General features: G+C 32.3%; 7 protein-coding genes across 14 annotated transcripts; 4 read left to right on the forward strand and 3 right to left on the reverse strand.

The window, feature by feature from the left end:
• The first annotated feature begins 9,384 nt into the window (after window positions 1-9,384).
• LOC123198840 (putative disease resistance RPP13-like protein 2) lies at window positions 9,385-16,177 on the forward strand. Of its 3 annotated transcripts, none has more exons than XM_044613629.1 (3): window positions 9,385-9,532; window positions 13,004-15,316; window positions 15,395-16,177. In XM_044613629.1, the coding sequence occupies exons 2-3, from the start codon at window positions 13,318-13,320 to the stop codon at window positions 16,039-16,041; spliced, it is 2,646 nt and encodes an 881-aa protein (XP_044469564.1). In that variant the 5' UTR covers window positions 9,385-9,532; window positions 13,004-13,317; the 3' UTR covers window positions 16,042-16,177. The 3 variants fall into 3 exon arrangements, with proteins under 3 accessions (XP_044469564.1, XP_044469566.1, XP_044469563.1); XM_044613631.1 differs by having other exon boundaries at window positions 13,004-15,211; XM_044613628.1 differs by having other exon boundaries at window positions 13,004-16,177.
• A 647-nt stretch (window positions 16,178-16,824) lies between these two features.
• Window positions 16,825-17,417, reverse strand: LOC123198842 (chaperone protein dnaJ 20, chloroplastic-like). The gene has a single exon (XM_044613634.1). It carries the CDS (start codon window positions 17,359-17,361, stop codon window positions 16,882-16,884), a length of 480 nt encoding a protein of 159 aa, XP_044469569.1. The 5' UTR covers window positions 17,362-17,417; the 3' UTR covers window positions 16,825-16,881.
• A 3,440-nt stretch (window positions 17,418-20,857) lies between these two features.
• LOC123198841 (disease resistance protein RPP13-like) lies at window positions 20,858-25,158 on the forward strand. Of its 2 annotated transcripts, XM_044613633.1 has the most exons (3): window positions 20,858-21,009; window positions 21,873-22,113; window positions 22,161-25,158. In XM_044613633.1, the coding sequence occupies exon 3, from the start codon at window positions 22,238-22,240 to the stop codon at window positions 24,938-24,940; it is 2,703 nt and encodes a 900-aa protein (XP_044469568.1). In that variant the 5' UTR covers window positions 20,858-21,009; window positions 21,873-22,113; window positions 22,161-22,237; the 3' UTR covers window positions 24,941-25,158. The 2 variants fall into 2 exon arrangements, with proteins under 2 accessions (XP_044469568.1, XP_044469567.1); XM_044613632.1 differs by having other exon boundaries at window positions 21,873-25,158.
• Window positions 25,159-28,066: 2,908 nt separating this feature from the next.
• Window positions 28,067-32,633, forward strand: LOC123199400 (disease resistance protein RPP13-like). Of its 5 annotated transcripts, XM_044614376.1 has the most exons (3): window positions 28,067-28,267; window positions 29,117-31,354; window positions 31,538-32,633. In XM_044614376.1, exons 2-3 carry the CDS (start codon window positions 29,482-29,484, stop codon window positions 32,182-32,184), a joined length of 2,520 nt encoding a protein of 839 aa, XP_044470311.1. In that variant the 5' UTR covers window positions 28,067-28,267; window positions 29,117-29,481; the 3' UTR covers window positions 32,185-32,633. The 5 variants fall into 5 exon arrangements, with proteins under 5 accessions (XP_044470311.1, XP_044470307.1, XP_044470308.1 ...); XM_044614372.1 differs by having other exon boundaries at window positions 28,070-28,267; window positions 29,117-32,633; XM_044614373.1 differs by having other exon boundaries at window positions 28,070-28,267; window positions 29,127-32,633.
• A 1,245-nt stretch (window positions 32,634-33,878) lies between these two features.
• On the reverse strand, window positions 33,879-34,358 carry LOC123199021 (chaperone protein dnaJ 20, chloroplastic-like). The gene has a single exon (XM_044613818.1). The coding sequence runs from the start codon at window positions 34,356-34,358 to the stop codon at window positions 33,879-33,881; it is 480 nt and encodes a 159-aa protein (XP_044469753.1).
• Window positions 34,359-46,673: 12,315 nt separating this feature from the next.
• LOC123199714 (inositol-3-phosphate synthase-like) lies at window positions 46,674-50,418 on the forward strand. The gene is made up of 9 exons (XM_044614764.1): window positions 46,674-46,990; window positions 47,097-47,165; window positions 47,406-47,541; window positions 47,661-48,135; window positions 48,228-48,343; window positions 48,435-48,611; window positions 49,257-49,445; window positions 49,524-49,586; window positions 50,052-50,418. Exons 1-9 carry the CDS (start codon window positions 46,803-46,805, stop codon window positions 50,169-50,171), a joined length of 1,533 nt encoding a protein of 510 aa, XP_044470699.1. The 5' UTR covers window positions 46,674-46,802; the 3' UTR covers window positions 50,172-50,418.
• Window positions 50,419-62,339: 11,921 nt separating this feature from the next.
• Window positions 62,340-63,827, reverse strand: LOC123199644 (FCS-Like Zinc finger 5-like). Its single transcript, XM_044614676.1, has 2 exons — window positions 63,362-63,827; window positions 62,340-62,779 (listed from the first exon to the last, which is right to left on the reverse strand). The coding sequence occupies exons 1-2, from the start codon at window positions 63,676-63,678 to the stop codon at window positions 62,623-62,625; spliced, it is 474 nt and encodes a 157-aa protein (XP_044470611.1). The 5' UTR covers window positions 63,679-63,827; the 3' UTR covers window positions 62,340-62,622.
• Between the last annotated feature and the right edge of the window lie 8,262 nt (window positions 63,828-72,089).

Here is a 72,089-nt window from a genome sequence, read left to right on the forward strand (position 1 = left end):
GGACATATGACCAATAAGTATGTATCAAGTATCTGCTCGTCAACTAAGTATAGTATATAAAAGTTGGGCCAAAGGACCATTTTCCACCCAAGTTTAAATGTGTTTTTAAAGCCACACTTGTAAGGTTCAAAAAACCAAAAGTCCCACCCATCCTTTTAAATCTTAGTTAGAGTTAAAGGTAAAACCAATATTTAACAAAAAATTTAAAAAACTAAAGTTTTATTACTTTCACCCCCCTCAATTTGAAAATCTCACAATTCGCCCATGCAAAATTTGAAAAGTTAATATTTCTCTCTTAGGGTTTATAATCATCATCGAAGATGGTGAACTTCGCTATCTTCGACCGCATTAGCTCTCCCTCCTGACTTAAATTTCTTCACCAATCATATCCTAACCACCGGTGAAACTTATTTCCTTCAACGAAGATGAAATCGTCTTTGTCGGATTGTCTTCATCTTGGACGAAGACGAAATCATCATCATCTGAGACGAAAACGATTTCATCTTCGTCAGAGGAAATAGGCTTCGCTGATGGTTGAGATGTGATTGGCTAGGAGATTTAAGTCAAGAGGGAGAGCTAGTGACAGTTTGCAAACCCTAGGGGAGAAATGTTGATTTTTCAAATTTCAGGTGAAGGAGAATTGTGAGATTTTCAAACTAAGGGGGACAAACGTAATAAAACTTTAGTTTTTTTAAATTTTTTAATTAAATGATAATTTTACCTCCAACTCTAATTAAGATTTTAAATGAATAGGTGAGATCTTTGACTTTTCAAACCTTACGATATGACTTTGAAAATGCATCTAAATTTAGGTGGGAAATAATCCTTTGGCCATAAAAGTTGTATTAGAGTATATTTAAAGATAAAGCGAAAATGAGTGCTACAAAATAATGAAAACAAAGCAAATCTCTTTTTCATTTTGTATTATTCTTCATTCATTTATGAAAATTTCTCCATTTCTACTTGTGGTTTTTTCTACATAGGGTTTTCCAGGTAAATGATGTGTTATTGTTTAAAGGATTAGTGCATTAAACTTTTTTTTTTCTTTGGGTTTCATTATATGTTAATAATTTGAAATAATTGGACTTATTTCATAAAAGCAAAAATGAACAATGTGGACTTAAATATCAGTAGTTCTTAAACAAAATACTAGAAAAATTACAAATTATTGAAAAATACTGTAAATATAGACATTTTAATTATTAGATCGAAACATATAAAAACTCTAGTGTCACGTACTTCTCTTTATTTGTCTCAATTCATTTGCATTCACATTTTGCATACATAATAGTAAACTTATTCAAATCTTCTTAATCTTTAATCTATTCTACCATAATCTATATTGTATAAGACCCTAAATCATTTGGTGATGACATATATATATATATATATATATATATATATATATATATATATATATATATATATATATATATATATATATATATATATTTTCTTGTTATATCATCATGTGGATAACTAATGTGTGTTTAAACCATTCTTGGGCTTCTATTGGGCCCAAAATCCTGAATAGAAACTGGGCTGGAAAATTTAAGAAAGCCCAATATCATATTTCATATGGCCTTCAACATCATTGCCAGTATACAAGATCACCATGTATTAAGAAAATGCTTTATGTGGGCATGGGTACTCTATTTGAAAAAAAAAACTAAGAACCCTTTTTTCGTTTTTTGTGTTGGTAAGGAACCCGTTTGGGAGAGTTCGACCACCAATCCAATAACAATTAGAAACTCCTACTTCAACTCGGACGGATACTTCATAAGACTTAATATGTGTACTTATATTTATTTATAAAAATGTAAAGTTGAAGTTGGATCATTTTGTTTCCCGTTTAAGATTTTATATCTTATTGTTCTGCCCGTAATGGGTTTATTTGTACCATAATATAGTCAAAACTTGTTTAAAGAAATACTAAACTGAGAAAATTTGGATCACTTCACTGATTGCTTGCTTAATGGAATGAGCACTACTAGCAATTGAGATTTTCAGCAGAAAATCCACTTCTATCTGAGAATTTTGCAAGGAGAAATCCCATATGACAAAGTCATGGAATTTTTTCTGGTTTCGCCAATTTTATGTTTTTTCCTTCTTAAAGTGCTGAAATTTGACATAACAAAGCATACTACTCACCTGTGACACCGTACTTACATTTTTTTTTTTTCCTAAGTATATATTAACAAAAAAAAATTAAGGAACCTTCAAAAAGAATGATTCAGAAACAATCTATATTCATCCTTCCTGACGAGAAGAATGACCCAAGAAACAAACTAAGAGTAGTCAATGTCTCCACAACAAGAGCTAAGATAAACTACCATCATCTTGGCTTTAAAACCTATCATAGATCTTACAACAGAAGGGATTAAAAGGATAATCAAATAAAACCTGTTACGACCTTGCTCAACTACAGGTCTGTGACCAACGTTTCTTCCTCGGCCTCGAGCTATTTTGGAAACTTTCTGCAAACAATGTAGGAATAAAAATGCTACTATTGACGTTTGTACGTTAATGAAGACTTGTCATTAAACTGGAATAAGATGGCCTATTTATAGGCTTACAGACACCAATTAATGTGAGGATAACTCACAAGAAATCTGGAACTACTTCCGCTAATGACTGAAGAATAGGTCTAAGCTAGTTATTCATCTCCACTAACAGCTGAAGAATCTAATCCACTAAAGACTTATTCAATCCTACCGTTACAATAAAATTCTTTTTTTTTTTTCTAAGTTGTCTGCAACATTCCCCCTCCCTTAAAATTCTCCTTGTCCTCAAGGAAATAAAAAATTTGGAAACTCTTGCTGAATTACGCTCTTAGCAATCCAGGTTGCTTCAGATAACGGCTGCCCCACCCATTTGACTAACACCTCCACTTGTCTTCCTATGTGTCGTGTGGCTAGAATTGTCTCTGGTTGTTTGCTTGCTTCCATAACCTCCTCTTCCATTTCGGGCAAAATAGGGGAGACTTGATTGGCTTCTCCAACTTGTTTCTTCAATAGGGAGACGTGGAAGACCGGATGGACCCGACTGGTTGGGGGTAATTCGAGTCTATATGCGACTTGACCAATTTTTTCAAGCACCTTGAAAGGTCCATAAAAGCGAGCTGCTAGCTTTTGTGAGGGTCTTCTTGAAACTGTAACTTGTTTGTGTGGTTGAAGCCGCAAATAAACCCAATCACCGACTTCAAATGATTTTTCGGTGTGATGTCGATCATAGAATTGTTTCATCCTATTTTGGGCTTATTGCAAACGATAGCGAAGTTCCTTAAGAGCCTCATCGCGTTGCAGCAACGTGTCTTCCACAGCTTGAATTTTTGTAGTGCCTGGAACGTATGAAAGCAATGTTGGTGGTGGTCTTCCATACACGATTTGAAATGGTGTGGTACGAGTAGCAAAATGGATGCTGGTGTTATAACAATACTCAGCCCACGCCAGCCACCGAGTCCATTTTTTAGGTTGAGGGCTCGTGAAACACCTTAAATACATTTCAATGGTTCAATTGACTACTTCCGTTTGACCATCGGTTTGTGGATGGTAGGAGGAACTAAAATTGAAGTTTGTTCCTTGAAGTTTAAACAGCTCTTTCCAAAATGAACTTGTGAAAGTGGGGTCTCGGTCACAAACTATTGATTGCGGCATTCCATACAATTTAAAAATGTTCTCAAAGAAGATTTGCGCAACTGCTGGTGCCGTATATGGATGCGAAAGTGGAATAAAATGTCCATACTTGGAGAGCCTATCTACAATGACGAATAAAGTTGTTTTACCCTTTGAAAGAGGCAACCCATCTATGAAATCCATCGATATATCAGCCCAAACTTGAGTCGGTATTGGTAAAGGTTGAAGAAGACCTGCAGGCGTTTGTGAGTCCACCTTGTGACGTTGGCAAACATCGCATTCTCGGATGTACTTACAGACTGATTCTTTCATTTTTTTCCAAAAAAAAACTGCCTTAAGACGGTGTAAGGTCTTAAAATAACCTTCATGGCTTCCCTCATGCACTTCTTTAATGATGATTGGAATCAATGCAGAGTCTTGAGGGAGAAAGATTTTTCCTTTGAAGAAGAGTATCCCTTGTTGAAGCTGCCAAGGTCCAACTGCTTCACCTGATTCAACCAACAAATGTAATTTTTGAAGGTCAGTGTGAGATTGGTTTTCTTCACGGATGGGCTGGAGCCATTGCAGAATAGGAGTGGAAATGGCCATGTATTCTGTTGCTAAATTTTGCCTAGATAAGGCATCAGCTACATTGTTAGTCTTCCCTTGTCGATATTCAATGACGAAGTCATAGCCCAAGAGTTTCACTAGCCACCGTTGTTGTGCTTCAATAGTTATACGTTGATCCCACAAATACTTAAGGTTTTTATGGTCTGTTCTCACTATAAATGATCTTCCAAGTAAATAAGGCCGCCACCTTTGAACTGCCAATACTAAGGCCATTAGTTCCTTCTCGTAGGTTGAGAGGGACAAGTTTTTTCCTTTGAGTGTTGTGCTGAAGAAAGCAATAGGTTGATTATGTTGTGAAAGAACAGCTCCAATTCTGCAATCTGATGCATCACACTCCACTATAAAAGGGCTGGAAAAATCAGGGAGAGCTAATACTGGCGTCTGGGTCATAGCTTTTTTTAGTTGATTGAATGCCTCTTCTGCTGTAGAATTCCATCGGAAGGCGTTTTTCTTAAGAAGATCTGTTAACGGTCGAGCAATGATCTCATAAGCTGCTATAAACCTTCGATAGTAACCTGTCAACCCCAAAAACCCTCTTAATTCCTTGATATTCTTTGGTCTAGGCCAATTAGTCATTGCAACAATTTTTTCAGGATCTATCTTTACTCCTTGTTCGTCGATAACATGTCCTAAATAATGGACTTGTTTCAGAGCGAATCTGCATTTTTCCTTTTTAATGACCAACTGGTGTTTTTTCAGAATGGAAAAAACCTTTCGAACATGTGATATGTGGTCTGACCAAGTTTGACTATAAATCAAAATGTCGTCAAAAAATACGAGAATAAATTTTCTTAAGTAAGGCTGAAAGATATCGTTCATAAGTGACTGAAATATGGATGGAGCATTAGAAAGTCCAAATGGCATTACCAAAAATTCGAAGTGACCGTGGTGTGTACGAAAAGCAGTCTTAGGTATGTCTTCGAGGTGCATTCGGATTTGGTGATATCCAGACCGTAGGTCCAGTTTTGTGAACCATTTTGCTGCATACAACTCATCTAGAAGCTCTTCAATAACCGGAATCGGAAACTTGTCTTTGATCGTAAGCTTATTTAATGCTCGGTAATCCACGCAAAAGCGCCAAGTGCCATCCTTTTTTTTTTATGAGAAGGACAGGGGATGAGAAAGGGCTCCTACTTGGTTGCATAAGTCCCTGTGTGAGCATTTCAGATACCAGCCTTTCGATCTCTTGCTTCTGAAAATGAGGGTAACGAAATGGGCGAACACTCACTGGGCCGCTTCTTGATTGTAGTGGGATTCGATGGTCATGTATTCGGCTTGGCGGAAGGCCTTCAGGTTGCTTGAAGACAGTAGGAAATTCTTGCTGTAAGAAAGCCCATTCTTGTGGATTATCTAATTCGTGGGGCTCCATTCTAGTGGCAAAAATCTGAAGCAAAGCTCCCCTCCCAACGTTCTGTTGTAATGCTTTACTAATGGCCTTCTCCTTTACCAATTTGGCTTCAGGAACACTTTCTCCTTTCAATTTAATGGTCTGTCCTTGGTGGGAAAATTGCATCTCCATAGTCTTAAAATTCCAGAGAATTGAGCCCAATGTTTGGAGCCACTGAGCCCCAAGGACGGCGTCACAATCAAGCGACAAGAGAAAAAAATCTATAAGGAAAAGGGTGTTGTGAAGGACCACTTCAACTTGTCTGCAAACTCCTTGGCTCACCAATTTGTCTCCATTAGCTACAGTGACTTTCATTAGTGGTCCTTGTTCTATCGGGAGCTTTCGATGTTGAGCAATCTTCTCATGGAGAAAGTTATGGGTTGATCCTGAATCTACCAAGGCATTGAATTGCAACCCTTTGATTTGAGCTCGAACTCGCATCGTTTGAGGGGTGAGTACCCCTGACAAGGCATGTAAGGAGATCTCTGGTTACTCCAAGTTAATGTCGTTGTCTTCCTCTGGTTCTTCTTCCTCCACGGAGTTGACATCTTGTTCTAGCTCAATGAGGAACAATCGTTTGCACATATGATTTGTTGTGAAACGCTCATCACAATGGAAACATAGACCTTGACGTCGACGTTGTTGTAGTTCAGACAGAGTGAATCGTCTGACAGCTGGGGAGGAAGTGGTCCTTGTTGAAGAGATGTTTATAGGATCTTTGTTACTTGAAAACATGGGCATGCTCAATTCCAGGGAACTCTTTCTTGCTCCTTGTGAGATTGATACAGAGCGAGAATCATGTTTCTGTGCCTTGCTTTCGAAAATTCGAGCTAATCCTATTGCATCACTTAAGGTGATGGGTCTTTGAGCTTGAACGTTAGCTCTCAAATGTTCTTTAAGCCCACTTATAAAACATCATATTTCTTGAATATCCGTAAGTTTACCTGCCTTTGCCAGCAATTTATCAAATTGCGCTTGGTATTCACGAACAGTTCCCACTTGCTTGAGTTTGCATAGATCAGCGAAATAATTTTCGAATCTTGAGGTACCAAATCGCTCCAACAGCCCGTTTTGTAAATCCTCCCAAGATAGATCCCGATTCAATTGCTTCTGTCGTTGGAACCATAGTTGTGCATCTCCTTCGAGGTGGTAGGCAGCGAGTCGAACTTGATCTTCTTGTGGAGTGGCTTGAAACTCAAAAAATTGTTCAACTCGACATATCCAAGTAGTAGGATCGTCGAATCCATTGAATTTAGGAAAATCAAGCTTAGCAAGTCTGGGGGCGAACCCTCGACTGGTTCCTTCTCTGTCCGGACTAGGTCGTGGAGGTCGCAACCGATTTGTCGAAGCTTCCTCATGGACAGGAGTCGACTGGAATAATTCTGCCATCTGCCTCATCATTCATTCTTCCATTTGTCGGAACATCCGTTCTTGCCCGGAACTCAACCCTTCCATCTGTTGTCTTTGAAATTCTAGCTGTTGTTCCAGACGTTGGAGGCGCTGATCGTTAGCCATTTCTAGCTCTGATACCAAATTGTTACGACCTTGCTCAACTATAGGTCTGTGACCAACGTTTCTTCCTCGGCCTCGAGCTATTTTGGAAACTTTCTGCAAACAATGTAGGAATAAAAATGCTACTATTGACGTTTGTACGTTAATGAAGACTTGTCATTAAACTGGAATAAGATGGCCTATTTATAGGCTTACAGACACCAATTAATGTGAGGATAACTCACAAGAAATCTGGAACTCCTTCCGCTAATGACTGAAGAATAGGTCTAAGCTAGTTATTCATCTCCACTAACAGCTGAAGAATCTAATCCACTAAAGACTTATTCAATCCTACCGTTACAATAAAATTCTTTTTTTTTTTTTCTAAGTTGTCTGCAACAAAACCTTTACAAAACTTACTAAGTACATGCGTAGTAGTGTTGGCTTGACCAACTTGTCTATGCCATACAAAGAATCCCACCCAAACAGTACAAGAAAAGCATTTGTATCAGTTCTAAGGAAGCTAAACTTCCTTACAACTATGTAGAGAAGCCAACACTCAAAACTCCGCAAAAGCAGAACTTTAATTTTGAGGCTAAATCAACAGGGAGCTTTCTTCCAAGGCAGCAACAAACTAGATCCTTCAGAGTTCAGATCACTCAGACTTACACTGATGGTCGAAGCAGTAGCTGAAACAAGAGAAAAAAACCCAGCACGAAATCTGCATAATTTGATCAGCTTCTGCCTGACTTTTGCATCTGGGAAAATTCTGGAATGGCCTGGGTGAGATCCGCTTCTGACTGAATATCTGCAGAGCAAGGCCTGCTTCTGTCTAATTGTTGCATCTGGGTAAAAAAACTAGAACGGCAAGGATGAGGTGACCAAAGCTGCTATTCCTTGCATTTTGTTATATGTTGACCTTATTTTTCATTTCTTAAGTTTCTTTTTTTCAAATATTTTACCATTATTGAAACTCTAGGCCAAAGGACAGATCCTCCCTCCCCCCCCAAAATGTTGATTTTGCAAGTTTTCTCCAATTAACTTTGAAATTTTCATTTACTCATCTATAAGTGGTTAAAATTATCATTTTCTCCCTCTAAACCCTAAAAATTAATAATTTTTTTTCAACCCAAGTTTTTAAAAACTGTATTTTCCCTTGAGAGTTTTCAAACTTTCAAATTCAATTTTTCTAACGATAACCAACGATTTTCAAACACCTACTCTTCCTCTCTGATGTTTTCTCCTTTCGATCGTGCATCTTCCAATGTCGTGTGACGTCGCTGTCTAGATGAAAACTCCTTTGATGAAGACGTCGTCTTTTTCAACGACGATGCCACACAACATTAGAAGATCCTTGACTTGAAGGAGGAGGAACCGAAGAGAAAGAGTAGATGCTTGCAGATCATCGATCATCGTCGAAAAAATTGGATCTAAAAGTTTGAAAACCCTAAAAGGGAAATGTTGTTTTTGAAAACTTGAGTTGGAGGAAATTGTTAATTTTTAGAGTTTGAGAAAAATAAAATCAAATTTAAGTTTATTTTTAATATTTCAGATAAAATAACGATTTTACCATTGAAATTATTAAATTTAACCGTCTATAAGTGGGTAAATAGGAATTTCAAAATTAATAGGAAAAACTTGATAAATCAACATACTTTGGGTGAGAAATAGTTCTTTGGCCAAACTCTTATAATTGAAGTTGATCATGTTTGACCACCACGCCAAATTTAATTTTGATTTAATATAATTCAAATTTTATATTAAACAATTAAATATGCAAAACTATTTTAAATATTATTTTAATTTTTAATTAAATAATACATCTGTTCAACAGCTGATTGCCCAAATTGAATCCTATGACAAGTTTGAAAATATTGTTAAGACCTTTTGTCGAGTAAATAAAAGATAACTCTTATCAATATAGGTCAAAATAAAAAGAAAATTAACAATAAAATCAAGTATATTTTATTTTAAATATTTAATTAAATATTTAAATAATATATAATTAAATAATTTTAATTTAAGAATAAAACAACACAATTTGAATCGTCAACTGGATATTCACCACATACCATTAGTAAAAAATCAATGCTTAATTGACCTTTTGACAGGGACTTAATTTAAAAAAATCAAAGTTTGAGAGGAAATAATAGATGAATTAACATAGGTTATATATTACAAAATCAAAAGATGAGTGAGGCGCAAATTTTAATGGGGTAAATTGATAATTTCCTGTTTAAATGAGCGTTGAATAAGTCAGAAAGGAGACGCTTCTTATGGATGAAAAGTGGATGGTCAAGGGAAGGAGAGAGGAAGGGAGACAGAAACGGAGAGAAGGAAGAAACAAAGAGAAAAGAGGAAAGAAACTACAAAGGGGAGAAGAAAAATTGAAGAAGAAGAAAGGAAGAGGGTGAGTTAGAACACAAGTCTTTAAATTGTGGAAGTTTTATGTTAATTATATGCCGTGCTTAGTTTAAAATTTAAATGGAAACTTACTGCTGCTTAAACTGTTGATAATTTTTTAAAGCAGTTCCCAATTTATTATATATGTGATAACATTCATGGTTAACGGTTGTTTGATAAGTTATGAATATGATGGGTAAATGTTAGATAAACTTTATTTATATATTATTGTTGAAGTTAAGATTTAATCAAAGTTTTAATAACAAAGTATAGGAGAAGAAAAATAGAGAAAGGAATTGTTGTCTAAATTATAGCAACTCTATGTTGGCTGATCTTGTGAGTAGGGTTGGATTTGATCCAAACTATTCGGGCTCGAAATTGAGCTTAAATCAAATTAGCTGAGTTCGAACAAGGATTGAGTTTATTTTCATAAGTGAGCCGAGTTTGAGGCGATTCAAACATTTAAGTTTGAGTCAGTTTGGATCAAATCTAAAGTTAAATTATTTTGAGTCTTAGTTCGTCAATCTCGATCATATCTCACGCTAACTCTTTTGGATTCAAACTGATCTTGAACTAGGCCTTTTTTCAAGCTTGGCTCAAATTGAATGCATCCCCACATGACTTAGAAATAGTTTTACCCATGTTGCTACAATAATCACTTGTTTAAATGCTAACACTTGGTGGTGCAATGGGGTGTGTGTGTGTGTTTGTGTCATGGCGATGATGACTATTGGCAAGCACATATTATGATAATAAGCTATTCATAGCTTGAACATGTCTTTCATTCCAAATTTGATACATTATGTGCTATTGCTAACTAAATCCTCATTTTATTTTGTGCTTAGCCAAAGTCTTGATTCATTTTAATGTCGGCTAAAGTTATTGGTTTTAGTTCAGCATGATTTATGTAGTTTTGTTTAATCAAAATATTTGATATTGAAATAATTTACTAAAACTACCATGGGACTAACTAAGTGGATTAGTGTAATTTAGAGGATTATATAGTTTAACTGTGAAATATCAATTATGTAGTGTTTGCTTGAAATTTATATAATTTATAGCTTCTAACATTTATTGGGGAGATTTGATCAAGGGGTTCTAATTGGTTGATCGGTATGTTTTAGTTAGGCATAATTGTTATATAAGCAAATTGTCTAAGTGTCTAATATTCAGCTTAAATAGTTTTCTTCTAGTTATGGAAAAGTGAGTAAGCCTAATCTTGATGGTGAAGTAATTTACACAAGTTTGCTAATATGCATGATTGAATAGTTAAAGGTTAGATTTTTCATTTCATAAATTAAAGTTGTGTGCTGTTTTGCTTGGACTTATGAGTTGGATGGAGGATAATAGCGTTATTGTGAAATTGAAAGTTAAAATAAGGTTTAGGAAATCACACAAGTTAGATTGTAGTCAGTGACTATAGAATCAAGTATTGTGTGATTAATGTTAGGGGTGGATTCAAGCCGATTCGGACTCAGCTCGGTGTTCGGCTCAAACGAGTCAAGCTCCAGCAAAGGTAGTCCAAGCTTAGATTCGAGTTGCTGAAAAGTCATTGATAGATTCATCTTTTTCGGCTACTTTTTATCGTGATCTTCTCCAACTTCTTCTCTAGCAATTTTTCTTCTTCATCTTCAACTATCCTTTGTGTTTTTCTTTAGCAACTTTCTGGTAGTTTCTTTGGCGAATTCATCATCAGCTCGAGTGAGCCAAGCTTGAGCTGGTCATTTTAGACTCAAGCCAAGCTTGAGTCGGTCTTTGTGTGTATTCAATTCAACTCGAATCCATTTTTAATTAATGTAAGCTTTAAACCTTTTTATTGTTTACAGGAAAATGAATTTGTCAATTAATACATTCAGGTTAGTTATGTTAATAAATCAGATGTATTAAAATTAGAATTGGTCTAATAAACCATTAGAGCTGTGAAAGGTTTGACTATGTAACTAAAGTGATGGGAGAGTATTAATGTGTTTTATTCGCAAATGATTCCAAGGTAGATGTAAAAATTATCCTAATTATTGGCGTCAATAACTCTCCTGGATACAAAATTGGTGTGTGGAACATTGTGAAAGTAGACATATACTTCCTGGAAGAATTGCAATTTAGAGAAACAGTTGTAAAAATTTACACTCCAACACTAGAATATTATGTCACATATTTTTGCAAGAAGCAATTTTACATCCTTAAGAAGATTCAATATTAGATAAGTGAGAAAATAAGAAGAGATTTAAAGCTTCCTTATGAAGTACTTGTCTCCAAGAGATGCAGATTTCAGATAAAATGCATTTTGCATCTTTCAGTTATTGACTCTATGCATGCGCATGATATATTTCAGTTGCTCTGCCCAAGTGATGTTAAAGCTCACTGGGTGTGATAGATTGTGTTTAGTTGCCTGCCTGTTTGATGTTAGAGTTTGCCAGGTATGACAGATTCAATGCAATTTTCTGCCCATATGATGATAGAACCTGCTGGGTATGACATATTCAGTGCAATTGCTCTGCTAGTGCAATATTGTAGTCCCGAAGTAAATTAATTTTATTTCCCCAATGCTCTACCTATGTGTGCAATGCTCATCAGGAATGACAAATATTCCCTGGAGAATTTATATAGTTAATTATTATCAAAGTTACGTAGAAGATAAGAACCATTAAATAACACGATATATGCTACCAGTTTATAAAGATGAGTTGACAGAAAATGGTCAGATACATTATTATTAAAAGTTTAATCACAATCAGGGAGACGTTAATCAATATTTCAGTTATAGTAGAATCTCATTATTTGATATTAAATTTATAGTCAGATATGGGTAATCAAAAGGGGACAACAAGTGCATTGTAGAGTTTCCAGAATCAAACTCAGAGACAAATAATAAAAGAGTATGGTCTGTATTACACTTATAGAACTAGAGATAAGTTAGTAAGAATATAGTTAATATGAAATTTCAGTGTTGGATACTAGAGTTACAAAAGATAGTCAATATAAGATCGCACTAATAGATATCAAAGTCATACAGTAGTGAAGACTTTTAAAGTTTACTTTGTAATGATGATAGTTTTAGTATCAGATATGAGAAATGTAGAATCAGGTGAAGTGGATAATGTATTGCTAGTTTATGAATATGAATTACCATAGATAGCTCAGATAATTAGTAGCATATATATATAGTGAATATGGAATTCCAAAATCCAAGATGAACCATTGCAGAATACAATTGATGATAGTTTTAGTAACAGATATCAAAAGTAGTTAAAGATGTGCCAGATAAGAGTAAACAGTATAGCATTTGTTATACTCTACTTGTTATCAGGGAAAATTCGGATATGATTTTATTAAAGGTAGTTAAAATTGAATTGCGACAAAGGTTATTTAAAATTGTAAAAGCACTTGCACTTAAACACTTGAATATTTTATGAAAATGTCTTATAAAAATTTTTTCCACTCAATGGGCTGTAGCTCACTTTTTTCCCCCACCTTCTAGATTGTTGCAGGACACATGCAGCTAAGTTTATGATTTCAAAAGTTGCAATGTGACGTACATTATAGAGGGTCATTGCATAATGAAGTCCATGAGTTTATCGGTTGTCAGAAGATAGTCAAAGCATTCAGCTAACACATAGCCAGTTTGTGTTTTATGGGTCATATTGGATCTGAAGGAGGGGATCAGGACCAGTCCTGTCATATGATCTGTTGCTGAAGCACAAAACTAAAAGAAATTTATCCTCTTCTCTTAAATCTTCCATTATCAAAGGGAGAACTATCTATTAAAAAAATTTGAGGTGTAGCTTGGGAACCATGGTGGATGCAGTAGTGTCATTTGTGGTGGGGAGGGTAGGGGACTATGTGGAGAGGGTAGGGGACTATCTCATTGAAGAAGCAGCCTTCTTACAAGGTGTAAGAGGTGAAGTGGAGTCTCTGAAAAAGGATCTGGAATGGATGCTTTGTTTCATAAAGGACGCTGAAGAAAAACAAGTTGACAATCCTTTGATACGCCAGTGGGTTTCTGACATCCGAGAAATTGCTTACGGCTGTGAGGATGTCTTAGATAATTTTACGGTCAAAGTCCATGATAGAAAGTTTTCAAATGTGCTCAAGGTAGAAGAAGGGAAGACTTTTAAAAGAAGGCAAGGACTCTTTACTTCCATCAAGAAGTGTTCTTGCAAATTTGCCAGTCACGTGGAGTCCAATCTGTACATCGAAGGTAAGGAAAACGCCAGTCTCTACGGAATTGGAAAGGAGATTAAAGCACTCAAAAAGAGACTGAAAGAAGTCTCTGATAGATGTGGAATGTATGGCCTTGAAGATATTAATAAAAGGTGGGAAGCAAGCAAGCCTCTTCGTGAATTTAAGGAAGTGAGAAGAACCACATCGTTTGCATTTGAGGAGAATGTCATTGGCTACAAGGATGATTTCAGAATGTTGCTGGGTGAACTACTATGCAATGAGCAACAGCGTTCTATAATCTCTATTTGGGGTACTGGTGGTTTGGGCAAAACAACACTAGCCAAAAAATTATATCACCATGATGAGGTAAAGGACAAATTTAAACATCGTGCTTGGGTTTGTGTTTCTCAAGATTTCAATGTTGAGGATCTTCTTCGAAGAATTATAAGTTCTTTCAATGTCAATCATACAAAGAAATTGAAGAAGATGGAGGTAGAAGCTTTGGAGAGAAATCTTAATGAATCTTTGGAATTGGAGAAGTTGAAGGAAGAAGCTCTGAAGAGATATATTCATGAATTTTTGAGGGAAAGCTCATACTTAGTGGTATTTGATGATGTTTGGGGGAAAAATGCTTGGGGGAGGCTTATAGAAGCCTTTCCAAGTAATGAGCATGGTAGTAGAGTCATTATAACCACCCGCAATAAAAACGTTGCTGATTGTGCAGATTATGTCCATAATCTTCCATTTCTAACTGAAGAAGAAAGCTGGAGGTTATTCTATTCAAAAACTTATGGAAAGGCAAATGAAACCAAAGAAATGGAAAAGCTCGGAAAGGAAATGCTGCAAAAATGTGGTGGTCTACCATTGGCGATTGTTTTATTGGGTGGCTTATTATCTAAAAAGAGTGCACAAGAGTGGCGGTTAGTGCATGGTCACATGTGGCAACACTTGAACCGTGATTCGGATAATCATATCAACTACTTGTTGTCTTTGAGCTTCAGTGATTTACCTTATCAAATGAAGCTTTGTTTTCTCTACATGAGCCAATTTCCGGAAGATTTTGAAATCCCGGTAATGAAACTAATTCATTTGTTGGTGGCTGAGGGTTTCATACCACGAAATAGACAGATAATGGAAGATACAGCTTATTATTATGTGAATGAGTTGTTCCGACGGAGCTTGATTCAAAAAGATAAAACACAGAGAGGGAGGATTCTAACTTGTCGTATCCATGATCTCTTGCGGAATCTTGCAATCGAAAAAGCAGAAGAGCTCAACCTGTTTCACATTTGCGAGGTATATGAAGGGTCTAATGGCTCCTCAAAAACAAGGCGACAAGCTGTTTATTTTGGAATAGGAAATAACTTGCAGCTTCAGCAATCTAATCTCATGCGTTCCCTTTTGTTCTTCAATATTGAGCACAGAGGAGCAATGGAAGACTTATTAAGCGTGTGCTGCAGCTTCAGGTTGCTAAGAGTGCTCAACCTTTCGAATATTGCTGTAAAAACGATACCGCAAGAAATACGTAAGTTAATTCACTTGAAATATTTGCAATTAGGACTAAGTTTTAACAGAGATGTTCCACAATGGATTCTCAACTTAGTAAGCCTACAAACTCTGAACGTACTCGGTAATGATTCATACCTCAGGCTTCCTACTGAAATTTTTAAATTGCAGGAGTTGAGACATCTAATTGGAAATTTTATAGGGTATTTTTGTATCGACAAATTGAAAAACCTTCAAACTCTGAAGAGCATACCAGTGGAGACTTGGATTAAAACAAATGCAGAACGGTTGGTTAATCTTAGAGAGCTGCACATAACTGGTTTTGGACGAGAAATAAGCCGGTTTACCTTGGATTCTATTGCCAAATTGAAAAGCCTTCGGATTTTACGGATTTATACATCAAGAAGGGAAATTCATTCTCTGAAACCACTCTCAGAATGTCAAAATCTGGTAGAGTTGACATTAAGTGCGAGGATAGAGAAAATTCCTGAAGAAATGCCTGAAATTTTTCCACATCTTGAATTCCTGGAGCTATATTCCAGTGGAGTGGTAGATGATCCCATGCCTACATTAGAGAAGCTGCCAAACCTGGCGGTGCTTAATTTAGGCTTTGATTGTTATTGTGGAACGAAACTTGTCTGCAGCAAAGGGGGTTTTCCCCGGCTTGAAATTCTAGCCATTCATGGAAGTCGTTTAGAGGAGTTGCAAGTAGCCGAAGGAGCTATGCCTGAGCTTAGAAGTTTCGTCAAGTCCGATTCCACAATCAATTTCAGAATTCCAGAAAGACTGGAATCCCTTCCTCGCCCATCCAACTGGGAATACGAAAGTTCTGAGTTAGAACAATACTAATGGTGAAAATTTATATTCCCACTCGCAGACTGATTGATTTACTTTTGAAGAAATACAGAAAACATTTTCTGGATTTCTTGAAATCTGCTGCTTGTCTAACTTTCAATTCAATCTCATCATGGTTTTTATTACTGTATTTATTTATGTTTTTGGTAACAATGTGAACCGAGTTTAGAGCTGGTCATTCTAGACTTAATCTGATCTCAAGTAGGCCCTCAGCTTAGATTGGTTCGGACCGTGACCACCCCTACCATACTGTGAAAATTAAAAACAGTTTGTTTTATTTTGAAAGTAATGTGATTAGTTTGTTTTAAAAGTGACACTATCCATTAAAAATATTAAAAATTATATTTAAAAAAATAATTAAATATGAATTAAAATTAAAATTTAAATAATTATATTCTAATAAATCCACATGCAAAAACTTGCAGTCTGGCCCGCTAAGGGCACATGGGGTTTGACCTTATAATTCTACCAACCAGATAGATATGGCACAAAGGCTTGCCAAGTGGTAGACTTGGCCCGACATGCAGGCTCGATGGACTGTGTTGGGATTAACTCAACATAGCTCAATTCACTCGATTCAATCTATTGACACCTCTAATCCCTAGCATAAGTCTCAAACCACCCAGTGGCCAACAACTTTTCTCTTTAAATGGAAAAGTCGGTTTTCCCAGGTTTATCATAAACATGGCTTTCTACATCCTTTTTAAATAAATATTTAAACAATATTTAACCAAACAAAATAATGATTTAATTATATATATTATATATTCCTTCCCACATGGACTCAATTAGAATCTAACAATTGCAAAGTTTTCACTCTCCAATTCATATACATTAGCATCTCTTCTTCTCCATTCTAGTTCGAAACTGTTGCTTCAGTCCATAGAGTTGTTCTTCCCAAACCTTCTTCGGAAAACAGCCTCTCCTCCTCCGTTCTTCACCACAAAGCGGCCCTAAAGAATCGTCAAAAACAATCTTATAATCATACATTGTACGAGAAACAGGATCGGACAATGTTTTATAAGCCTGCTGAAGCTCAACGAATCTTTCTGTGGATTCTTCTTTGGCCAAAGAAGGACAAACATCAGGGTGATACAGAAGCGCCATTCTTCTGTACGCCTTCTTTATCTCATCAAACCCTACGCTCTCTGAATTATCCAGCGAAAGCACTTGGTAAAAATTACTCTTGCTCCCTCTTTGCACAGCCGTTCTGCATGAAATGGGTTTGAAATTACATGCAGTCTTTTGCCTGGACATTGTTTTGTGGGAAATTGGATTTGGGTTTGTTGCAGTAGGATTCATTTGCAAAGACATGATTTTTCTTATGAATAATGAGAGAGAGAGATGGATTGAAGTTGGACGAGATGGGAAATGATAATGTATATAGTCTGCATTATGGTAAGTTGGACTTGGCTTTGGATTAAGAAAAAAGAATGAAAAAATGCAAGTTGGAGTTGTCTTTGACGTTGTCGTGCAAAGAAAATGAGCGTGTTGAATGTAGCTTCGGCACGAAGTAAGCATCCTTGTCTTTTGAGGTACTTCTAGGGGTGGAAGTACAGGTGTTTGACTAACATAATTCACCCTAATTTCATAACATCAGAGAGAAAATTGAGAGAGTTTGATGAGTTTGGACAGTTAGAGGACATTGAGAACTATTCTTAGCCACACGAAGACTTGCTTCGTCGTCAAAAGTAAGGTAAGTAGGCGACTTCTCTCTTCAAGTGAATGTGTAATTTGTTATTATACTATGAATTGCAAAGTTAATATGTAATGAGGATTTTATTGTTGCTTTTGGTGAGTTTGTGGAATGATATTGATGAGCTAATTGAGTAGAATAATATGTTCATTGTTCATATGAATATGTATGGGTATACTTGGGGGACAATCTGATATGCTACTGAAGAATGATTGTTGATGTTATTTTTGGTTTAATAACATGTTAGACACAATTTTGTTAGGTTGGAATTCTGCTAGGATTTGATTCTCAATCTGATTCTTGCCATGGATTCTTAGAGTAATGAGTTATAGTTTAGTTGTGGATATTTTGTATGAAAGAATTTGGTTCTGGCTTCATACCCATGGTTGGTTAACCAAAAAATAGTGAAATTTGACAAAGTTGCAATTGTAGAAGTATGCTACATGCCTGTGTTAGGCTTTAAACATGTATGTGTGTCTTAATGAGAGATAGGTTGTTGTGTGTGCTAAGATAGGAATAAGCATTTGGTTTTACACGAGAGTGTGATATGGGATACACACTCGTGTTTGATGGCCTAATCCAACATGCACATGTAGAGAGGAAACACAGCTACATACTTTGAGGATATTTTGAAACGTGCATGTATGGGATAACCATGCCCATCCATGGGTATAAAATGATAAATTTCACCCTTAAGAGAGGAGAATGAGGGAAATAATGCGATTATGGCCCTAATGAAGGCATACTGAGTCAGACGATATTTTTAAAAGTGTCTAACTATGTATATGATGCATGGATAATGTTTTCAAGGTGTCTAACTATATGTATGATAACATGAATGATACTTTAAGGGTGTTTAATTGTGTGAACGATAACATAAAGTGATTATGAGTCGAAAATATAAAACGATGTATTTCATTATTTCAACCATCGAGCAACATGTAGCATAGTTATGAAAACATTATGTTAGTTTATGTGATCTTGATACCTGTATAATTATTATTCATCGGCGTAAGACGTGTTAACGTCTAGGATACTCGTGCACCCACTAACATTGGATGTCTTAACATTTGGGATGTTTATGTGATATTGAGAGAGGTCTAGGGTCTTACTCCTCTTGTGATTAAATATCTTTAGCCCAAAATCTGATCAACAAGTATATTAGGTGCATTTTATGTTAAACATTTGGGATATTGTATGTTTTCATCAGACATCCGGGATGTCGACATCATTTGACATTAGTCATCCAAGATGATACTATCACTGTTGAATGAGCATTGGGTGTCGAAATTATTCTGATAGACATTTAGGATGTTGGAGAAACATTTGAAATTGATAATAAAATACTTGTTTATTGTCTTAAGTTATGTGCAAAGTGTCAAGAAGTCATATTTATTGAATGTTTATCACTTATCGTATTCTTTTTGCGGTTTTATATGTAGGTTTATAGATTAGTGGGGCAATAAGAGAGCTCGTAGGTCAGCTCAGGATGTTGCATGAGGTGAGAAAGAATATGATCATTTGGCTTGTGGATTGTGATTTATGTTAATTTGAGTGACATTTATGTTTATGCACTTTGATATTATGTTAATGTAAAAATGATATGAATTTGATTGGCTGTAATAGGAAGTATTTTCAGAATTTATTAGGGTGGCACCTCTTTGCACATCATTTTGTGTGAATTTATCATGCTTAAATTATCTGTTGCGTGTATGATTGAGAGAAAAATTATAAATTAATATGTCTCTTCGAATCTATATTTTGGATAAAGTTATATATCTGAAGATAGGTGTTATGTGTTGAGTATTTATGTTTTTTAAATTTGTTTCCATTAAATAAATTCTTTAATTTTAGTGTGAATTTAAGTATTTTTACATTAATAGGGAAAATTATAAAATTTATATTGAGTATATTATAAGTTTAATATTAAAGAGAAAGAAGATGATGAATAGAAAAAAAAAATGGTAAGCTGTGGATATAAAAAGTTATTATATATAAATACAGGTCCAAAACAGGCACAAATTTAAAAATCTAAGACTCACACTCATATTTAAGCGGATTATCCATAAGCCTGTGAATGACGCACCCACTTTACCAGGTTTATAATTACCCAAATTGAGCCCTAGGGGACGTATAAATGCATTGCTAACATCTTTCTGTCATGAAAATGAGAAGATGATTCTTTTCCGAGTAGGTCAGAAAATAAAAATTAAATGGCCAAAGGACTATTTCCCACCCAAGGTATGCTTTTTTTTCTAAATTTCTTCCGCTAACTTTAAAAATTTTATTTACCCACTCATAAGCCGTTAAAATTAACTGAGCTCGTTAGTTATATCATTTCTCTCTCTTAAGCCCTAAAAACTAATAATTTCTCTCCAACCCAAGTTTTCAAAAACTATATTTTCTCCTTAGGGTTTTCAAACCTTCAGATCTAATTTTTTCGATGACAACCAGTGATCTCTAAGTACCTATTCTCTCTCTCCGATGACCCCTCTATCCTACCGTACATCTTCTGATGTTGTATGATATCATCGTCAACGAAGACAAATCGTCTTCATCAACAAAGATGTCATATTCGTCTCTGAACGAAGACGATTTCTCTTCGTTAGAGACGAAGACGCTTAGGAGGGAAAGATGTTGCACAGTCGAAAAGAGGAGACGTCAGAGAGGAAGAGACGTCATTTGGAGATCGTCGATCATTGTTAAAAAATTTAATTTGAAAGTTTGGAAGGGGAAATCTTATTTTTAAAAACTTGGATTGAGAGAAAATTGTTAGTTTTTAGGGTTTGAGGGTAAAAATTAAATTAAATTTAAGGTTATTTTTAATCTTACAGATAAAATGATGATTTTGTCCTTGAATCCGTTAACCTGACTTTTTTTTAATAGCCCATAAGTAGGCAAATGGGTTTTTCAAAGTTAACAGGGGGAATTAAAACAATAGCATACCTTGGGTGGGAAATAGTCCTTTAGCCAAATTAAATAGGCAATTTGACAGTGCCTTAATTAAAAAATTTTAATATTCTCGGTGTGAGAGAAAACGAAAGATGAATTAAATAAATAAGGTTATATATTACAGAGTCTATAATAGTAAGGGGCAAAAGTTGTGTCCAAATTTTAGTGGGGCAGTGGACATTTGCCTCTTAAAACGCGTGGTGAACCAGTAGGAGAGAGGAAGGGAGACAGAAACAGAGAGAAGGAAGAAACAGAGAAAAGAAGAAAGAATATAGAAAGGGGAGAAGAAAAATTAAGAAGAAGAGAGGACGAAGGTGAGTTAAAACGCATTTCTTTAAATTTTGGAAGTTTTATGTTAATTATATGCCATTCTTAGTTTAAATAGCAACTTACTACTGCTTAAACTGTTGATAATTTTAGAAAGCAATTCCCAATTTATTATATATGCGATAAAATTTATGGTTAATGGTAGTTTGATAAGTTATGAATATGATGGGTAAATGTTAGATAAACTTAATTTATAATTATTTTTGAAGTTAAGATTTAATCAAAATTTGAATAACAAAGTATATGAGAAGAAAAATAGAGAAAGGAATCGTGTGTAAATTATAGCGACAGTATCTTGGCTAACCCTGTGACTACTGATTAGGTTTAGATTTAATCTAAGCTGCTTGAGCTTGTTTAAGCCTAAGGATTGGGCTGAGTTTGAGCCTTAACTCGTTGATCTCAAATTGACTCTTTTGGATTTGAGCCAATTTTGAGTTAAGCCTTATTCAAGTTTGGTCTGGATCAAATCCAGCCCTATCTATGACTTAGAATTAGTTTTAGCCGTGCTGCTATATAATCACATGTTTAAATGCTAAAACTTAAACATGTTCTAGTAATATTACAGAATCAGAGATGAGCCATTGCAGAATACAATTGATGATAGTTGTAGTAATAGATATAAAAATACTTAAAGATGAGCTAGATAAGAGTAAACAGTATAGTATTACTTATACTCTACTTGTTAGAGGGAAAATTCAGATACGATCTAATTAAAGATAGTAAAAACAGAATTACAACAAAGTTTATTCAAAAGTATAAAAGCACTTGCACTTAAATATTTTATGAAAATGTATTATAAATTTTTTTCCACTCAATGGGCTGTAGCTCACTTTTTCCCCCCACCTTCTAGATTGTAGCAGGATTCATGCGGGGTAGTTCATGATTTCAAAAGTTGGCCAATGTGATGTACATTATAGAGGGTCATTGCATAATGAATCCCATGAGTTTATCAGTTTTCAGAGCATAGTCAAAGCATTCAGCTAACACATAGCCTGTCAGTCAGTGTTTTACGGGGTTGTATTGGATCTCAAGGAGGGAATCAGGACCAGTCCTGTCATATGATCGGTTGCTAAAGCACAAAACTCAAAGAAATTTATCCTCCTCTTGAATCCTCCTCTGAAGCACAAAACTCAAAGAAATTTATCCTCCTCTTAAATCTTCCATCTCTAAAGGGAGGAATACCTATTAAAAAATTTGAGCTGTAGCTTGGGAACCATGGTGGATGCAGTAGTGTCGCTTGTAGTGGAGAGGGTTGGGGACTATCTCATCAAAGAAGCAGCCTTCTTACAAGGTGTAAGAGGTGAAGTGGAGTCTCTGAAAAAAGATCTGGAATGGATGCTTTGTTTCATAAAGGACGCTGAAGAAAAACAAGTTGACAATCCTTTGATACGCCAGTGGGTTTCTGACATCCGAGAAATTGCTTACGGCTGTGAGGATGTCTTAGATAATTTTACGGTCAAAGTCCATGATAGAAAGTTTTCAAATGTGCTCAAGGTAGAAGAAGGGAAGACTTTTAAAAGAAGGCAAGGACTCTTTACTTCCATCAAGAAGTGTTCTTGCAAATTTGCCAGTCACGTGGAGTCCAATCTGTACATCGAAGGTAAGGAAAACGCCAGTCTCTACGGAATTGGAAAGGAGATTAAAGCACTCAAAAAGAGACTGAAAGAAGTCTCTGATAGATGTGGAATGTATGGCCTTGAAGATATTAATAAAAGGTGGGAAGCAAGCAAGCCTCTTCGTGAATTTAAGGAAGTGAGAAGAACCACATCGTTTGCATTTGAGGAGAATGTCATTGGCTACAAGGATGATTTCAGAATGTTGCTGGGTGAACTACTATGCAATGAGCAACAGCGTTCTATAATCTCTATTTGGGGTACTGGTGGTTTGGGCAAAACAACACTAGCCAAAAAATTATATCACCATGATGAGGTAAAGGACAAATTTAAACATCGGGCTTGGGTTTGTGTTTCTCAAGATTTCAATGTTGAGGATCTTCTTCGAAGAATTATAAATTCTTTCAATGTCAATCATACAAAGAAATTGAAGAAGATGGAGGTAGAAGCTTTGGAGAGAAATCTTAATGAATCTTTGGAATTGGAGAAGTTGAAGGAAGAAGCTCTGAAGAGATATATTCATGAATTTTTGAGGGAAAGCTCATACTTAGTGGTATTTGATGATGTTTGGGGGAAAAATGCTTGGGGGAGGCTTATAGAAGCCTTTCCAAGTAATGAGCATGGTAGTATAGTCATTATAACCACCCGCAATAAAAACGTTGCTGATTGTGCAGATTATGTCCATAATCTTCCATTTCTAACTGAAGAAGAAAGCTGGAGGTTATTCTATTCAAAAACCAATGGAAAGGCAAATGAAACCAAAGAAATGGAAAAGCTCGGAAAGGAAATGCTGCAAAAATGTGGTGGTCTACCATTGGCGATTGTTTTATTGGGTGGCTTATTATCTAAAAAGAGTGCACAAGAGTGGCGGTTAGTGCATGGTCACATGTGGCAACACTTGAACCGTGATTCGGATAATCATATCAACTACTTGTTGTCTTTGAGCTTCAGTGATTTACCTTATCAAATGAAGCTTTGTTTTCTCTACATGAGCCAATTTCCGGAAGATTTTGAAATCCCGGTAATGAAACTAATTCATTTGTTGGTGGCTGAGGGTTTCATACCACGAAATAGAGAGATAATGGAAGATATAGCTTATTATTATGTGAATGAGTTGTTCCGAAGGAGCTTGATTCAAAAAGATAAAACACAGAGAGGGAGGATTCTAACTTGTCGTATCCATGATCTCTTGCGGAATCTTGCAATCGAAAAAGCAGAAGAGCTCAACCTGTTTCACATTTGCGAGGTATATGAAGGATCTAATGGCTCCTCAAAAACAAGGCGACAAGCTGTTTTTTTTGGAATAGTAAATACCTTGCAGCTTCGGCAATCTAATCTCATGCGATCCCTTTTGTTCTTCAATATTGAGCACAGAGGAGCAATGGAAGACTTATTAAGGGTGTGCTGCAGCTTCAGGTTACTAAGAGTGCTCAACCTTTCGAATATTGCTGTAAAAACAATACCGCAAGAAATACGTAAGTTAATTCACTTGAAATATTTGCAATTAGGACTAAGTTTTAACAGAGATGTTCCACAATGGATTCTCAACTTAGTGAGCCTACAAACTCTGAACGTACTCGGTAATGATTCATACCCCAGGCTTCCTGCTGAAATTTTTAAATTGCAGGAGTTGAGACATCTAATTGGAAATTTTATAGGGTATTTTTGTATAGACAAATTGAAAAACCTTCAAACTCTGAAGTGCATACCAGTGGAGACTTGGATTAAAACAAATCCAGAACGGTTGGTTAATCTTAGAGAGCTGCACATAACTGGTTTTGGAAGAGAAATAAGCCAGTTTACTTTGGATTCTATTGCCAAATTGAAAAGCCTTCGGATTTTACGGGTTTATACATCAAGAAGGGAAATTCATTCCCTGAATCCACTCTCAAAATGTCTAAACCTGGTGGAGTTGACATTAAGTGGCAGGATAGAGAAAATTCCTGAAGAAATGCCTGAAATTTTTCCACATCTTGAATTCCTGGAGCTATATTCCAGTGGAGTGGTAGATGATCCCATGCCTACATTAGAGAAGCTGCCAAACCTGGCGGTGCTTAATTTAGGCTTTGATTGTTATTGTGGAACGAAACTTGTCTGCAGCAAAGGGGGTTTTCCCCGGCTTGAAATTCTAGCCATTCGTGGAAGTCATTTAGAGGAGTTGCAGGTAGCTGAAGGAGCTATGCCTGAGCTTAGGAGTTTCATCAAGTCATATGCCACAATCAATTTCAGAATTCCAGAAAGATTGGAATCCCTTCCTCGCCCATCCAACTGGGAATACGAAACTTCTGACTTAGAACAATACTAATGGTGTTTGTGTTAAGAATAAAATTTAAATTCCCACTGGCAAACTGATAGATTTACTTTTTCAATTTCAGTTTGAGCTTCTTTACTCATCAAATTCCTATTTTAATTATTGGTTGTGATTAAACTTACAAGGAAGTACAGAAAACATTTTCTGGATTTCTTGAAATCTGCTGCTTGTCTAAGTTTCAATTCAATCTCATCATGGTTTTAATTACTGTATTTATTTATGTTTTTGGTAACAATGTGAACCGAGTTTAGAGCTGGTCATTCTAGACTTAATCTGATCTCAAGAAGGCCCTCAGCTTAGATTGGTTCGGACCGTGACCACCCCTACCATATCGTGAAAATTAAAAACAGTTTGTTTTATTTTGAAAGTAATGTGATTAGTTTGTTTTAAATGTGACACTATCCATTAAAAATATTAAAAATTATATTTAAAAAAATAATTAAATAGGAATTAAAATTAAAAATTAAATGGAAAGGTCGGTTTTCCCAGGTTTATCATAAACATGGCTTTCTACATCCTTTTTAAATAAATATTTAAACAATATTTAACCAAACAAAATAGTGGTTTAATTATATATATTGTATATTCCTTCCTACATGGACTCAATTCGAATCTAACAATTTCCAAGTTTTCACTCTCCAATTCATATACATTAGCATCTCTTCTTCTCCATTCTAGTTCGAAACTGTTGCTTCAGCCCATAAAGTTGTTCTTCCCAAACCTTCTTTGGAAAACAGCCTCTCCTCCTCCTTTCTTCACCACAAAGCGGCCCTAAAGAATCGTCAAAACCAATCTCATAATCATACATTTTACGAGAAACAGGATTGGACAATGTTTTATAGGCCTGCTGAAGCTCTGTGGATTCTTCTTTGGCCAAAGAAGGACAAACATCAGGGTGACACATAAGCGCCATTCTTCTGTACGCCTTCTTTATCTCATCAAACCCTACGCTCTTTGAATTATCTAGCGAAAGCACTTGATAAAAATTGCTCTTGATGCTGCTGAAGAATGATTGTTTGATGTTATTTTTGGTTTAATAACATGTTAGACACGATGTTGTTAGGTTGGAATTCTACTAGAATTTGATTCTCAATCTGATTCTTGCCATTGATTCTTAGAGTAATGAGTTATAGTTTAGTTGTGGATATTTTGTATGAAAGAATTTGGTTCTGGCTTCATACCCATAGTTGGTTAACCAAAAAATAGTGAAATTCGACGCAGTTACAATTGTAGAAATACGCTACATGCCCATGTTAGGCTTCAGACATGTATGTGTGTCTTAGTGAGAGATAGGTTCTTGTGTGTGCTAAGACAAGAACAAGCATTTGGTTTTACACATGAGCGTGTGGTATTGGACACACACTCGTGTGTGATGACCTAATCCAACACACCCATGTAGAGAGGAAACACAACTACGTACTTTAAGGATTTTTTAGAACGTGCATGTATGGGATAACCATGCCCATCCATGGATATAAAATAATAAATTTCACCCTTAAGAGAGGAGAATGAGGGGAACAATGCGATTATGGCCCTAATGAAAGCAGACTAAGTCAGTTGATGTTTTTAAAGGTGTTTGACTATGTGTATGATGCATGGATAATGTTTTCGAGATGTCTGACTATATATATGATGACATGAATGATACTTTAGGGGTGTTTGACTGTGTGAACGACGACATAGACCCCAACCAAAGTGATTATGAGTCAAAAATATAAAACGATGTATATCATTATTTCAATCATTGAGCAATATGTAGCACGGTTATAAAAACATTAGGCTAGTTTATGTGAACATGGTACCTATATAATTATTATTCATTGGCATAAGATATCTTAACGTATAGGATACTCGTGCACCCACTAACATTGGTTGTCTTAACATTTGGGATGTTTATGTGATATTGAGAGAGGTCTAGGGTCTTACTCCTCTTTTGATTGAATATCTTTAGCCCAAAATCCGATCAACAAGTATACTAGGTGCATTTTATGTTAAACATTTGGGATGTCGTATGCTTTTATCAGACATCTGGGATGTCGACATCATTTGACATTAGTCATCCAATATGATACTACCATTGTTGAATGAGCATCGGGTGTCGAAATTATTCTGATAGACATTTAGGATGTTGGAAAAAATCTGAAATTGATAATAGAATGTCTGTTTATTGTTTTGAGTTATGTGCAAGGTGTCGAGATGTCACATATTTGCTGAATGTTTATCACTCATCGTGTTCTTTTTGTGGTTTTGTAGGTAGGTTCATAGATTAGCGACCCAACAAGAGAGTAGGTGGGTTAGCTTAGGATATTACATGAGACAAGAAAGAATATGGTCATTTGGCTTGTGGATTGTGATTTATGTTAATTTGAGTGACATTTATGTTTATGCACTTTGATATTATGTTTATATACAGATGGTATGAATTTAATTGGCTATAATAGGAAGTATTTTCAAAATTTATTAGGGTGGCACCTCTTTGTACATCATTTAGTGTGAATTTATCATGCTTAAATTGTCTATTGTTTGTATGATTGAGAGAAAAATTATAAATTAACATGTCTCTTCGAATATATATTTTGTATAGAGTTCTGTATTTGAAGATAGGTGTTATGTGTTTAATATTTATGTTTTTTAAATTTGGTTTTATACAACAAATTCTTTAATTTTAGTGTGAATTTAAGTATTTTTACATTAATAGGGAAAATTGTAAAATTTATATTAGGTTTATTATAAGTTTGATATTAAAGAAAAAGAAGAAGATGAATATAAAAAAAAAAAGGTGACTTGTGGATATAAAAATTCATTATGTACAGATACAGGTCCAAAACAGATACAAATCTATAAATCTAAGACTCACATTCGTATTTGAGCGGATTATCCATAAGTCCTATGAATGACCCACCTATTTTACCAGGTTTATAATTACCCGAATTGAGCCCTAGAACACGTATAAATGCATTGCTAACATCTTCTGTCATGAAAATGAGAAGACGATTCTTTTCCGTGTCGGTCAGAAAATAAAAATTAAATTGGCATTTTGACTGGGGCTTAATTAAAAAATTTTAATATTCTCGGTTTTAGAGAAAACAAAAGATGAAATAAATATATAAGGTTATATATTACAGATTCTAAAAATACTAAGGGGCAAATTGTATCTCCAAATTTTAGTGGGGCAGTTGATATTTGCCTCTTAAAGCGCGTGGTGAATCAGTAGAAGGAGAGAGGAAGAGAGACGGAAACAGAGAGCAGGAAGAAACGGAGAGAAAAGAGGAAAGAATATAGAAAGGGGAGAAGAAAAACTAAGAAGAAGAGAGGAAGAAGGTGAGTTAAAACGCATTTCTTTAAATTTTGGAAGTTTTATGTTAATTATATGCCATTCTTAGTTTAAATAGCAACTTACTACTGCTTAAACTGTTGATAATTTTAGAAAGCAATTCCCAATTTATTATATATGCGATAAAATTTATGGTTAATGGTAGTTTGATAAGTTATGAATATGATGGGTAAATGTTAGATAAACTTAATTTATAATTATTGTTGAAGTTAAGATTTAATCAAAATTTTAATAACGAAGTATATGAGAAGAAAAATAGAGAAAGGAATCGTGTGTAAATTATAGCAACAGTATCTTGGCTAACCCTGTGACTACTGATTAGGTTTAGATTCAATCTAAGCTGCTTGAGCTTGTTTAAGCCTAAGGATTGGGCTGAGTTTGAGTCTTAACTCGCTGATCTCAAATTGACTCTTTTGGATTTGAGCCAATTTTGAGTTAAGCCTTATTCAAGTTTGGTCTGGATCAAATCCAGCCCTATCTATGACTTAGAATTAGTTTTAGCCGTGCTGCTATATAATCACATGTTTAAACATGTTCTAGTAATATTACAGAATCAGAGATGAGCCATTGCAGAATACAATTGATGATAGTTGTAGTAATAGATATAAAAATACTTAAAGATGAGCTAGATAAGAGTAAACAGTATAGTATTACTTATACTTTACTTGTTAGAGGGAAAATTCAGATACGATTTAATTAAAGATAGTAAAAACAGAATTATAACAAAGTTTATTCAAAAGTATAAAAGCACTTGCACTTAAATATTTTATGAAAATGTATTATAAATTTTTTTCCACTCAATGGGCTGTAGCTCACTTTTTCCCCCCACCTTCTAGATTGTTGCAGGATTCATGCAGGGAAGTTCATGATTTCAAAAGTTGGCCAATGTGATGTACATTATAGAGGGTCATTGCATAATGAATTCCATGAGTTTATCGGTTTTCAGAGCATAGTCAAAGCATTCAGCTAACACATAGCCAGTCAGTCAGTGTTTTACAGGGTTGTATTGGATCTCAAGGAGGGAATCAGGACCAGTCCTGTCATATGATCGGTTGCTAAAGCACAAAACTCAAAGAAATTTATCCTCCTCTTGAATCTTCCTCTGAAGCACAAAACTCAAAGAAATTTATCCTCTTCTTAAATCTTCCATCTCTAAAGGGAGGACTATCTATTAAAAAATTTGAGCTGTAGCTTGGGAACCATGGTGGATGCAGTAGTGTCACTTGTAGTGGAGAGGGTTGGGGACTATCTCATCAAAGAAGCAGCCTTCTTACAAGGTGTAAGAGGTGAAGTAGAGTCATTGAAAAAAGACCTGGAATGGATGCTTTGTTTCATGAAGGACGCTGAAGATAAACAAGTGGACAATCCTTTGATACGCCAGTGGGTTTCTGACATCCGAGAAATTGCTTATGGTTGTGAGGATGTCTTGGATGATTTTATGGTCAAAGTCCATGATGGAAAGACTTCAAACGTGCTCAAGGTCGAAGAAGGGGAGACTTCTAAAAGAAGGCAAGGAGTCTTTACTTCCATCAAAAAGTGTTCTTACATATTTGCCAGTCACATGGGGTGCAATCTATGCATCAAATGTAAGGAAAAAGCCAGTCTCTACAGAATTGGAAAGGAGATTGAAGCACTCAAAAAGAGACTTAAAGCAGTCTCTGATAGATGTGGAATGTATGGCCTAGAAGATATTAATAAAAGATGGGAAGCGAGCAAGGCTCTTCGTGAATTTAAAGAAGTGAGAAGAACCTCATCGTTTGCATTTGAAGAGAATGTCATTGGCTGCAAGGATGATATCAGAATGTTGTTAGGTCAACTACTTTGCAATGAGCGACAGCATTGTATAATCTCTATTTGGGGTACTGGTGGTTTGGGCAAAACAACACTTGCCAAAAAATTATATCACCATGATAAGGTAAAGAACAAATTTCAACATTGTGCTTGGGTTTGTGTATCTCAAGATTTCAATGTTGAGGATCTTCTTCGAAGAATTATAAGTTCTTTCAATTTTAATCATACAAAGAAATTGGAGAAGATAGTAGAGGAAGCTTTGAACAGAAATCCTAATGAATCTTTGGAAATGGAGAAGATGAAGGAAGAAGCTTTGAAGAGATATATTCATGAATCTTTGAGAGGTAGCTCATACTTAGTGGTAATTGATGATGTTTGGGGAAAAAATGCTTGGGGGAGGCTTGTAGAAGCCTTTCCAAAGAATGAGCATGGTAGTAGAATCATTATAACCACCCGCAATAAAAATGTTGCTGATTGTGCAGATTATGTCCATAGTCTTCCATTTCTTACTGAAGAAGAAAGCTGGAGGTTATTCTATTCAAAAACCTATGGAAAGGCAAATGAAACTAAAGAAATGGAAAAGCTTGGAAAGGAGATGCTGCAAAAATGTGGTGGTCTACCACTGGCGATTGTTCTATTGGGTGGCTTATTATCTAAAAAGAGTGCAGAAGAGTGGCGGTTAGTGCATGATCACATGTGGCAACACCTGAACCGTGATTCGGATAATCATATCAATTACTTATTGTCTTTAAGCTTCAATGATTTACCTTATCAAATGAAGCTTTGTTTTCTCTACCTGGGCCAATTTCCAGAAGATTTTGAAATCCCGGTGATGAAACTAATTCATTTGTTGGTGGCTGAGGGTTTCATACCGCGAAATAGAGAAATAATGGAAGATACAGCTTATTATTACGTGAATGAGTTGTTCCAAAGGAGCTTGATTCAAAAAGATAAAACACAGAGAGGGAGGATTCTAACTTGTCGTATCCATGATCTCTTGAGGAATCTTGCAATCGAAAAAGCAGAAGAGCTCAACCTCTTTCACATTTATGAGGTAGATGGAGCTGCTACTAGTTCCTCAAAAACAAGACGACAAGCTGTTTATCTTGGAACAGGAAATAGCTTTCAGCTTCAGCAATCTAATCTCATGCGTTCCTTTTTGTTCTTCAATATCAAGCACAGAGGAGCAAGAGAAGACTTATCAAGGCTGTGCTGCAGCTTCAGATTACTAAGAGTGCTCAATCTTTCAAATATTGCTGTGAAAGAAATACCGCAAGAAATAGGTAAGTTAATTCACTTGAAGTATTTGCAATTAGGACTAAGTTTTAATAGAGATGTTCCAAAATGGATTCTCAACTTAGTGAGCCTACAAACTTTGAACATACTCGGTGATGATTCATACCCCAGGCTTCCTACTGAAATTTTTAAATTGCAGGAGTTGAGACATCTAATTGGAAATTTTATAGGGTATTTTTGTATAGACAAATTGAAAAACCTTCAAACTCTGAAGAGCATACCAGTGGAGACTTGGATTAAAACAAATCCAGAACGGTTGGTTAATCTTAGAGAGCTGCACATATCTGGTCTTGGAGGAAAAATAAGCCAGTTTAGTTTGGATTCTATTGCCAAATTGAGAAGCCTTCGGATTTTACGGGTTTATACATCAAGTAGGGAAATTCATTCTCTGAAACCACTCTCAAAATGTCAAAACCTGGTGGAGTTGACATTAAGTGGCAGGATAGAGAAAATTCCTGAAGAAATGCCTGAAATTTTTCCAAATCTTGAATTCCTGGAGCTATATTCCAGTGGAGTGGTAGATGATCCCATGCCTACATTAGAGAAGCTGCCAAACCTGGCAGTGCTTAATTTAGGCTTTGATTGTTATTGTGGAACGAAACTTATCTGCAGCAAAGGGGGTTTTCCCCGGCTTGAAATTCTAGCCATTCATGGAAGTCATTTAGAGGAGTTGCAAGTAGCTGAAGGAGGTATGCCTGAGCTTAGGAGTTTCATCAAGTCATATGCCACAATCGATTTCAGAATTCCAGAAAGGTTGGAAACCCTTCCTCCCCCATCCAACTGGGAATATGTGAGTTCTGTCTTAAAACAAAACTGATGGAATTTGCGTTGACATATGAGAATATAATTTCTATTCCCACCTGGGCACTGCTTGACTTACCTTTTCAAGTTTAGTTTGAGCTTCTTTACTCATCAAATTCCTATTATATTTATTGGTGTGATTAAACTTACGAAGAATTGCAGAAAACATTTTCTGGATTTCTCGAAATCTGCTGCTTTTCTAAGTTTTAATTCGATCCCATCATGGTTTGTATTTCTTTATATAATTTTTGGTGATGATCCAAGTCGAGTTTGGAGCTGGTCATTCTGGAATTGATCTGATCTCAAGCTGGCCCTCAGCTCAGATCCATTCGGATCGCATCCACCCCTACCATTGTGTGAAAGTTGAAAAAGAGGCTGCTTTGCTGGGTGTTTAACAGTTTATTGTTGGTGGAAATGAATGAAGCTAATTAGACGGTTAATGGGGACTTTAAAGCGCTACTTCTATATGCTTCCCAGTCTTCTATTTATTAATCCTGGCCGAGTATTAGTTTCCTGAGAAGTTCTTTCGGCCCACCAAAATTTGGTACATTTATGTGCCTATACCTATTCTGATCTGCCTGGAATGATTTTTAGTTCATACCCATTATTTGCGTTAACAAGTTTGGAACTATTTTATTTTTTTAATTAAAGAGACTGAACTTTTCAACATTTTTATTGAAAGAACTAAACCCTCATATTTTTTTAGAAATGTGATTAAATTTTTAATATTTTTTATTAAATATACCAAAAAATATGGTTAGAATTTTATTGTTTTGTTTTGTTTTATTTTAGAAGTAATATTATTAGTTTGAGACCTTCAATAAAAAATAGTGAAAGTTTAATTGCTCGTATGAAAAACTCTAAAACTTTTTCGTGGCCGATTGGAATGATTTTATAATTCTTCATTATTGTAATCTTAAGACACAAAAGCCCTATCATGAGTCTCAAACCACCTCATAACCAATGACATTCTCTTCAAACGAATTGGATGTCGGTTTTCTCGGCCCTTTTCCGTTTGTTATGAGCAAGGCTTTCTACATCTCTCTTAGATAAAATATTTGATCGGTATTTAATGAAACAAAATTATGGTTTTGTTCTGTCTAGTGTATATTCCTTATCAAATGACCTTAATTTGAATCACAATAATTGCAAAGTATTTTACTCTATAACCAATCAGCCTTTGCACTTATTCGAATTTGAGCATTTCAAAAATTTACAAATCATGTCAATATGACGGTCTGATTAGATTGAACCAACCTTTGAATTGCAGTATAGAACTATTCACCTGATTCATCCTTAGGTAAATCCGGTTTGATAGTTAAAATGTGTTTAAACATTGATTGGACCAAAATGATTATTGGGTCTCAATTTAACCGGTTCGACCGACCAGTGTAGGATTTTAAACACTGAAATTACTATAATATTCTAACAATTGTTATTGCCTTATTGGCCTAATAATATTACCATTCATAATAAGTTTTTTTTTCCTTTTATATATCATAGGAGTCTACACTTTTAGCTCTGCAAGATCTTAAAAAACATACTCTTTACATCACAAATTACATAAGAGTTCACGTAAGATGCGAAGCAAAATGGTGCTTAATATTTACAAAAAAACAAATATTTTCTCACCAACGAGAAGTACGTAAGAATAAATCACGAACAAAAAGACGATAATGACGATTAGAATTAGCTATATAATTCATATAATTAACATTTCTTCTTCTCCATTCTGATTCGAGACCGTTGCTTCAGCCCATGGAGTTGTTCTTCCCAAACTTTCTTCGGAAAACAATCTCTCCTCCTCCGTTCTTCACCACAAAGCGGCCCTAAAGGGTCGCCAAAACCCATCTCATAATCATACATTGTACGAGAAACAGGATCGGACAATGTCTCATAAGCCTGCTGAAGCTCAACGAATCGTTTTGTGGATTCTTCTTTGGCCAAAGAAGGACAAACATCAGGGTGATACAGAAGCGCCATTCTTCTGTAGGCCTTCTTTATCTCATCAAACCCTATGCTCTCTGAATAATCGAGCGAAAGCACTTGATAAAAATTGCTCTTGCTCCCTCTATGCACAGCCGTTTTGCATGAAATGGGGTTGAAATTGCATGCAGTCTTTTGCCTGGGCATTGTTTTGTGGAAAATTCGATTTGGGTTTGTTGCAATAGAATTCATTTGCAACGACATGACTTTTTTCTTTTGAATAACGAGAGAGAGATGGATTGAAGATGAACGAGCTGGCAAAGATAGAGTTGAGGAATGATAATTGATATATAGTCTGTATTAGGGTGAGTTGGACTTGGCTTTGGATTAAGATAAACGAATAAAAAATGGAAATTGAAGTTGTCATTGGCGTTGTCCTGCAAAGAAAATTAAATGAGAGTTGAATGTAGCTTTAGCATGAAGTAATCATCTTTGTCCTTTTTAGGTATTTCTTGGCGCCTTGTCTTTTTAGGTATTTCAAGGGGTGGATTCGATTAAGACTAACTCGAATTTGAGCTTATTTGAATAGGCATACAATATTATTGAAAATTATTAGTGGAATGAACAATATCATTAGAATGGTGAATGATAATACCAACAAGATAAACAGTATTACTGACTAAAGAAATTAATCGATCTCTAATCAAATTGTTAAACTGAGTCATAGATTCAATCTAAACTCCCTAAGTATTTCCTCTAACTTGATCAATTGACTGCTTAATTTTAAACTTAAAAATAATTAAAGGGCTAATCTCATCTTATGTGCATTGTTGGATCGCAAGGATCTCATATGAAATAGCAAAAGAGTAATCTTATGTAGAGAATCGTCTTATTCATGTACATTCCAATATTTTATGGTGGAATTTAATTGAATTATGTGATTCGTACACAGTAGGAAAATTGTTTTATTGGGATGAGACTTTCTTTGACACATCTTTAGAATTAAGAGTACATCTGATTCAAGCTATAGTTTCGTTTGGCTCGAATTGTCTAATCTTGTCAATATGATTGTACCTGAGTTTGTCTCGTCAACAGTTCTTATTTTTCAATAATTTTTTGGATTTGAATTATTCTTCTTCTTTAAGGGTTTTTTTTTTTTTTCAATAATATTATTCATTAATCAAGTAAATTAAATTTAATCTCAAATTAATTATTGTGGATTTGAGCTAGATTCATGATACAATACCCACTAATGTCACAATTCATCATTTTCCCAATGATTTCAAGAATAATTTGTTTATCATGTGTATAAAAATGGTACTCGTAATCAAGAAAAATAAAATCTTCTACCAATATCATCGTTAAGGTTATAATTAACATAAAAAGAATGTCCTGCTTATGAATTTTTTCTTTTTCTATTAATTTTAATTTGTTTTCAACCTATGTTTTCAAAACTTGAACCTAACATTGACTCGATTAAAAGATGATATATATCTTAACTAGTTCGATTGATAATAAATTAAATAAACATTACAATAATATATAACCAAACAAAATTAATATGCTTCCTGAATGGTTGGAGTGTGTATAATTCAATTCAAATCATAAAATCGAATCGAACCATCTAAAAATTATGGTTTGACTTGGTTTTATTTATAAAATGGTTCAATTTGGGTTAGAATTTTTCAAACTATTTTTTTAGTTCAGGTTGCGGTTTGAACCATTTTCAAATCGAATCAAACCATAAACCATATTTTTATATTATATATATATATACATTTTTTTTTTGACAAAAATATTTCAATAAGTAATTAGGTGTACAACTTGTTTTTTTATATTTATTTTATCTATTCTATACATGTATATTGTATATATATATATTTTATATTTTTTTTACATGTATATATTATGTTTTAGAAAACTATAATTCAATTAATTTTATTAAAATATATATATAAATAAATGATTTTAAAATATTTAAACTATAATAGTCAAATCGTGTATCATATTGTATGATACACTTTTTAAAAATTAAAATAATAAATTACTAATAAAATATTATAATTGAGACGTCATTATTTTAAAAAATATCACAAACACCTTTAATATTTTAAAAGTTTTCATATACACCCCTCATACATTATCATTTTTTCTAAAAAAATGTATCATTTTATATAGATAATATGTATTGTATCATAGGATATATATTATATCGTATGATATGTTTACCATATCATATTAATTTGATACATCTTATGATACCTATCATTTTTTATATATATCATATCATATCGTAAGAAATAATACATATCATGTATTATAAAATACTGATGATTATAGTTTAAACCATAATCCAAATCGAATCAAACTGTATTTTTTTAGTTTGGTTTGGTTTGACATGAAAAATTTTCAAACTATTTTTTTCAGTTTAGTTTGAAAAATCTCTCAAACTGTATCAAATCGAATCATACACACCCCTATTGAATGGGCATAAAGACAAGTTCTATAAACTAGTCTAACAACACGTATGGTTTTACAAATTAATTAATGACCTTACATACAAATGAATTTAACTAAATTTGGAATTAATTCTAAATAACCAGCTTAATTAATAAAGTTTGTTTCATTGTCTTATACTATGAATCTAGCTGCTATAGACAAATATAATTCAACTACCTTAGACCATATTATATACCAAAAATAATAAAAAAATTTCCCAAAAGATTCATGGCCGAAACGATTTTTTTTTTTTTTTTTTGGTTTTATGGTTGTAACATTTTGTTCTTATTACTTGTTTTTTTCCTCTCAGCCGGCCAGCCTCTTCATGCGTGCATTATTTTTTTATTAATTAATCTAAGCACTTGTTATTATTATTCAATATTTAAAAATTAACTTAAATAGGAGATATTATAAAATTTATTAGCAATAGGTCATCCTAATTAATCACAGGGCTAGCTACTTCTTGAATAATGTTATATGTATCCAATTTTGAGTATTTTATTAAATATTCAGATAATATATTATTATGTGATTGAATATTACTTTATCCTTAATTTAAAATTATTTAATCACACGATAACATCTTATTTAGGTACCCGATTGGATACTGAAAACTGAATGTATATAAATTGTTGTTTTTTATCAAACATAATGAGAATTTCATATGTTCAAGGTCTTATTTCATGAAATATTTATACAATTATGGGATTTTTTTTTATGCATAAAAATATTAACACTGGCTGCTTAATTTGTAGTTGTTTGTTTCTTGAAGATAATAAGTGACAAAATTAAAATTAAGCACAACTTAAATTAAATATTCATATCTTCAACTAGTTTAAAGCTTCACATTTCTGTCTTACTTGAATAAGTCCAACCAATGAGCCATAACCAAGAACAAACAATGCCAAGTTTCCTAGAAAATCTTTTGTCTGTTTCAGAATAGTTGGTGTTTATTGTTTAATGGATAATTAATTCATTATTTGGTCAATTATTTATTAATTAAGTTCCTGTTTTGATGCCTCAAAACCATGAGCTCTATACACAAGACCATCCAAATGGATCATGAAGGATTTTGAATACTCAATAAGGGCCTGCCAGCCTTTCTTCTTTATATTATTTTTCTTATTTACTTGATTAATTTGTAACTTGTTGGCATTCGACTTGCACTTGAAAATTAAGAGCCGGCAGAGTCATTTGGCTGGCCAAATTAGGTAAAAATATTAGGTTAAAGAGGCCATAGAAAGAAGTGGGCAATTACTTGACTAGTTAATTCAATTACCAAGGACAAGTTGTGTTAAAATAAGTTTATATGTCATTGCTATTTACTTGCAATTAGGAGTGGATTTGATTCGATCTGAGATGAGTATGGAGCCAGATCGAACATTGATCAAAGCCATAATGTCTAGTTTGAGTTCTGATTAGTACACGATATCACCAAAAGACACTCGATATGATGAACAAATAAGGTAGTCCCCAACCAGGGGGATCCGCACTGAAATCAGACCTAATTGGTCCGAAAGCTAACTCTTTTTGCTTGGCAGTTTGGAGTGGAAGCCCAAGAGCCACCTCAAATTCAAGCCCAAAGTGAACTCAACGGTTGATTGCTCACCTCTATGAAGTTCTATTCTAGCAATAATGGTAGATATTTTTATTTATCCTCACAGCTCATTTTATACAAGCCATACAAATCATATGATAAGATTGAGCTATCTGCAACAAAAACACTCAACAATGATTGGATTTAATAAGAAAATAACGATACAATACTTTTTTTAATGTGGTTTGACCAATAATTAAAAAGTCTATATCTACAGTTGTGTTATTGATTATTTTGAAAAAATAATGTCAAAATTACAAAGGTGTTAAACGCTAAGTGTTTTTTTGATACGTACAATCTTTGTACAATTTTGAATTTATTGAAAGAGAGATTAGTATTATATATATATAACTGAATAAGTAAAACGTACTATTACGAATCTTAATGGGTGTCATTATCGAATGAGCATGTACTTCTAATAGGAGTGTGCATACTCTAATTTGATGCAATTTGAAAACATTTTAAAATCAAACTAAAAAAATATAGTTTGGTTTGGTTTAGATTACAATTTGAACATACTAAAATCATTCACTTCTCAATATATATTATTTAATAAATTAATTAAATTATAGTTTTTTATAACATAATATATATATATAAAGAAAATGACGAAATAAATATTAAAAAAAAGTTATACACTTAATTACTTATTAAAAATTTTATAAAATATATTTATATATATATATATTTAAAAAAATTATGGTTTATAATATGATTTGATTTAAAAATTGTTCAAACTGCAACTTAAACTGAAACTTTTTTTCATAAATTTATCAACTCAAACAAAACTATTTTCATAAATAAAACTAAACCGTAATTTTTTAATGGTTTGATCTGATTTTACGGTTTGAATCGAATTATATACACTTTTAACTTTCAATTTGATAGAGGGATGATTATACTTCAATTGTACTTGATAAAGTCCTAAAAAATGGTTTTACGATAATAGAAAACCGTTATTTGATGATAAGGAGATTGCACAAATCGTATTAACTTTCAACTCTTGTTCTCCTCGTTGATGGACAATTTGTCATTAATTGATGATTAATTGTCTCTTGAGTATCAAAATCCCTAAGCTCGATCTATGAAGAATTTTCCAGCGAATTTCTTCATCATTAATGGTCAAATGCGTGAAGAAACTAAATTAGCTTAACGTCTAATTGTTGTAGAAACAACAAAATGTAGCAATCAGTGAATCATTGACTAATTACAGGCAAACTACGACTTGATCTCAATTTTCCAGCCGCCTTTGATTCTTCAAATCATTCCTTAAACACTACAAATATATTTTATTGATGAATATTATTTTTTATAAATTAAATTAATTTAAATATTGATAATTTAATTAAAAAATTTATTAAATTAGATCGAATGCATATTAATACTGTATTTATCATAAAATTGATGAAAAGACCCAACAATATAAGAAGAAAGCGTAGGCGAGGCCGACCTAATCTGGTAGGGTTTTTTGCATCAATTTTATGGTAAACACGTTATAAATATGTATTTGTCTTAATCTGATAAATTTTTTGATTGAATTATTAATATTCTAACTAATTTAATTTATAAAAAAATAATATTTATCAGTAAAATTTTATTTCTCTAACAAAATTATAAAGTTTATGTACCTAAAATTTTAAAGTTTTTAATTGTGTAACAAAAAAAAGATAAGATTATAGGAGATTTAGATAAACACTTACTTAAATTAAGATAAGTTTTATATCAAAACTTTGATAAAATTTTGACAAATTGTATAATATATAAAATTTGTAGTTAAAAGCTGATTTATGTTTCTCTTTTTACTGTTGAAGATAAAAATAATTTTAATAATATATTGATTTTGTGGTATAAATATTTTGTGAATAAAATGAGTAATAATTTTATATAAATAGAGTATTTTAGTGGTAAAAATTTCATTATCCATTTTAACTAAGTCTTCAAATGGATTTTGCCTTCTCTTAAAGAAATGTTCTACTCAATTCCAAAGTAGACAGTTATTTGGTTGTTGGGTAGGGGTGGCGGCTCAACTGGTTATATGGTTGGAACGAACAAAATTACAGTTTAAGTAATCAATTTCAGTTTTTCGAGCTCAACCTGCAATTGATGTTAACATCAAAGTTTGTCTTATTGATGACACTTTTTTTTTTTTAATTTTTTGACGACAGTATTCACAACCCCATTTCCTTCTCTGTAAATTTTCAGGATAGGTGAAAACAACGCATGTGTGGCAGGATTATAATAATCCAAGGCAATCAGAACCAGAACAAAGGAGAGAGGGACGTATATATATTACTAGTAAAGCAAATTTGGGATACTATAATTGGGCCCAAAATGTGTTTCATGGCGAAGAAGAAAAGATAAAACGCACTACCTAATAGCAAATTCTGGACTCATTCACCTGTAGGGAAAAGTATTCAAATCAAAATAGAACAAAAATAATAAATAATGTCTATTTGAAATAATGGTGTTATAAAGACAAAATGAAATGATAATGCTACTTTATTCAAAGAGGAAAAAATGCATTGAAATTATTGGGTGTGGTGACCCGAATCCAAGAACAAGCATTTCAAGAAAAGAATACGTCTTCTAGTATCGAAATGAATACTCGATCTAGTCTAGTGTTGCGAGTGAGTGTTCACCTAAAACATTGATTTTTGACAAATAGGTATCGATCATATTCCTACTTCCATAACCTAGAGTTTTAAAATATATGTTTCATCAAATGGATGAGTATTCCATCACGGATATAAATTTGTACCACTCATGAATTTACTAAGTTTTGATAGAGGCTTAATTGAGTGTAAGGTTTTACAACCTTTAGAGTTCTCTCTGTAATTAAACTTGAGTACAGTGAATTTATTTATTTTTGCTCGTAATTTTCCTTATTTTGAATTTTTGTGTCAATTTTTTAATTAATTTTTTTTTCTTTATGGGGTTTCCATCTAACAGAAATGTTAATATTTGATTTAATTCTTGACTAGTTAATTAGTAGGATATACATAATTAGGTTCAAATTATAAAACCAAATCAAACCGATTAAAAAATACAATTTATTTTGGTTTGTTTTAGTTCGGCAAATTTTTGAAAAATAGTTTTAGTTTGTGTTACAATTTTAATGATATTCAAATTAAACCAAACTATATTTTTTTAAAAATATATATATAACACTATATTTAATAAAAAATTTCAACTTTTTTTTAATATTAATGTTATTATTTTATTTACATCTATATTGTATTAAAATTTCATATTTATTTTAAAAATTTATATTATATTCTTGAAAACTATAAATCAATTAATTTTATTAAATAATATAAATTTAGAAAAAAAAATGATTTTAATATATTCAAACTGTAATATAAACCAAACTAAACTGTATTTTTTTAGTTTAGTTCACTTTCATCGTTCATCCAAAACGTTTTTTTTAATTTAATTTGAAAAAATTGACCCAACTTAAACGTGCAGCTCTTGACTTCTTTTTCAATATTTAATATTATGAAAGCTCCAGAAAGCCGAAATGGAGAGCTAAAAAGAAATAACATGAAAAAAAAAATGTGAACATTGCATCGAAATGCCGTGCACAAGAGCCAGAAGAAAAAAAGTTTTACTCTAACACTGTGAAGATGAAAGTGAAAGAAACACATCGAAACCTTTCATGTGATCATGGTCCTTAACTTGAGCAAAAAGTTGGGGCCGATTAAATGAATGAAAGGGATCGAAATAAAGGTATGTGATCATCATGCATGGATGGACCACTCTTCACAATAATTCTTCTCACATTATGAATGTGCCAACAGAGAAAAATTATAAGTTATTGTTTCGTTGCAGCACAAAATTATAACCATTGGCTGGTAAAAAAAGATAAAACCAAGAATTAACAACAAATGCTTACAAATTTATCTGTCACTAAATCTTTAAACGCTTATGCAGCTCATATCAGCAAAGAGGATCTTAATTCTTTATTTTTAAGAATAAAAGCCAGTTCAATCTGTAAAAACTGATGACAGGTTTCACGGTTGTGTATGTTGAGAAAGCAAAACCCTAATGAAACTCTCTTCTGTAAGTGTTGAATATTAGTGTCTCGTTGCTTAAAGTAATGAGAAAAATAAAAAGCTGGGGGCCTGAGGGAGTGGGGCTGGCTATAAGATGCAAAAGAGTGGACCGGTGCGGGTGGTGGGCTAAGGATCACGTGTAATTTTCTTCTGAGGATGGCCACTCATGTGCAGAGAGCTCCAATGACGCGACAAATCAATTTCGTGGCCTCTGATCTTTGGCAGAAGACAAGAGACTGTCTTGCTCTTGTTCTTGTCCTTTGTTTGTTATTATTCGATCACATGATTCTGGCCCTGTTTCTGCAGATGCATGCACGTTATAAGTAACTTCGTTTAAATAATTAGATTGAAGCACTAGAGATTTCGAGTCAACAAGGTCTTTTGAAGCTTGGTTGAAATCCACAATGCACAATTCCAAATCTATCTCTAGTTCATTTAAGTTGATATATAATATTATTAAAAAATTATCAATGAGATAAATAGTATCACTGATAAGATAAATAATATTATTATCAAAAAATAAATAAACCAAACTTAATATAAACTATTAAATTGAAACTTTAACTCAAGTATGACTCATTCAACCTAAACAATATGTATATATAACATTATTTTTCACATAAATAATATCTCTATATTGAAATGAAAGACTTTGATGACAGGTTGTTGGGCTAGTCTAGATAGAGTTTACCAGCTTAGTGATCATGCCCCACCCAAAGGCTGAAGAAAAGGTCAAACTGTTGGGTTTTTCAGTCTCTTTCTATGTGGAAAAACAAAATTTATTTTATTTAAAAAAGTCTGACCCATTATATTCATGAATTGAGACAAAATAAAGTTTTATGTATATATATATATATATATATATATATATATATATATATATATATATATATATATATATATATATAAAAGATTAAAAAAAATAGAGAATAAGAGGAGAAAAATGCTTCTTGGTTTTTTTTGAGAAAAATAGAGGTTTTCTTGTTCTCTGAATTTCATCATTGAATCGCTCTAATTTTGGAATAATGATAGAATATTTATTTTTCTTTATTCTAAATGGTGAAAATCGCATTTTGTTTCTCAAGTAATATGTTATCTGTATTGAAACGTTATTAATTATATATTTCAGTTCAATTTAAATAACTCTTAGAAAAACATTTCTTTCTCCTTTATATACCATTGGATTGCTCTCAAATTTTGAGAGTATTTTAGACATATTTAGTGCTATATTTTGAACTATAAAGATTTGTTTTTAATCTCTATAACGTGAGATATAAACTTACAAGTTTATTGTGATATTATCTACTTTATCTAATTGTGTTATTACTTTGTTTTGTTGCTTTAAAGGTAAAAATTGTGTACCATTATTTTGAATATAATATATTGGTTTATTTTGATGATATTTCGCAGTTTTATTCAAGTTTCTATATTAAATTATGATATTCTTTTCTGTTATACTTATTTTTAATTATTTGATATAATAAAATCATATTTTTGTTAATTATTTACTGTCATGTAGTTTAATCAATAAAGGAAGAGTTTGATTTTGATTTTACAAATTTAATTGTTTTTTTCTCAACACAACCTTCGTCAAATTGGGTTTCCCATGAGCTCTCATGAATGAACTCCATCGACGAGCTTGAACAAAGCTCATCTATTTTTAACGTAGTAATTAAATGTTTGACGCAGACTCTGCTTCTTTCACAACTTATTGAAGAATTCAAACGATGATGTTGGAATTATTCAATTTTTTTTGTCTTCATTATCGATTAAATTTAGTATGTTTTTGACCGACTTTCGCTCGTTTAAGTATAAAGGTCAAAAGTTTATTGCTAAATTAGATAAAATTATAATGATAAATTTATAATAAAAATTAGAGTTAAATATCATTTAGATTGAACTCGAATAAGGTATAACTCAAAATCAGTTTAAATTCAAAAGAATTAACTAAAAATCGATAAATTAAAATGTAAATTCAATTTAAAAATATTTTTATTTTGAATTTGACATTATCTATGTTAAACTTAAATATTCAAATCAGTTTAAACTCTACTTATTTAATCTTACATTTGAATTCAAATTAAATAGTATGATTTAAACTCAACCTAAATAACAATTAATAGATTTGTAATATGAGTAAAAGTACATATTTTTATATGTAGGAAAATATCATAAATCTATTTTTATAAAATATAGTTATACCCTTAATAAAACATTACTGTAGGCTTTGAAAGTGTTACAATGTCAGAAAACAAAGATTTATTTTTTATTATTTTATTTATTTTGTTAATAATAAAAAATAATTTTTTATTATTAATAATGATATAATAAATAAAATATTTTATTTTAAAATATTAAAAATTAATAAAATAATTTTAATTTTATTAAAAATATATTATTTCTAATTTATTTATTTAAAAACAAAAACAAAAGGAAGGACACATTGCGGATAAAAGGAAAATGTTTAAAGGGGGTCCACTAGGATTTGCGGAATAATTAGAACGGTCATACGTGGCCCATATGACATTTGAGAGAGCCTAGTCTTACACGCAACTCCAGAGTTTGTCAAAGACAAACCAACCACAGAGCAGCCAAGTGTCCATTTCAAAACACAAAATGACTCTCCACTTCCACTACGCCACCTCACCCCCTTACCGTCGCCGTCAACTCACTAATTTCCACTTCCAGTACGTTCCAACCCGTGGACCCCACAGAAATCTAGAAAATTCGAAAAAATACCCACGTGAGATCGACCCACGTGTAAAGTACCTCACGCATGTTCCTCCTCTCTTCTCTTGTTGTGGTCCAAGGGAAATAAAATAAAACACAAAAATATTAAATAATAAAAGAAAATAAAAGATTTATATCAACAAACTCCCTAAACTTTACTTCTCGGACCCCCTTTGATATAGAAACTATCTATTTCCCCCTAGGATTTTGCTTAACATTCGCCATGCTATGCCATTATTGTCTTTCCTCTATGAATGGGTTTTCCCTTAGCTTGTGATTGTGCTTTTGTGCATAAATATAAGTAATCAAACTCTTTCAATATTTTTCAATGGGTGTTTCGATAAGATAATTAATTAAAAAAAAAAGAAAATCACACATCTCTAATCATGCGTAGAAACATATAAAAAGTTGTTGCATGGTAGTTTTCTACCTGTAGAATATTTCTTCAAGAATGATTAATCGATAAAATGATAATCTGTGTTTTGATTAGTGAATAGATATAGAACACATTCTGTCAATTTACACCTACTAAACATCATTTATCTATGATAAAAAACTAAAATTTAAAATAGTCTTGATCTTGATTTTATCTTCAATGTAACCATTTAAGTAGTTAATTTTTAAATTTAAATTTTAAATTTGTAATCAACATCATTGTAATCCATTTTCTAAATTCTATAAATATAAAAGATTGCTAAGGAGAAAACACATGATACACACTGATAACACCAATTATCTCTCCAACACTTGGATTCATTTAGTTTCATTCTAAGTTTGGCTGCAAAGGCCCTTAGATCCAAGTATCCAAGAATTTAGTTGGAGTTGTTTCTGCACTTTCCAATCCCTTCAAAGGTATTCTTTTGTAATCTTTGTATTCACTTTATCTGATCAACCTCTTAGAGTATTAATATTATAACTGTGATTGTAAACTCTGGAGAAATAGAATAGATGAACCACATTAAAAATTAACCAATTTATGCCCAATTTTTTCTTCACACTCAACTTCTAATACTACAGTAAATACGAGGATGCATTACTGAATATTCAACACTGTTATCGTAGCATATCTTGTGCATGATTATTTATGTATATCAATTGATAATAAAGATAGAGAAATCTCATCACAAAAGGGAAACCTTAAGAATGTTAACCTATATATGGTGATTGGTGAAAGGTAATTTCAAGCAATAGGAGGTATATAAAACTAGGCCAAAAGACTTGTTCCCACTCAAGGTATAGTAAAATTCCAAAAATTTTTTTTTTAACTTTCAAAAACCCAAACACTCACTTATGAGTCAAATTTTATTAAAAATTTTAGTTTTGATTAAGAGTAAAATCATCATTTTAATAATATTATTAAAAATATATAATTTATTTATTTCTCCCTTTAACCTTAATTGATATTTTTAATAAAAATATGACTTATAGGTAAGTGTTTGAGTTTTTAAAAATGGGAAGGTAACAATTGGTATTTCACTTTACCTAGGGTGGGAAAAAGTCTTTTGGCCTTAAAACTGTACAAAACTTGAGGAGATAGAAACCAAAAAAAAAAAACACATGTCAGTATAATATTTTGCATGGCCAAGCTTTCCTAAGAGCCAAGCGCCAATAATACAAACGATAATGGGCCAAAAGCCACCACTCCCGCCACGTTTACAATCAATTAAACTCCAAATTTCTCTATATATACAAGTTCAACAAGCACAAAACCTCAGATTGAGTTGAAGTGATTGAGGAAGAAGAAGAGTTCAATTATTAAAAACACTTTCATCACTTCCAGCAACAAAAACATCAAACTCTTCTTCTTTATTATTTCAGTTTTGAACAAAAATGTTCATCGAAAAGTTCAAGGTCGAGAGCCCTGACGTGAAGTACACAGACGATGAGATTCACTCTGTGTACAAGTATGAAACCACTGAGCTTGTTCATGAAAACAGAAATGGAACCTATCAGTGGATTGTCAACCCCAAGACCGTGAAATATGAATTCAAAACAGATGTCCATGTTCCCAAACTGGGGTATGTTTCCAAATTTGTGAATCTTTTTTCAACAAACACATTTGATTTTGCTTTCTGGGTTGATTTCAAAAACCTTTTTTGGCAACATTTTCGTTGTTTTTTGTAGGGTTATGCTTGTGGGTTGGGGAGGAAACAACGGCTCTACCCTCACTGGTGGTGTCATAGCAAATCGAGAGTGAGTTTCCTTATTTATTTATGGTTAATTTTTCCGTTGATTATTTTGTCTTTAATAATACTATGTATACTCATTTGAATATACAAACCCATAGATATTTATAAATATCAGTATTATTTTATTTTTAATTTAAAATTACTTAATCATATAATAATATATATCAAATTTATATTTATTTGTCTTTTATGAGAATTTTTTTACTAATTTTTGAGGGGGTTTTTTTTTTTTTTCTCCTTGAAGAGGAATCTCTTGGGCCACTAAGGACAAGGTGCAACAAGCCAATTATTTTGGCTCACTAACACAAGCATCATCAATCAGAGTTGGATCTTTCAATGGAGAAGAGATTTATGCTCCATTCAAGAGCCTTCTTCCCATGGTAAAAATGTTAAATTCGATTGGGTTGGCTTTAGATTTTCAAAAATCACTCACAATCAACTAATATTTTCAATATAATTTGACCCCATAATCAACAATTTTTGTACAATGAAACTATAGGTGAACCCAGATGACATTGTTTTTGGAGGATGGGACATCAGTGACATGAACTTGGCTGATGCCATGGCAAGAGCCAAAGTTTTTGACATTGATTTGCAAAAGCAATTGAGGCCCTACATGGAATCCATGGTCCCTCTCCCTGGAATCTACTTCCCTGATTTCATCGCTGCCAATCAAGGGTCTAGAGCCAACAACGTGGTCAAGGGGACCAAGAAGGAACAAGTTCAACAGATCATCAAGGATATCAGAGAGTTTAAGGAGAAAAACAAGGTGGACAAAATTGTTGTACTGTGGACTGCGAACACAGAAAGGTACAGTAATGTGACTGTGGGGCTGAATGATACCATGGAGAATCTTTTGGCTTCATTGGAGAAGAATGAAGCTGAGATTTCTCCTTCAACTTTGTATGCTATAGCTTGTGTACTTGAAAATGTTCCTTTCATCAATGGAAGCCCCCAGAACACCTTTGTTCCAGGTAATAAAGCCTGTAATTTTTCTCTCTTTTTGATGGTTCATTTAGAGGATTATGTGAGTTTGTTTGATTGATTAGTGTTGTTTTGTGCTCAGGGCTCATTGACTTGGCTATTAGGAGGAACAGTTTGATCGGTGGGGATGATTTCAAGAGTGGTCAGACTAAGATGAAATCTGTTTTGGTTGATTTCCTTGTTGGTGCTGGCATCAAGGTGATGATAATTCAGATTCTGATGGAGAATTTATGGATGGAATTAGTTTAAATTTTGATTCTGATGGTGATGATATGTGTTTGATTCTCAGCCAACTTCAATTGTGAGCTACAATCACTTGGGGAACAATGATGGCATGAATCTCTCAGCCCCACAAACCTTCCGCTCCAAGGAAATCTCCAAATCCAATGTTGTTGATGACATGGTTTCCAGTAATGGCATCCTCTATGAGCCCAGCGAGCACCCTGACCACGTTGTGGTTATTAAGGTAACAACTCAACCTTCTCGGTTTGTAATACTTTTAGATAAATCCCACATGAAAAAAATGAGATGTTAGATATATATGAACATTTCACATTGATGAGAATTATTAAATATTATGTGAACTCCTAAATTGTAAAAATACATATTAGATTACAAAACCTAAAATTAACTTGTGATGAACTATGTATTCAAAACAAATAATATATTGACAATAGATCAGTTTATTTGACCTGAATGTTAAAAATGATATTAAAGTCATTCTTTTTATCTTTTTAAACGATTATGGATCAAACATCAACAAGAATGTTGAGTCTTATAAAAAGGATGAATATAACACTTCTAGGCTAATCTCATATAAGATGACGTGTGTGTGTGTGTGTGTATATATATATATATATATATATATATATATATATATATATATATATATATATATATATATATATATATATATATATATATAACTGGTTAAATAAATTGTGAGTTTTTAAACTATCAAGATGTGTTTTGGATTACGAAATTTAAAAATGAAACCATAATAGAGTATGTGTTTATAAACAGGACTATTGGTGCATGATGTTTCGCATGTCTATATCATAATATATGTCTATAAACATGAATTAATGCATAAATTTGGGATGTTTTGCAGTATGTGCCATATGTTGGGGACAGCAAAAGAGCAATGGATGAGTACACATCAGAGATATTCATGGGTGGCAAGAGCACCATTGTGCTTCACAACACTTGTGAAGACTCTCTTTTGGCTGCTCCCATCATTCTAGATTTGGTCCTCCTTGCAGAACTCAGCACCAGGATCCAGCTCAAAGCTGAAGGAGAGGTCTGTTCTCTTCCTTAATTTCTTACTCTTGTCTCTCTTTAACTTAAAAAATTCTTATTAACAAATCTAATGTTTCAGGGCAAGTTCCACTCTTTCCACCCCGTGGCTACCATCCTCAGTTACCTCACCAAGGCCCCACTTGTAAGTTTTGAAAGCTCTATCTGTGGATCTTTTTTAACAATCATCCTACATTGGTTGAAAATTAAGTTTAGCGTCGGTATACAAGTGTGAGAGAAATCTTCATCCCTGAGTTAGCTTTAAGGGTGTACAAGCTCAATAACACTTTATGGAAACCCAAAAAATGATACTAAAGCTCAAGGTTAAAAAAAAATCCATCCAGAAAGGTTTTCGGTCCATGTAATTCTTTAACTTTGCCTATCCCCAAAGGCCCAATTAAAGAGAGGTCTCGACAATTTTACTCTGCATAAACTCAGGTCATCACCCTTTAAGCTAGTTTTTAGGAGAGAGACTCAATAACACTTTGTAGAGGCCCATCTGATTGATACCACGATAGGATTAATACTGTATAGGATCAGTCTTTGATAACTGTGTGGGTTTATACTGTAAAAGACCAATAACAGATGAAATTTGTTTGATAAAAAACAGGTTCCACCAGGGACGCCAGTGGTGAATGCACTTTCCAAGCAGAGGGCTATGCTGGAGAACATCCTTAGGGCATGCATTGGGTTGGCTCCAGAGAACAACATGATTTTGGAATACAAGTAAATTGTTATTCTGCAAGCAGAGAAAAGTGGGAAAATGAATGGAATTTCCCTTTCCGTAATTTTTTTTGTCACGAATGTGTGGTTATTAAGAGTCCTATATTTATATTTGTATCTTTAGAACAGTCTTTTTTCTGTTTTTGTGTTGCCCATTTGCCTTGTTGCTCATCCTGGGGCAGGCATCCATCTCCCCATCTCCCTGTGTTGTCAGTAGAAAATTTATCCAATCAAGATCAAAATCCTTTTTATAATCTCATTTTATATATATATATATATATATATATATGGAGAGAGAGAGAGAATATGTCTCCTCTCGAAAATCGGACTCAATCATTTTTAGTCAAGAAAATTTAAAGAGATGATGATTAGTCACCACATGTAAACAAATTTTAAGAATTTTATCGATTTAAATAATGCAACTCAATTTAATTATAAAATAAGATTAAGATAAAAAAAATTATACATATATTAAGATATATTAAAAATTAATACGATATGATATGTATATTGTATAATATGATGCTAAACAGTTTATATTAGTAAAATTAATAATATAGATCAATACATTTTTTTAACTTTAATTAGGTATATAACTAGGGACAAATATGAACACAATAGAGTTTGAACACCCCTTGACTCAAGTTTGGTTCAAATATAACATGATTCAATTCATTTTAAATTCATAATTCAGTTTGATTTAGATTTATGGTTTATATCATGGTTTGAGTTCATGACTTATTGATAAAATAACATTATTTTACATAAATAATAGGCAAAATCATCAATTCGAGCCGAATCAAATAAAAAATTCAAACCACAAATTTAAACCATAAAGACAAGTTGAATTTGAGTTGAACAGAACCAAACACTTCCTAACTCTAGTTTGAATTGGTTTAAAAATAAACAAAATCTTTTGATTCAAATTCAATTTAAATTCGAATCAAACAAATTAAAGTGGAACCAAACCAAGCTAGGGTGTCTTCTAAAACCAAGCTAATTTAACTCAGATATAACTCAAAATCGGGTTATCTAACCGAATTTATTTTCTTTTGTAAAGCAATAATAATTTTGTTATTGTAATTGGGTATTGAATATATAACTCCTTATTTTTTATTGCAATGAATTGCAGCCATTTCCTTTGAGAAAATTCAAAATAAATCCAGGGTTAGGGTTGGATTCGAGCCGAGCCAAGCTGGAGCTCGCTTGAGCTCGACCTTGGCTCAGTTCACATAGAGCTGGCTTGAGTTCGACTAAGGTCGACTCGTTTCAGGCTTGACCGAGCTGAACTCATGCTCGACTCATTTTTCGTTATCAAAACGACATCGTTTTAATACATATTGATTAAAACGACGTCATTTTGTACCAAAAATTTTAATTAGAAAATCTATAGAGTAGTTCGAGCTCGAGCTCAAGCTCGACTAAGGCCAGCTTGTTTCGAGCTCGAGCTCAGCTAAGGCCAGCTCATTTTGAGCTCGAGCTCGGCTAAGGTCAGCTCATTTCAGGCTCGATTGAATCAAGCTCAAGCTCGAATTCGAACTAACTCGATTCGAATCTAGCCCTAGATTCAGTGTTTTAAAAAAGTCATCTTGTCATTAATTCTTTTAGAATATATTTTATCTTTCATCGTAATTAATATCGTGATTAAATAATTAATTGTCACTGTCTTTGTCGAAACCTATATTCCATAAGGTTAAAAAATTACACAAATTAGTTGGCGATAAATAAAGTTAAATTTTAGTCTAACTTATTTGAGTTTATTTTCCAATTTAATTTGAATAAGTTTAAAATGAGATCAACTTTGACAAACTTAAACTCAAGTATAATTATTTTATATTATTGAGTTCAAGTTTGAACTTAAGAGATATTCAACTTGTTTGACTTGTAAGTCTAAAAAAATTTTATATACTAAAATAATGTTATTTTGATTAATCTGTATCGAAACGATATTGTGTTAGTTGATTTTTAACTCAATTATAATATAGAGTCAAGCTCAACTTGGTACCATAGACGAATTTGAGTGAAACCTAAGTTTGATTTTTCTCAAATTGAACCGAACTCAAACTAGTTTGGACGGAGCTCATCAAACTCGATCTTAGTTTTAAGTTTGACTTTTTTAAACTAAGTCAAACTCGAACTGACTCACGTTTGTGCTATACGATACTATAAATAAATTCGAATCTAATTTAAATTTAACTCCCTTCAAATAGAACTAACTTGGATAGAATTTCTCAAATTCAATCTTAGGCTTATGTTTGACTTTTTTAAGTCGAATCAAACTCAAATTATACGAGAAATCTAACGAACATATTATAAAAAGCTTTTGCGAGTATTTGTTACTATCATAAATCCTGCTGTGCGTTTGTTCTCTAATAAAAAGAAATTATATGAAGCCAATAATTTGATTGAAAATGAATGCATTATTGACATTGTCACAGTAGTGATAATGGTCGAGGATAATCAAGCCAAACATAATCGGGCTCCTCCACATGCACTTGCTTCCATAAATTTGGACTACACTTTTGTTGGTATCCTTATAGGGTATTGCTTTTAGGGAGCATCTCATTTGGTGATGGCCAGATTTTGGCAAAATCATAAGGTCGACAAAAATTAAAATAAATGACGGTATATTATATATAGATCGAACCAATATCAAAAGTGTTGTTGTCTACAAGGAAAATGTTATGTGTTTTTCTTCAATCTTCTCAATTAGAGGTTATGTTAACATTAAAAATTTTACCTTGAACAAGAGTTATTAGTCTTAAATCAATATAAATTTATTGTCTTTCTCCCTCACGAGATATTTTTTTAAAAGTAAAATCAGATAGAACTATAGTTTTAATAAGGAAGTCAATGGAGACAAAGTGATGACCACAGAGGAGAGAAAAAAAATCTAAGTGGGGGAAAATAGTAACTTTTCAAAATTGAAAATGTTTAAGTAAGGGTGAAATTGTTAATTTTCAAATTTTAAAGAAAAATAAGATAAAATTATATATTTTTTAATATTACTATTGAAATGATAGTTTTTACTTTTACCTATAACAGACAAATGTAACAAAAATCAATTTATAGGTGAGATAATATGTTTTTGAAAGTTGGCGAGTAAAAATTTGAGATTATATCAAATCTTGGATGGGAATAAGTCTTTCAATATATAATAAATACAACAAAACTATGTATACTCATAATTGAATTCATTGCAGAATTTATATTAACAATGAGTATAATATATGAGGTCAAAAAAATCCCATATAATGTTATCAATAATAGACTTTGAATATGAATGTTATTCTGAGTTCATCGTCTTCATCATTCCTGCACCCCCTCCTACTTTGATAAAGTTAACAATAAATAATTTACTTTGATGGAACAATTCCAGGATGTTTGATTTGATTGATGCCTGGAGACACGTGGGCGCAGCAGAGCTCATAAAATTTAGAACAAGGAATACTCCGGAGGACCACAAGACTTGGGTTCACATTTCGCAAGTCCATTCGTAATTAGGACGGTGATTCCTCCGGATTTTACTGATTGATGTTGAAACATTTGGATTATGACAAAATTTGGGTCATAGGACGAGCTTTCGCAATGAATTTCAGCCATTTCCTTTGGGAAAACTCAAAATAGATCCAGGGTGAATTGATTTAGTGGTTCAATTAGGTTAAAAGTCATCTTGTGTTTAAGTCTTTTAGAATATATTTTATCTTTTGTTGTAATTGATATCATAATTAATTAATTGATTTGTAACCTATCTCTCATAAGATTGAAAAGTTTCATAAATTAGTTGGTGATAAGTAGGGTTAGATTCAAGTATAATTTGTTTGAGTTTGATTTGAATGAGTCTGCAATAAACTTGACTTTGGCAAACTTGAGCTCGAGCTTAATGATTTTATATTGTTGACCTGATCTTGAGTTTAAACTTGAAAGGTGTTCAGCTTGCTTGACTTGTGAGCCTAAAAAATTTTGATTAGCAAAAATAAAGTTGTTTTAATCAATATGTATTAAAATAACATCATATTATTTTTAACTCCGCTATAACACTTATGTCAAACTCAATTCGGTATCATAGATGAATTCGAGTCAAACTTAACATTAACTCTTTTTAAAATGAACCAAACTCAAACTAGATTGGATAGAGCTTATCAAGCTCGATCCTAGGCTCAAGTTTGACTTTTCAAACCAAATCAAACTTGAGCTAACCCAAGCTTAAGTTAAATGAGACATAATCGAATTTGAATCAAATTTAATTTTAACTCTTCTTTAAAATGAAATCGAACTTAAACTAGCTTAAATGGAGTTCATCAAGTTCAATTCTAAACTCAAGTTTGACTTTTTTAAGCCAAGTCAAACACGAACTAGGCGAGAAATCCAACCAACATATTATAATAAGCTTTTGGGTGTATTTGTTACTATCATAAACCCTTGTGTGCATATGTTCTCTTATAAAAAGAAGTGGTATGAAGCCAATAATTTAATTGAAAATGAATGCATTATGGACATTGAGTGGTGGTAATGGCCGAGGATAATCAAGCCAAATATAATCGGACTCCTCCACATGCATTTGCCTCCATAAATTTGGACTGCACTTTTGTTGGTATCCTTATAAGGTATTGCTTTTAGGGAGCATCGTCATTTGGTGATGGCCAGATTTTATCGAAATCGTATGGTAAACGATAGTTAAAATAAATAATATATCACAATTTTAAGTGTTATACTATTTGTAAATCAAACCAACATCAAAAACGTTATTGTCGATGAGAATCATGTTAAATGTTCTCTTCAAACTTCTCAATTAGAGGTTGTATTGATACTAAAATTTTCACATTAAATAAAAATCCAAAGTCTTAAGTTAATATAAATTTATTGTCTTTTTCTCCCTCATAGGGCACCTTTTAAAAGATAAAACCAAATAAAACTATAATTTTAAATAATTTGTTATGCGTAAATTGAAACAACATCAACTAATAATTTTTTTTTCTGATTCTCGATAACTAGTGTGGGAGCAAATAGCTAATTGAGCACATTGAAGTCCTATGTTAATTCAAGAAATGAAATTTAACACCTCAAAATCAAAATTCTCTTCCAATTTAAAACTTTAATTACCTTCAAATGCAAGATTATAATCTATAATTTATAAAAGGATTATAATAAGAATTCAAAATATTCATTTCTATATTGCACTTTTGCTATGTATAATAATGTTTTTAAACCCAAATTAAACATTAACCTATTCGAAGAGTCAGTTTGTAGGTTGACAGTGATATCAATATAACGATCAAACCAATCTAACTCAACGATTAAACTACAGTTTTGATAATAATTCACGGTCGGAGTGGCCAATCCAGTCTGGGTTTTAAAATTGTAATGTACTAAAAATAATGGAGCCCAACAGGCCTGCCAACAAAACATAGGCCCATAGTCATGAAGGCATTTTGGACCCTGGCCGAGGACATCCTTTTCATTTAAAGTTATTTATAAGATCAAATTAAATAATATTCCTATTCACTTTTTTAAATTTTAAATTAGTTTTCTAGATTTCATAAAAAATTATTTATTCAAATTTTGATTAAAAAAATTCTTAAGAATATTCATATCTTTCATTTTCCGAACAATATTTATTTCCAAATCAAATGTCACTTTAGCTTTTTCCTTTCCATAAATTATGAACCTTAATTTATAAGAGCAATTATATGTATACACATTTTTTATATATAATTTAAATATATAGATGAGTTGTCATCATCCGATTGTGTATTTGCTTTATTTTTAATTTAAAATCATCTAATTATATAGTGATATATTATCTATGTATCAAAAATATATACGTATAGTTTTATTAAATTTAAAATATATTTAATTATGCAATTGTAATTAATTTACAGATTAAATTATAAATGATTAGGTGGATTCCAAGTCACAATCATTTCCGAAAATTTTGGTTCACTTAAATCATATTGGCAATGACGTTAGGTTTATTCATGAGTAATTTTTCTTTCTAGTGAAGTCACCAAGAAAACAAAAAATAATAATTAATTAATTTTGTTCCACTTGCTTTAGTAGGACAAAAAATTGCATAAAGTAAAACTATTTTGATGATGCAAGAAGCAAAAAATAATTAATTAGTTAATTAATTATAATTAGTGGGCAGGCTTTGTCTAATCCACAAATGGAAACATGGGGTTGAGATGACACCCATAAACCCAACAGTTTGCCTTGACATTTGCCAAAGCTTAATACATTTTTAATTGCTATTTGCACATGATTTTGATATTATTTGAAGTCACCTAAGTTGAGGGATGTGAGCTTAAGCAATAAATAAAATAAATGGAATTGATGACGTGATTGTTTGTAAGTAACCAAGAAAAAAAATTACAGTCATAAAATGATTCCTCTTCTATTTAGATGCTCATGTTTATTAATATGCCCTTATTTATAGGATGAAGAAATATAAATGTTACAAATGAGTTCTCGAAGAATTATTGAATCCTCATTTAACTTTGGTTATGCCCTTATTTATAGGATGAAGAGGTTACATTGGTTAAATAAATTACATAAGAAATTTACTCAGGATCCTATCGCAAAGAATAATTAAAATAAAATTCGTCGCTGACATTATTTCAATTAAATGGGAGATTACAAAGTCATAATCGGTATCTCATACAAATCAAAGATAAGGGAAGGCGATTAATTATATTACGGAATTACTAAGATTTGTTTATGTTGTTTCCAAGGGAAGGAGCATTTATTTACGGTTTGATTTAATCAATAGGTAGATGACATAGCTAGTTACTACAATCTATTTGCATAAATAATCATCTATTCAGTGTTGTTTTCCTGAGTTTAACAAAGAAATAATTTTGAGTTAGTAACTGAAACAAAGATTTTTGTAATATATTTGATAACGAGTTTGTCATCTTATTAGAATTTTTTCCCTATAATTAAAACGAGTTTTCTAATACACTATTAATAAAGTATCAATATATAATTAAATATTATTTTGTTGTAAAAAAATTTAATAATTGTAGTATTATTCTTATATATTTTCATTAAATGATTTTATCATTTTAAGAAAGTAAGATGATAAGATTTCTCTCGAGTAATCATTTTTTAATATTTTTTTTCATTTATATTATCTGTTGTATGGTAGTTTTCTACTTATAGAATATCTCATCTAAAAATAATCATTGGTGAAAATGATGTTTCATGTTTTGTCTAACAGATAGATATTTCTTGACCGAAGAACATATTCTTCCAAATGATACACTTTTCATGTCATATACCTAAGATGAAAAACAATAATTTACTTTTTTTTTAATCTCAATCCGGATTATATCTTTAATATAATTGTTTAGAAAGTTAATGTTTAAATTTTAATTTCAAAATTGTAATTGATAACTCTACAACCGCTTTTCCTAAATCCTATAAGTAAGAATGATTGCCAAGGTAAAAGGGGAGCATAAGAAACCCACATAGCTAGATGCTAAGTTAGGGGATGAGACCCTTAATCCCAACAATTCCTCCAGAGGTTTTTCTCTTCAATTGAGTTTTCCTTGTAACACTTCTTTGTAATCTCTATATTTATTTTGTTAAAGTATTCTTCCAAAGTTATTAATATTATAATCGTAAATATAGACTCTCAAGCAATAAATCAAATCATATTAAAAAACCAATATGTGTCCAACTTTTTATTCATATTTATTTAACAATTATCAGATCCTCAACGTCGTTATTGTATTTTAACTTATGTATGACTCTAAATTGTATACATTAATTGATGACTAAAAATCTTATCAACATTATTTAAGCCAAAAAACTTATTCTCACCAAAGGTTTAATCCATTTCTAAACTCTAACCTACTAAGTTTTAAAAATTCAAATACCCACCCATTAGCTATTAAAGTTAATAAAATTTGATAAATCTAAGGGTGAAAATGTTATTTAACCAATAATATTAAAAAAAATTGTACCTCATTTTCCCCCCTTAGTTTAAAAAACTAACAATTTTCCCCACCCAAAAATTTGAAAAGTTACCTTTTCCCCTAGATTTGCATTTTTTCCCTTGCTTCTCCAACAATTGGAATTGGCCAACCTCTATACCAATGCTCCCTCTCATCTCCCAGACAAGGATGAATCATCGATCAATTAGAGGTTGATTAATGATTGGTCAACACAAATCTGTGCTACCTAAAAATAATTCAAGGTCTGAAGGAAAGCAAAGTCAAACTCCGATTGGGTAACGATTCATCCTCGTTTGGGAGATGGGAGATGGGAGATGGGAGGGACCACTGCTATGGAGGTTACCCGGCTCCAATAGCAAGAGAAGCAAGGGAAAAATGCAACCTTGTGGGGAAAAGTAACTTTTTTAATTTTTGGGTGAGAGAAAATTGTTGGTTTTTTAAACTAAGGGGGAAAATGAGATAAATTTTTATTTTTTTAATATTACTGGTTAGATAATGTTTTTTATTTTTATATTTAGTAAATTTTGTTAGTTTTAACAATTGATGAGTGAATATTTAGATTTTTGAAACTTAGCAGGTGAGAGTTTAGAAGTGGACTAAACTGCAGTTGGGAATAAGTCTTTTGGCCATTATTTAAAATTAATTCTCATTAAAAAAATCAAAGAAAAGAACACACCCGTGAGGAGAGATAAATCACTTGAATTATTGGTCACAAATGGTGAGAAAGATTGACTCTAAAAAATAATTTAAAGTGCAAATCTATATAGCTTTGATGTTGAAGATTTGGTTTATAGTTTATTCAAGTTGGAATCTTATGTGACCTATAATTAGGGAGCCTGAAAGGATTTTAAATCTTTGTTTATTTGTTTAATTATGAAACAATTAGAAGCTTTACAGCACTTGAATGAGTCTCATAAGGTAAGTTAGTGTTTTCTTTTGCTTGTTTTTTTATTGAAACTACATAGACCTTTGATAAAAAACCTTCAACTAATTGGTTGACATTAAGTAATATTTTTGTTATTGTCAATGATGAATTATTAATATAATTTGATCTCTTTTCGGTTCATGTTAGTTTTAATCTTTTTATACTTAGATCGGGTGTTGACCTGGTTAAAGGGTCAGACAATTAGATTAATGATAAAATAAATAAATATTAAAACAATATTTAATCAAACAAAATATGACCTTGTAGCATGTAATGCATATTTTTTATTAGATGGATTCAATTTGAGTCCCAACAATTGGAACCAGACTACCCATTCGGTTTAGTGAATCGATTCAATCAGCTGATTTGATTGAGGTTTTAGAACGTTAGTTAGTTTTGCATATAATGGAAAATTATATTGTCTCAAGTGTTTCTAAGAAAATATTTTTCCAAAAATTTTAGCAAATAAAAATATTTGGAAGTTATTATATACATGTATATGTTATTAATTATACATAATTTTATAAATAACAGATATAGAAAATAAGGAGTGGATATTTTCTGTGTGTTATTCATTTTTACAAGTATTTTCATAATTAAAATCTCATGTTGACGAGAAAATAAAATTATGAACAACATTAACCTAATATTGATTAAATCAATTGAATTAATTATTAAAATGTAAATAAGAATTTAATATCAATGATCTATTTAAGATTTAGTTTTCGAGTTTTTTTTAATGGAAGTAAATATAAATATATGATTTTGTGTTACTGAAACAGTAAATCAAATGAAGAAATAAATAAATCTTGATCACATATGAATAAAGATAAAACTAGAAAAGCAACAAAACTACATTAATCTTCAGAAACTCAAATAATCGTGTTATGCAGTCAAACTCCTTTTAATAAACTTGTGGATATGACACCAAAAAAATGACAAGTTATAATATTAGTGTCACGATATGTTATCTACTCACAAATCAACCTTACATGTAAATAAAAAAACCTTAAATCCGAAAGTAGCCAGAAGATTGAGACTTGGCTTTTGATCTCTCTTTCGTGTCCAACTCAATTTCTTATATTTCGTGAGAATTATATTCTTATCTCAGTCTTTTACTCTTATAAGATATTGATCACTTCCTATCAATTTAAGAATATTGACTTTCTATAAAGGAAAAACTGAAATATGTCTAGATTCATTATTGTAAAATAATTAATTAAGTTCAATTGTATAATTACATGTAACCCTAATTTTTATCCAATAAATTAAGGATCATACAAAAGTAAAGGAGACCTTACTAACTTCTGATCAAACACACAAAGTAGAATTCATATACACATTGTTACACTACAAAATCATATCAGTAAACAGAATAATAGATAGAATTTTGGGTAATATAACAAAACCAAATTAAAAAATTTTTTATTATTTGTTTTTATTGAATTACATCTCTAATATAATGTATTTGTCGCTGTTACAAATTTCCTGTACCAACAAATTTAATGATATCATAATGATTTATTGTTTCATTTACAAGGCCAGGAGGCTAATTAGACCTCAAATTATGGTGCCACGCATCTTGTATCTATTTGATGAAAATTAACCCAACGATGAGCGGTCCCAATGTGACAAAACTAAAGATAGAGACTTTTTTATAACTTTCAAAGGGTCCCAAAAGCAACACACCAACCCATTATTTCAATCAACATAACAGTCCAAATGAGATCTCTTTCAATTTTAATAAGGGCAAGAATGTCTCTAGTTGACGATGTCACAGATTTCTGTATAATTATAAAAATAAAAGAATACTTCAGTGACAAGTTGACACTTGTATTGGTTCTACAGTCATTTTCTCAACAGTAAACTCAGAACGAATTCATGGTTAGAACAAAGTTAAAAGAACAATTTGATATGACTAAAACTGCCAAGACGATGATAGTGACAATGGTTCATAATTTTTGTTCCGGGTCTCGTTTGGGCTCTTATTTTCACACCAATCAAGGTTCTTTCAATAGATTGTAAGGACCAAAAGCGAAAAAGGAACTCGAAATTGGGACCAATATTTATGAGTTCATCTTCTAAGGAAAGTTCACTTCTAAATATTGTCGAAAGAATCCAGATTCAATTACACCTCTTGCAAATAGACTTGAATGTGTATATTACACCTTTCAACACACTAATATGTTAAAGACAAAAACTCTGACAGTAGATTATTGTATCAATTTTTCTGAGATTTATTGATTTGGTAGTCGGACTTCGCCAAAGTCTCTCGTCACCGCAAAAAAAAAATTACCGCTTATGTGGTAATTTTTAAATTTAATAGTCTCATTAGACAAACACGATGATTTGCTATGGTAGATGGGATTTCGCTTTCAGTGTTCTAATATTTTGATTTTTTTTTCCTTGCTCAATCACCTCAACCTCAAGGCATGGGCAAGGCAACCTTTTCAATCTCGTCTTTCTCACAAACAACGTTGTTATTCCTTTAACTGTGAACCCAATTTTTGTCAAGTTCTCAAAAGCATTGTGCTTTCGGTCATCATAGAGCTTGAAATATCACTAAAGGAATATGACCTAAAATAGTTTGTTCATTTTGAACTCTCTCCTCATGTTGACATTATTACATTAGAGTTTGTTTTGTTCATGATTCTTTTTTTTCTCTTCTAATAATTCTTCTTTTTTTTTAAATAATTTAAAAAAGTTAAATTTAATTGTGAATTAACTATTCTGAATTTAAATCAAGTTTGAATTGATCTTTATTCGAATTTGATTCAATTTAGGTATCTCACAAGGTGTAAAGGAATCATAACCCTCCTCTAAACTAAGCCTTCAGTGATAGGTAAATTTGGAATTGTAATCACATAAATCAATAATTGATATCACTTACAAGATCTCTACAAAGTAATATTAGGTCTCTCCTATCTCGAAAATTAGAACAAAAAATAAGGTTTTCCTTACACTTATATATACATCTTCAACTTAATTCTCAACCAATGTCAGATTCCTAATAATAAAACATCAAATTATAATATGTTAAGATGATTCAAGAGTAGAACTGTTTAAGATTCCAATCCATCTATACAATATGTAACTATTCTAGCATGGTGATAAATCAACAAATTATACACTTTCATGTCATGAATATAAGAGGTATTATATAATTTTAGATCAAGCGATTCATATAATTAATTTTTTACCAACTTCTTTATAAAATTAATACAAAATACAAAAAACTGAAATTTGAAAAAGGGAAGCAAAGCTGATGAGACAAAATAGTTAGACATGATAGTAGCCATGGGTAAAATTTCAAGATTAATTTCAGATTATAATTTCACTCATTTCCATTTCCACTGCTCTTCTTACACATGTCTAGCTTTCAAAATCAACCACCCACTATTCATCTTCCATACATAATTTATTTTTTCTTTTTTTACACAATAATTTTACACCATCAGCCAATCCCAAGAGTCTCCTGTAAATACCATTAGCAAGTGGAGCGCCAATAATGGTGGAAAACAAGCTTAAAATTTCTTAATTCTTGAGCTGATTAACCGTCTCTTACTCCTTTCTCTTCAAGCTGCAGCCACTGGCTCGCTTTCACCTGACGCAGTGGAGGCCCGTGGACCTGGTGGTGGTGAGGATGATGATGATGCACTCAACTTCTCTCTTCTCTCATCTTGCTTCATTTTCTTTTCCCTGCACTCTAAACTACAAAAAGCTGTGTCCCCCCTGCACATGGAAAAATATATATATGGATTTGAAAAGAGAAGATGAAAAAAATACATCTGTCTGCAACAGTTAAAAATAATCTTAGCCTGCTAAACACCATACTAGCTCATTAGCTCACTTTATAACTGTTTGTATTCTGCGAGAAAATTTAGTTGAATATTTGATGGGAAAGAAAAAATATTTATAAAAAAGCTATGGATTTGTAAGGAGAAAGATTAATTGAATTATACACAGCAGAGAAAAGTGATTTTGGCTTAAAAATCTTACTAACTCAGTAGCCCAATTTATGTAACTGTTCTGTGTTCGTATTTCTGTGAGTAAATTTAGTAAAATATTTAAAGGGAAAGAAGAAGCTCTCATGAAATATTATTTTCCATGAGGAAATACTCGAGTTTGGAAGCTGAATCACAGGAGAAAAAGATTTGGGAGCCTTTTTTCTTAACCGAACCAACCATGAAGTTTTATCGTCGCCATAAAAGACTTGATCCATGTCTTCTTATACATGAAGTCTCTTCTTCTACATACCTCTTAGGGCAAAAAATTTGGGATCTTGATATTGAAGAAATTAGAAATTAAGCGTACCTATACATGTAAATGTCACGGCCGGGAGCCAGGCGGCGATTACAAAGGCCACAAGCTCTAAGGAAATGAGAAGTCTCCATCATGAACTCATTATTATTATTATTATTTATCTGCAGGTTTCTCGGAGAAACCATGGAAAGAAACCGTTGATCGTAGACGTTGATGTTCTGTGGCACAGCCAGAGGGAGTACGTTAGGAGGAGGTTGAAGATGATGATCAGAGGACTCTGAAGAGTCCATGTTGGAGACATCAACGGTGATCCCTGTCATGCTTGTAGTTCGCTTAATCGGAGGGCGCGGACGCTTCCCCAGCAACATCTTTGCAGAGTTATGAGTTTTCTGGTGGAAAATTTGCAGAGGGTTTTCTTGAAAAATGAGAAGGAGAATGAGACTGAAAGTGAAGAGCGAGAAGAAGATAAACAAGATGGAAGGACAGTGAGAGCGAATCTGGGCCGTTGCTTGCTGGCACCGGGTCCTATGAAGTCCACGTCGCGCTTTGTCTCTCTTTCTTTATATGTAATAATCTTTTTTTTCCTTCAACGTTACGTTCCCGGATTGGTAACATTACCGGTTTTTTATAGCCGTTAGATTAGATTAAAATCTATTTTCTCCTTTTAACATATGAAAGTTAAAATAAGCAAGGCAAATAATCACATAAAAAGGGAAAAAAAAACACAGACGGTTTATTTTATTTAATCCAAAATTGGGTTATACCTAACATAGTCAATATAATTTCAATATCGGTTCATCTTTTTCGTCGTAATAAATGTATGTATTTGCTCAACAAATTATTATATTTGTTGTCACAACTTATATGTTTGATTATATTGAGATTATACAATAAATTTATATGTTTATATATACTTCATCAATACACATGTCAATCTAGATTGCAAATATAATTTTTTCTATTGAGAAATAACAAAAAAAAATAACTTATGACAATTTCATCTATTTTCGTAATCTCTTAAACATGTTACATTCTATCTTTATCTTATACTATAACGAGAAAGTTCAATCATCTTCTATTTCAAAGGTATAGCACTATCAACAACTTTCATTTTAGATATTTAGAATCAATATATTAAGATTTAAGTATCTCTTTTTATGTGATTACATAATTGTTTTTTTCTTATGCTCTATATATACACGATTGTATGAAGATAAAAAGAACAACATCTTTTACATTTTATAATGTTATTTTGTCAAAATTTTTTTAAAATAATAATAACATAATAGTAAATATAGGTTTTTAAATGATATATCGAATTATTTTAAAATTTTTATTGGTATTTTATTGTTTCTAATCTTACGATCTTTCAATTTGTGAAATTTTGCCACCAACAAATTTTAAGTCAATGTTATCTCACTCGCCAAAAAAGAAAAAGTTTGAAATTGAGTTAAGAAAATAGGTATACTAAATTATATAGGAGTATTTTACCCATTGACGCATGATAATTGAACATATTTTATAATTGTTGAATATAAGAAAAAACATTTTTAAAATAAAAAATACCTAAGAAGTTCTCTCTTGAGAGCAAACAAAAGGGTTGTTTAATTTCCTTTTCAAGCTTTTTTTTTTTTCTTCTGTTCACAATTAACTGTCAATGTATTCTTTACATTGAAGCTCTTTAATTGATGAATAGTTAAAATTGGAGGCAAAACAGTACGAGTATTAAATAAAATCAACCGCCTTTCTACTTTTCATCATTCTTGTCCATTATTTTCTCGTCAAATTGAAAGTAGGGATGGTTCCAATATACGTTACGACTTTCTATCGATATTGTTTACATCATTCGTACTCTAATGATATTATTTAACAATTTAAACAAATTCAAGTTAAATAATATACGTTGGATATAAGTTTTTTTTAACAAAAAAAATCTTATTTGAGTTATTTTATTATAATAAATAAGTTTAATCTTATAATTATTATATTAAATAAACTAAAAATTTAATTTTAAAATATCATCTAAAGAGATTTCAACCTTTACATTTTTTTTTGTAGTTAAAATACCTTTTATTGTTCTTATCATCGTCCCTTAAAAGTTGGATCCAAGTTCAAGCCGGCCCTAAATTCAGCTTTGGATAGAAAAAATAAAAAAAGAGAGAGAATATTTTACAATTCAGCCTAAAAAAGCTGGTGTCCTTTAGCTAAGACTAGGAATAGCACATAATCGAACAGGATGAAGAGAAAGCAATATAAATTTCCGAGAGACAAGGCTTGTCATGCGTCGTAAAGAGTGGGTTGGAGGAGTGAACCTAGACCAGTCGTACACACATTTAGTGGCCAGTGTACAACCAACAACATCTTTTCACTTTTACAAGAATTCTTTTGTTTTTTTTTTTTAGCCTGCATTTTTTCATGCTCTCACTTCAAAAACCACCATTGATATCTGCGTTCCAAGCCCCAAACTCCTAGGGTTTTCGCAATTATCACCGGTGAAAAGGGTTTTACATTAATTATTATTAAGTGGATGACAGTGATGCTATCAGTTTCATATTTGGATTTGAGATCTAAGGGATCAGAAATAATAATTTTGCTCGGTTAACATTATAGTCAGATGTAGTTTTTATATTCAAGATCTAATAGAGTTTAGTTTAGTTTTCTTTTTCTTGTGTTATTATAATATTGAAGGCATAATATTATTAATATGATATGTTTTTAGATTTAATGTCTAATAGTTCATAAAATCATTTTCAAATTATGGGGATCAATAACATTATTGGTTTGATGTAGCTCTCAATAATGATGGATTCAATTGAAATTTGAACTCGAAAAGATCTAGTTTGAGATGAAGTTCAACTTGTTCACGTAATGAAAGAAGAAGGAAAATAATCGATATTGGCTAACTTTCGCTAGTTGGGTAGTTCCCTAATGTGCTAAAAGATTTAATTATGAAGGGGGAGCTTTCTTCCTAACAATAAAAATAAAAGATGAGACATAAAGATATCTCCACTAACGTCTAATCTCTTTCCAAACCGATGTGAGAAACCGCAACAACCTCTCCTCACACATTAAACCATGAGTTTGATATATCTCATAATTTGTCATCTAGAGATATAATAAGTTACTGATTGAGCCTTTATATTAGTCGGTCACTTTGGAGGACTTTTAGGTCACCTCTCAACCCATTAGACCATCGGTTTGACACTATTTATAATCAGTCATCTAGAGACATAATAGGTTATTAATCAAATCTTCATGTTAATGATCACTCTTGAGGACTCCTAAGTGGAGTTGTTATAATTAAACTTTAATGTCACTGTTAAGTGTTATAGGACCTTTCCTTACCTAAATGCTAAGTGGGACAACCCAATGCGATCATTAAAGAATTGATATTATCTTAAAGTTTTTAAACTCGAACACTTTTAATATGAGGTATCATAATTAAATGGATACACATACTTTTTTTATACCACAATTATTTTATAAAATATAAATAATCATAGGATTGAATAGGAGATAATATAAATGTTATTTATATAATGGAATATCCCAATAATACTAACAAAAAGTATAAGTGAACTATGTATGTAGATGTATGTTGCTGAAGTCAAGCTAATTAAATTTAATAAAATTATATACAACATTTAGAGATGCGTAAGAAATTTGTTTTGCCATTAGGTGCTCTATCTTTTCATTTTTTTTCTAGGATGAGCTTGACAAAAGTTTTAATGACAAGAAGCAAAAGCTATTCAAAGTTGATTTTGTATGTTGCAATAATCAATCAATAATTAATAATAGGGATGAATTCGATAAGAGTCAGAATAAGAGTTAACTCTAATTTAGAATGCTCAGTTTGAATTTAACTTATTTAAACTAGTAAACAGTAAAGTTAGAAAATAAAAAAAATCATTAAAAAAAAAAGAAGAATCATTAGTGAAACATCACTCTTAAGCTGATTTTTCTTCAATTTAAACTCAATTTTTATAATAAGTTAGTTTGACTCGAATCTGTCTCTAATAATTATTTTTATACAGTCAAAATTGCTCGTCAGCTAAATAATGGATGAGACTTCTAATAAGGATTGGTGACTAGTGCATATGTATTGCTCATGTTCGAAGCCCAAAAGATACATTTTCTTCTAAGAGTCACAAAATAGGAAACAAAAACCAAATAAATCATTACTACCATAACTCATCAAACATTAAATAATTATTTTGTAAAAGAATCGTTTTTTTCAATTTTAACGATCATAATTAAAATATAATTACTCTCTTATTATATAAGAATCGCGACGATGTTTATCAAGCATTTAACTACACCCTCATTTACACAGCAAAACTAAGACGCATAATATTCAATGTTTTTAGTCTTATTATTATACAATCCCTTATTGCTCATACAATAATAATACCATGAATATAAACTATGTAATATATTGGATGAATCACGGTAAAAATTAATTATATATTTTTTTAATTATATTTTTTCATATTCTTGCACTCAAATTTATCAATGTGAATTGAATATATTTTTCATCAATCCAACCTTTTAGACGAACAATTATTATGAATATTAATGGATCTTTCTTTATGGTCCTGTTCCTCTAATTAATTTGCCCTCTAAACTTATATCGAAATTCATTCTAGAATTAAACTATTTATAGTGATGGCTCATTTTGATCAATAATTTTTCATCAAATTAATAATAAATTTTTGGACCAATTATTTGTAAACTTTATGTCAATTATTGGGTCCCCTGTCGGTCCCAAATCCCAATCCCACGTTTCTTTTTTCGTAAAATAAGGGTTGTTTCCACCCAGATATAATAAAAGTCTAAAGGTTTATCTTTCATTCTTTAAATTTTATTAAAAATTTTAATTAAAGTTAGAGGTATAATTATTATTTATTAAAAAAAATTTAAAAATTAAAATTTTATCATATTTTCTTTTTTAAATTTAAAAATCTTATAATTTATCTAAAATTTAAAAAAGGCCAAACGACTATTTCCCACCCAAGGTATGCTGTAATGACAAGTTTCCCCCCTTTAACTATGGAAATACCAAACACCCACCCATGGCCAGTTAAATTTAACGGGGTTAAGGGTAAAATTGTCATTTTCTCTATAATATTAAAAAATAAACTAAAATATAATTTCCTTTTGCCCCCCTAAAGTTTGAAAACAAAAATTTTCCCCCAGCCTAAGTTTAAGAAAATGGCAGTTTCACCCTAGGGTTTGGTTTTGAAATCTCCGGCGACCTCTCCGGCTCCGTTGCCGACGGTTTCTCCCTCCCGAAGAATCCTCTCCTTCCGGTGATCGGTTTCCTCCCATTTGGAGGTCCGATCGTCGCCGGAAAAGCGGTGGGAGACGAAGAACTTTGTCGGGGAAGACGAAGTTCTTCGTCTTCCCAGACGAAGACGAAGCTGTCGTCTTCGTCTGGGAAGACGATCGGCTTCCCAGGGAAGACAACCGTCTTCTTCTGGGAAGACGATCGTCTTCCCAGACGAAGACGACGGCTTCGTCTTCGTCTGGGAAGACGAAGAACTTCGTCTTCCCCGACGAAGTTCTTCGTCTCCCACCGCTTTTCCGGCGACGATCGGACCTCCAAATGGGAGGAAACCGATCACCGGAAGGAGAGGATTCTTCGGGAGGGAGAAACCGTCGGCAACGGAGCCGGAGAGGTCGCCGGAGATTTCAAAACCAAACCCTAGGGTGAAACTGCCATTTTCTTAAACTTAGGCTGGGGGGAAATTTTTTTTTTCAAACTTTAGGGGGGCAAAAGGAGATAAAATTTTCAGGCGTTAGGGTTCTGTTAAATTTAACTGGCCATGGGTGGGTGTTTGGTATTTCCATAGTTAAAGGGGGGAAACTTGTCATTACAGCATACCTTGGGTGGGAAATAGTCGTTTGGCCTTTAAAAAATGATAATCTCCCTTATGTTTTTTTCTCTTTTCTCCTACGACAATCTGTCTTCCCCAGTCAGCAAGCATCCTCTCTCCCAACCTCTTTGTCTTTTCTCTTCGATGATCCAAACGAAAGTAATCTAAATTTCTAAACGATTTTTGTCTACTTCTAACAAAAAATAAAAGGAAGAAAGACTAGAGGGAGAGATAAGGTAAAAGAAAGAATGATAGATTATCACTAGAGAAAAGACAAAAAAACCTTATAAAAAAATTATCACTTTTTAAATTTTAAAGAAAATTGTAAAGAAAAAATCGTAGGATTTTTAAATTAAAAAAATATAATATAATAAAAGTTTAATTTTTTAATATTTTTTTTAAAAATAGTTTTACTTCTAATACTAAATAAAATTTTTAATAACAAATTGTTTTAGATATAGATATTTAAATTTTTTGAAGTTTAAGGATAACCTATTAAGTTTTCATTTTACCGTGGATGGGAGCAAGTCTTTCACCCTTCATAAAAAGGCCAAAACTTTAAAAAAAAAAATCGAAAACAAATTTAGAAGACCTGAACCGACCAATCAAGCTATGTGTTGTCGTCATGTATAAATAAATTAATGGCCCCATTCCCAACACATCATCAGTGCCCAGTTCATGTTTCCAGGTGTTAACTTCTCATCTGACTACTCAAATTTTCCAGCTTTTCATATGTTTGTTCAATAATATAATTTTTATTTTATTAATTTTCTCTAAGCATGATTATTTTTTTATGATTAACTTTTTGTAATTTCATTGTCTTGATCATTCATCGGTGATCTTTTTTAAGCATCAGTTTTACTTTGATTATTTTTTACCACCCTCCTCAAGAGTATGGCAGGCAGTATGTGTTACAGGTTGTATTTGTGTCATGTCTTTTCGTGTTACATATTAAAAGATACTTACTCTAAAATAAAATTATACATATAAATGTGACCCATTAGTTATAAAAGACAACCGAACATAACTTATCTTACAAACGGGTTGGTATACATATGACCGATTTGCTATTTATATGAAAAACACCGAATTCAAACCAATTTTTTTTTTTTTATATAATATGTGGTTAATGGGTCATGTAACAAATTGTTAATTCTGTTCAAGAGTACTACTTCCCCCCTCCACATAGTTAGTTACTTTGATTAATTAGTTTAATCAAAATCAAAATCTTTCATTAACAACTCATTTTTAAGAGAAATATGAAACCTAAATTAATTTATATTCCTTTAATTTTAAATACTTTTATTAATTAAGTCAACATATCAATTTGATAATCTATCAAGATTGTAAAAAAATTAGAACTAAAATATGTCAACATCTTTATATTCAGATTTATGTGATGGTTATTATCTTTAAGTTATCACTTGATCTAAAAATTAATTTATTTAGTAAGAATTCAACCCAAAAAAAAAAATTCAAGAAGCAAAACATAAATTCTCCTTTATTCATTTGAAATCCGAAAACCTCAATTTGAGAACTTTAACTTTGATACAATTTTAAGTCTTTACCATAAACTTAAATTATTATATAAAAACTCAAGCATAGAGCTAAGAGATCCAGGTTTAACTTCACACTCTCACAAATAGACTAAATCAAGTGTATACAACAATGATATATTTCTAATTATTCCCTTTGGATTTTATAACTTGATGGTTGAGCTTGACCGCAAAAGGGGATTCCTTTTAAAAAGAAAAAAATAATACACCTATTGCCTTGAGTATAGCAAAGATCCAAGGATATGGTATTGGTAGCTGGTTTTTTAAGCCCCTTGATATTAAAATGGCATATACAGATGTTAAGTCTGTCTGCAGAGGAAGGAGCAGTAGTGGCCAACACCTGCATACAAAAACACCTTTAATTTTACACTCTCACACATGCAAATAAAAGTATGGTTGTGAGAACAAGGGAATCCCATTAAATTTTTGAGGTGTAATAATTGATGTTTCCTACCAAAGCAATAAGATAGAGAAATGGGTTGTCATGGCTTCATAAAGGAAACAATAAACTCCCACTACAAACAGGTTTATAAATATATATTTGTGAGAAAGAGAGCTCATTATTTTGGGCACTCATCAAGCACATTATTGGGAGCTCTAAAAGGATTCCCAGACACCAATTATAGCTCTCAGTGTTTGTATCCATTGGCATAAATGGTGGCTCAAAACAAAGTGCTCAATCAAGTTTTAGATGATAATTATCAATTAGATTGGAAAATCTCTCCAATTTATTTGAAATTTGATTTTCTTTTGCAAAGGTGTTCAATCTTGTTATCATTGAATTGTTGATTGCACTAACATGCATATCCCAGAAATTCAAAAGGGATTTCAATAGCACAATGGAGAACAAATTAATTACAAGATCTAATTCTTTCATCTCTTCTTGACTAAGATGATAAATTTTTATCATAATATCCAGATTTATCATTAATAAATAAATTTTTTGGAACTGGTGGTTCAGGTTGAAAAGGGGTGTTCAAACAGTAAAACAGACGTTTCAGTGTGATGAAAAAGTGTTCCACTTGAATCTCCAATTTTGGCCCGAATGTTGAACAAATAGAGAAACAGCCTTGTTTCTATATTAAAGTTAGCTATTACAAAGAATAGAACAACTGTTTCGTTTTTTTTGTGTGTGTGTGTATGTATACTTTTCGTAGATTTTATTAGGCTTCGAAATAGACTTAACAAAATGGTTAGGGTTTTTGGAATTCTGTATTTAATATTCAAAGACTGTTCAATCTCTTGCGCTCTCCTTATAATTAAAACTTCAGTATTAATAATTTCTTCATCCTTTGCCCGGTTTTTTCAGTTTTCGGCTTTCACCTAAATTCTTATTGTTCATTTACT

The sequence above is a fragment of the Mangifera indica genome, chromosome 16 (genome assembly GCF_011075055.1).
Source record: "Mangifera indica cultivar Alphonso chromosome 16, CATAS_Mindica_2.1, whole genome shotgun sequence".
Lineage (NCBI taxonomy): Eukaryota > Viridiplantae > Streptophyta > Magnoliopsida > Sapindales > Anacardiaceae > Mangifera > Mangifera indica.

Bases quoted from the DNA above. Each gene is read 5' to 3' on its own strand.
- LOC123198840 (XM_044613628.1), top strand. From the start codon at position 13,318: ATGGTGGATGCAGTAGTGTCATTTGTGGTGGGGAGGGTAGGGGACTAT.
- LOC123198842 (XM_044613634.1), bottom strand. From the start codon at position 17,361: ATGTCTTTGCAAATGAATCCTACTGCAACAAACCCAAATCCAATTTCC.
- LOC123198841 (XM_044613632.1), top strand. From the start codon at position 22,238: ATGGTGGATGCAGTAGTGTCGCTTGTAGTGGAGAGGGTTGGGGACTAT.
- LOC123199400 (XM_044614372.1), top strand. From the start codon at position 29,482: ATGGTGGATGCAGTAGTGTCACTTGTAGTGGAGAGGGTTGGGGACTAT.
- LOC123199021 (XM_044613818.1), bottom strand. From the start codon at position 34,358: ATGTCGTTGCAAATGAATTCTATTGCAACAAACCCAAATCGAATTTTC.
- LOC123199714 (XM_044614764.1), top strand. From the start codon at position 46,803: ATGTTCATCGAAAAGTTCAAGGTCGAGAGCCCTGACGTGAAGTACACA. The intron at 48,136-48,227 runs GTAATAAAGCCT...TTTTGTGCTCAG, and splicing joins CCAGAACACCTTTGTTCCAG to GGCTCATTGACTTGGCTATT. The intron at 48,344-48,434 runs GTGATGATAATT...TTTGATTCTCAG, and splicing joins TTGTTGGTGCTGGCATCAAG to CCAACTTCAATTGTGAGCTA.
- LOC123199644 (XM_044614676.1), bottom strand. From the start codon at position 63,678: ATGTTGCTGGGGAAGCGTCCGCGCCCTCCGATTAAGCGAACTACAAGC. The intron at 62,780-63,361 runs GTACGCTTAATT...TTCCATGTGCAG, and splicing joins CGTGACATTTACATGTATAG to GGGGGACACAGCTTTTTGTA.